This window comes from Triticum urartu, chromosome 3A (genome assembly GCF_056163025.1).
Source record: "Triticum urartu cultivar PI428250 chromosome 3A, HENAU_Tu73, whole genome shotgun sequence".
In the NCBI taxonomy this organism is placed as follows: domain Eukaryota; kingdom Viridiplantae; phylum Streptophyta; class Magnoliopsida; order Poales; family Poaceae; genus Triticum; species Triticum urartu.
The window spans coordinates 117,716,366-117,788,454 of NC_141875.1; the positions used below are offsets into that span (position 1 = coordinate 117,716,366).

Sequence of the window (72,089 nt, forward strand, 5' to 3'; positions counted from 1 at the left end):
TATCTATGAATAATATTTGAATCTTCTCTGAATTCTTTTATGCATGATTGGTTATCTTTGCAAGTCTCTTCAAATTATCCGTTTGGTTTGGCCAACTAGATTGGTAGTTCTTGCCATGGGAGAAGTGCTTAGCTTTAGGTTCGATCTTGCGGTGTCCTTACCCAGTGACAGAAGGGGCAGCAAGGCACGTATTGCATTGTTGTCATCGAGGATAACAAGATGGGGTTTATTTCGTATTACATGAATTTATCTCTCTACATCATGTCATCTTGCTTAAGGTGTTACTCTGTTTTTAACTTAATACTCTAGATGCATGTTGGATAGCGGTCGATGAGTGGAGTAATAGTAGTAGATGCAGAATCGTTTCGATCTACTTGTCACGGACGTGATGCCTATATACATGATCATGCCTAGATATTCTCATAATTATGCTCAATTCTATCAATTGCTCAACAGTAATTTGTTCACCCACCGTAGAATACTTATGCTCTTGAGAGAAGCCACTAGTGAAACCTATGGCCCCCGGGTCTATTCTCATCATATCAATCTCCATCACTTTTATATTGTTTTGCTATTTACTTTGCTTTTACTTTTTACTTTGCATCTTTATATCAAAAATACCAAAAATATTCTATCTATCAGATCTCACTCTCGTAAGTGACTGTGAAGGGCTTGACAACCCCTAATCGCGTTGGTTGCGAGTAGCTATCGCTTTGTGCAGGTACGAGGGACTTGAGCGTGGGCTCCTACTAGATTGATACCTTGGATCTCAAAAACTGAGGGAAATACTTACGCTACTCTGCTGCATCATCCCTTCCTCTTCGGGGAAAACCAACGCAAGCTCAAGACGTAGCAAGAAGGATTTCTGGCGCCGTTGCCGGGGAGTCTACGCAAAAAGTCAATATACCAAGTACCCATCACAATCCCTATCTCTCGCATTACATTATTTGCCATTTGCCTCTCGTTTTCCTCTCCCCCCCCCAATTCACCCTTGCTGTTTTATTCGCCCTCTCTTTCCCTATCCTCCCTCTCTATTTGCCTTTTTGTTTGCTCGTGTGCTAGTTTGCTTGCTTGTTGTTATGTCTGAAATTGGGGAAGTTACCGCCAATATGGGTGATAACAATATCAAGGAAAATTCTAATGCTCCTTCTAAAGAACCTACCATCTTTCATACAAAAAAATTCCGTGTTGGTAGTGGTAATATTATTGGAAAAGGAGTTATTCAAGATTTCTTTACTTGTGTCGGTGCTTTACCTTCTATGGGTAGTTCTATCCTTCACAGAACTAGTAGTCTTGCGGACGCTATTGCCATGCTTGTAGTTGAACTTGAAAGACAATTCATGCACATGCATCCTTCTATACAAAGGATTTTTCTGGAATTTTCTAATATTGAGCATTCTTCTGTTAAGCGTGCTACTACTATCTTTTTGTCTCATGAGTTTAGATTCATAATAAGAGAAGGCAAAGAAATCTTTGCGCATTATAGGGTGGACGCTTGCCGTCCTCCCATTGAGGCTATCATCTTTGATCAAGAAGAAATAATGTGTTTTCAATCTCTAGATTATGTTGCTTTCAATGAAAATCTTAGAAGAAGGGTTCCTACCAATGTTTTAGTTGATAGAATTTCTGAACTTAATGATGATTTGGCTATTCGAAGTAATGAACTAGGATATTCTCTTGAATATAGGCTCACAAAGTTCTGTCAAAAGAATGCTTATAATGATGAATTGGTTGTGCATTATGAAGGACCGAAGGAGGAACCTATACCTCCCAAGGTTGATCTTGGGGACTTTTGTCCCGTTAAATTTAGTCCTTTTGATTACTTTTGCTTGCCTCAAAGAAAACTTGCTGCTGAACGTAGAGAATATGACATGAGTTTCACCAATCTATCTTATTACTATGGCAATACCTAGATCTATCCTTGTTTGTTATGCCTAGCTAGGGGCGTTAAACGATAGCGCTTGTTGGGAGGCAACCCAATTTTATTTTTATTACTTGATTTTTGCTCCTGTTTAGTAATAAATAAATTATTTATCCTCTGTTTTGGTTGTGTTTTTTGTGTTTAATTAGTGTTTGTGCCAAGTAGAACCGTTGGGAAGACTTGGGGAAAGTCTTGTTGAACTTGCTGTAAAAAACAGAAACTTTAGCGCTCACGAGAACTGCTGTAATTTTTATTTGAAGAGTGCTATTTAGTTAATTCTTTTTGAAGATGATTAATACATAAATTCCTCACGTCCATCAATTTATTTTAGAATTTTTGGGGTTCCATATCTTGCGCTAGCTACAGATTACTACAGACTGTTCTGTTTTTGACAGATTCTGTTTTTCGTGTGTTGTTTGCTTATTTTTGATGAATCTATGGCTAGTAAAATAGTTTATAATCCATAGAGAAGTTGGAATACAGTAGTTTTAAGACCAATATAAATAAATAATGAGTTCATTACAGTACCTTGAAGTGGTCTTTTGTTTTCTTTTGCTAACAGAGCTCATGAGTTTTTCTATTTTGAGTTTTGTGTTGTGAAGTTTTCAAGTTTTGGGTGAATTCTTTTGATGGATCATGGAACAAGGAGTGGCAAGAGCCTAAGCTTGGGGATGCCCATGGCACCCCCAAGATAATCCAAGGACACCAAAAAGTCAAAGCTTGGGGATGCCCCGGAAGGCATCCCCTCTTTCGTCCACTTCCATCGGTAATTTACTTGGAGCTATATTTTTATTCACCAACATGATATGTGTTTTGCTTCGAGCGTCTTGTATTATTTGTTTCTTTGTTTGTTAGTATGCCACAATCATCCTTGCTGTACACACCTTTTGAGAGAGCCATACATGAATTAAAATTTGATAGAATACTCTATGTGCTTCACTTATATCTTTTGAGCTAAGTAGTTTTGCTCTATGTGCTTCACTTATATCTTTTGAGCGTTATAATTTTGCTCTATGTGATTCACTTATATCTTTTGAGCTAGATAATTTTACTCTATGTGCTTCACTTATATCTTTTGAGCTAGATAATTTTGCTCTGTGTGCTTCACTTAGATCTTTTAGAGCACGGTGGTGGATTTGTTTTAAAGAAACTATTGATCTCTCATGCTTCACTTAAATTAATTTGAGAGTCTCTTAGTAGCATGGTAATTTCCCTAATAATAATATGCTTGGTATTCAAGATTTGTGAAACTTTCTTTTGAGTGTGTTGAATACTAAGAAAAGATTGAAGCATGATAATTGTTTTGAGATATGGAGGTGATAATATTAAAGTCATGCTAGTTGAGTAGTTGTGAATTTAAAGAATACTTGTGTTAAAGTTTGTGATTCACGTAGCATGCACATATGGTGAACCGTTACGTGATGAAGTCGGAGCATGATTTATTTATTGATTGTCTTCCTTATGAGTGGCGGTCGGGGACGAGCGATGGTCTTTTCCTACCAATCTATCCCCCTAGGAGCATGCGCGTAATACTTTGCTTTGGTAACTTCTAAATTTTTGCAATAAGTATATGAGTTCTTTATGACTAATGTTGAGTCCACGGATTATACGCACTCTCACCCTTCCACCCTTTCTAGCCTCTCTAATACCGCGCAACTTTCGCCGGTATCATACACCTACCATATACCTTCCTCAAAACAACCACCAGACCTACCTATTATGGCATTTCCATAGCCATTCCGTGATATATTGCCATGCAACTTCCCACCATCTAGTTCATCATGACACATCCATCATTGTCATATTGCTTAGCATGATCATGTAGTTGACATAGTATTTATTGCAAAGCCACCGTTCATAATTCTTTCATACTTATCACTCGTATTTCATTGCATATCCCGGTACACCGCTGGAGGCATTCATATAGAGTCATACTTTGTTTTAGCATCGAGTTGTAATCATTGAGTTGTAAATAAATAGAAGTGTGATGATCATCATTCAATAGAGCATTGTCCCAAAAAAACAAGGCCAAAGAAAAAAAGGCCCAAAAAATATAAAAAAATAAAAAGGGGCAATGCTACTATCCTTTTTTTCCACACTTGTGCTTCAAAGTAGCATCATGATATAGCGAGTCTCATATATTGTGCTTCAAAGTAGCACCATGTTCTTCATATAGAGAGTCTCATATGTTGTCACTTTCATATACTAGTGGGAATTTTACATTATAGAACTTGGCTTGTATATTCATGGCTCACGCTCATGGTGGGCTTCCTCAAAAATTGCCCTAGGTCTTCGTGAGCAAGCAAGTTGGATGCACACCCACTAGTTTCTTTTGTTGAGCTTTCATACATTTATAGCTCTAGTGCATCCGTTGCATGGCAATCCCTACTCGCTCAAATTGATATCTATTGATGGGCATCTCCATAGCCCATTGATACGCCTAGTCGATGTGAGACTATCTTCTACTTTTTGTCTTCTCCACAACCATCATTCTATTCCACCTATAGTGTTATATCCATGCTCACGCTCATGTATTGCGTGAAGATTGAAAAAGTTTTGAAAAAGTTAGAGTATGAAACAATTGCTTGGCTTGTCATCGGGGTTGTGCATGATTTAAATACTTTGTGTGGGGAAGATGGAGCATAGCCAGACTATATGATTTTGTAGGGATAACTTTCTTTGGCCATGTTATTTTGAGAAGACATAATTGCTTTGTTAGTATGCTTGAAGTATTATTATTTTCTATGTCAATATAAACTTTTGTCTTGAATCTTTCTAATCTGAATATTCATACCACAATTAATAAGATTTACATTGAAATTATGCCAAGTAGCACTCCGCATCAAAAATTCTCTTTTTATCATTTACCTACTCGAGGACGAGCGGGAATTAAGCTTGGGGATGCCTGATACGTCTCCAACGTATCTATAATTTTTGATTGCTCCATGCTATATTATCTACTGTTTTGGACTATATTGGGCTTTATTTTCCACTTTTATGTTATTTTTGGGACTAACATATTAACCGGAGGCCCAACCCAGAATTGTTGTTTTTTTGCCTATTTCAGTGTTTCAGATAAACGGAATATCAAACGGAGTCCAAACGGAATAAAATCTTCGGGAACGTGATTTTCTCACCGAGCGTGATCCAGGAGACTTGGACCCTACTGCAAGGGATTAAAGAGGAGGTCACGAGGGTGGGGGCCCCCAAGGGCGCGCCCCCTGCCTCATGGCCCCCTCGGTGCTCCACCGACGTACTCCTTCCTCCTATGTATACACACGTACCCCCAAACGATCAGAACAGGAGCCAAAAACCTAATTCCACCACCGCAACTTTCTGTATCCACGAGATCCCATCTTGGGGCCTGTTCCAGAGCTCCGCCGGAAGAGGGCCATCATCACGGAGGGCTTCTACATCATCATAGCCTCTCCGATGAAGTGTAAGTAGTTTACCTCAGACCTTCGGGTCCATAGTTAGTAGCTAGATGGCTTCTTCTCTCTCTTTGAATCTCAATACAAAGTTCTCCCCCTCTCTTGTGGAGATCTATTCGATGTAATATTCTTTTTGCGGTGTGTTTGTTGAGATCGATGAATTGTGGGTTTATGATCAAGTTTATCTATGAATAATATTTGAATCTTCTCTGAATTATTTTATGCATGATTGGTTATCTTTGCAAGTCTCTTCGAATTATCCGTTTGGTTTGGCCAACTAGATTGGTAGTTCTTGCCATGGGACAAGTGCTTAGCTTTGGGTTCGATCTTGCGGTGTCCTTACCCAGTGACAGAAGGGGCAGAAAGGCACGTATTGCATCGTTGCCATCGAGGATAACAAGATGGGGTTATTTCATATTGCATGAATTTATCTCTCTACATCATGTCATATTGCTTAAGGTGTTACTCTGTTTTTAACTTAATACTCTAGATGCATGCTGGATAGCGGTCGATGAGTGGAGTAATAGTAGTAGATGCAGAATCGTTTCGATCTACTTGTCACGGACGTGATGCCTATATACATGATCATGCCTAGATATTCTCATAATTATGCTCAATTCTATCAATTGCTCAACAGTAATTTGTTCACCCACCGTAGAATACTTATGCTCTTGAGAGAAGCCACTAGTGAAACATATGGCCCCCGGGTCTATTCTCATCATATCAATCTCCATCACTTTTATATTGTTTTGCTATTTACTTTGCTTTTACTTTTTACTTTGCATCTTTATATCAAAAATACCAAAAATATTCTATCTATTAGATCTCACTCTCGTAAGTGACCGTGAAGGGCTTGACAACCCCTAATCGCGTTGGTTGCGAGTAGCTATCGCTTTGTGCAGGTACGAGGGACTTGAGCGTGGGCTCCTACGGGATTGATACCTTGGTTCTCAAAAACTGAGGGAAATACTTACGCTACTCTGCTGCATCATCCCTTCCTCTTCGGGGAAAACCAACGCAAGCTCAAGACGTAGCAACCTGCAAGCTTAAATAATCCACAAACTTCCTCCACATAGATTAACTGTAAATCGGGATGCAATGTTCCATCTCCTGCAAAAGGATTAGCTAGCAGTTTCTCTATCATACCCGAAGGAATTTCAAAATAAACATTTTCATTTTCAGTAGGTCCAGTAGGTTGAGGAGCAACTATTTCCTCTACCGAGCGAGGTGAAGATACCCCGAACAAGCCCCTCAAAGGATTACTTTTCATAGTAACAAGTGACAGTAAATTTCAGCACACTATATAAATTTTTCCTTACCAAATTCCACCTACCAAAGGCGCTTCACTCCCCGACAACGGCGCCAGAAAAGAGTCTTGATGACCCACAAGTATAGGGGATCTATCGTAGTCCTTTCGATAAGTAAGAGTGTCGAACCCAACAAGCAGCAGAAGGAAATGATAAGCGGTTTTCAGCAAGGTATTCTCTGCAAGCACTGAAATTATCGGTAACAAATAGTTTTGTGATAAGATAATTGGTAACGAGTAACAAGTAACAAGTCTAAATAAAGTGCAGCAAGATGGCCCAATCCTTTTTATAGCAAAGGACAAGCCTGGACAAACTCTTATATAGAGAAAAGCGCTCCCGAGGACACATGGGAATTATTGTCAAGCTAGTTTTCATCACGTTCATATGATTCACGTTTGGTACTTTGATAATTTGATATGTGGGTGGACCGGTGCTTGGGTGTTGTCCTTACTTGGACAAACATCCCACTTATGATTAACTCCTATTACAAGCATCCTCAACTACAAAAGAAATATTAAGGTAAACCGAACCATAGCATGAAGCATATGGATCCAAATCAGCCCCTTACGAAGCAACGCATAAACTAGGGTTTAAGCTTCTGTCACTCTAGCAACCCATCATCTACTTATTACTTCCCAATGCCTTCCTCTAGGCCCAAACAATGGTGAAGTGTCATGTAGTCTACGTTCACATGACACCACTAGAGGAGAGACAACATACATCTCATCAAAATATTGAATGAATATCAAATTCACATGACTACTAATAGCAAGACTTCTCCCATGTCCTCAGGAACAAACGTAACTACTCACAAAGCATATTCATGTTCATAATTAGAGGGGTATTAATATGCATAATGGATCTGAACATATGATCTTCCACCAAGTAAACCAACTAGCATCAACTACAAGGAGTAATCAACACTACTAGCAACCCACAGGTACCAATCTGAGGTTTGGATACAAATATTGGATACAAGAGATGAACTAGGGTTTGAGATGAGATGGTGCTGGTGAAGATGTTGATGGAGATTGACCCCCTCCCGATGAGAGGATCGTTGGTGATGACGACGGTGATGATTTCCCCCTCCCGGAGGGAAATTTCCCTGGTAGAACAGCTCTGCCAGAGCCCTAGATTGGTTTCGCCAAGGTTCCGCCTCATGGCGGCGGAGTCTCATCCCGAAAGCGTGCTTATGATTTTTTTTCTCAGATGAAAGACCTCATATAGCAGAAGATGGGCATCAGAGGGCCACTAGGGGGCCCACGAGGCAGGTGGCGCGCCCAGGGGGTAGGGCGCGCCCCCACCCTCATGGTCAGGGTGTGGGCCCCCTCTGGTATTTTCTTCGCTCAATATTTCTTATATATTCTGGAAATAACTCCCGTGGAGTTTCAGGACTTTTGGAGATGTGCAGAATAGGTCTCTAATATTTGCTCCTTTTCCAGCCCAGAATTCCAGCTGCCGGCATTCCCCCTCTTCTCGTAAACCTTGTAAAATAAGAGAGAATAGGCATAAGTATTGAGACATAATGTGTAATAACAGCCCATAATGCAATAAATATCAATATAAAAGCATGATGCAAAATGGACATATCAGGGGGCAGTGACACTTACATATCTCTACTCTTATAAAAAACAGAGTTGGTGATGATGGTGTTCCTGCCATCCTGCAATATAGGCCATCTGATTTATATCTGACGGATAGGAAGGAAACTATGGCAATTTTGCAAAAAGATACCCGCACACCTCTCCACATTTGCAAATAAGGCATTCCCTCGGTCATCCTTTTCTCCCACAAGATAAACTACTCATACAAATGTGTCTTGATGTTCCGTGCAACGCATGGGCATCTTGCTAGTAGGGAGAAGGATTTTGTGTGAAACATATCTATATTAAGGGATAGGTAGATAGGATGTGTGTGAGGTATACTTAAAGCATCATGGATATAAACAAACGGTGTGCATGCAAGTGCCGGAAAAAATGAAGCGATGAACAATGTCTACGCGCGCGCGTGTGTGTGTGTGAGAGAGAGATCAAAAAACAAAAGGTGCTCTGCTGGAATCTCATTGTATGTATTCATATGGTTCTGGAACTCGAGTTAACCTTAGGCATATGTGTGAGAGACATAATTATCCTTTGAGACATTAGTGGCTGTGGGTGGGCGAAATTAAAGGGGTGGGCATGTTCGACAGAGAGAGTGTGTGTGTTTCTGTGTGAGAGACTTGTAGGATGGGGTAGAAAGATGAATTCTAACCTTGACGGAGGGAGAGAAATACACGCACGTGTGTGATTCCGATGCCCACGGGGAAATGAGATATGTATGCATGTGAGAGAGATTGCACAATTCATTCACGTATCATTACCTAGTGATCGTGGACGTGCATCTCTTGAACATAAATCAATATCTACTTCATATTGTGGCCAAAGGTACAATATCGATTCAACGCTATAAAGATTGGACACTCACATATCACATTTTTTTCTATCTTAATAAACCTTTTTAATTGTGCATGCCAAAGTTACAGTGATGTTTCTTCAAACAACCAATGTAACTATCATGTACATGCACCATTGTTACTCTTGCATTCAAATTCATTAGTCTTGGATGATTTAAGGTTCTATTATGAAGTAATATATGTAATATTCATATATGAATTCAACAGGTAGGCAATTTATGAAATGGAGGCTATGTAATCATATGAGGTAACACTTTTAAGTAGCGGACTACAATATCCATTTCTTTTGTGGGACTACAATATCCATTTCTTTTTGTGCGCCTCTACACTAACACGTCAATGCATTATGTTTAAAGTAAATAACCAATGGCACTAAATTATCTATTAACATGAGAAATACATAGGCTGAGCCTTTGATCCCTTTTTTGTGAACGCGCCACTACACGTGTACGATTGGTCGCGCCCGTGTGAACGTCCAAGTTATCGACGCATCATCCCGAGTTATTGTCTTTTTTCCTAGGGTGGAGTTCACACCAGTTATTATCTGTGACGTGTGCCCCGTGTTCACAGTCTCGCATGACCTTTCCGCTAGCACGGTCCAAAATTAGTTGAAACTGGATACGAACGATCCCGCGGGTGGCAAAAACTCCCGCCTCCTTCTAAAATTTCTGCCACCTAGTCTTTAGCATACGAACAATACCGCCCTCATCTACATAATAGGTTGGGGTTGCTTTGGTAACTTCCGGTTCCCCCCACCGCACGGCACCCCCATTTCCTCTCCCCCTCCCGCAAAAATGACTAACTCCACATCACCAGAGCATCTTACATCACACCGTTCGTACTTCATCGGCCTTTCTTCCCCTCCCCTCTCGAAACCCTAGACTGCTCATCCACCGGCGTACCAGAGCCCATTCACTGCCAGCGGCGTCCACCTTGTCGGATCTGCTTTTGCGGCCGAATCTACCCCTCCCGCCTCCACTAGAAACAAGTAGACTACTCATCCACCACTGTACCACAGCCCATTCAGTGTCGCCCTTGTCCACGGCGCCGGATCTGCTTCGTCGGTACTCTCGTTAACCGCAGCGCATCTGCAGTGGCTCATTCGTACTCCCCACCAGAGACGCTTCGTCCAATCCCCCCCCCCCCCCGGAGCCGCCCCACCAACGCCCCCGTCGACAGCCTCTGATCCTCTTCACCGACACCTTCCTCAACCCTACCGGAGTCGCTTCGCCGACACTATCATCAACCCTACCAGAGTAGCTTCGCCTATACCATTCTCTACCCTATCAGGGCCGCTTTGCCAACTCACAAGTCCACGGCCACAGATCCTCTTCGTCGCACCCTCATCCAACCTACCGGAGCAGCTTCTGATGCCCCATCCACGGCCGCAAATCCGCATTGTCGACACCATCCTTAACCCAACCACCGGAGCAGCTTCACCGACGCCCTCGTCCACGGCCACAGATCCGCTTTGCCCACACCGTAGTCCACCATATCGAAGCCGCTCCACAAACACCCTACTCGATGGTTCTAGATCTCCTTACTGGACCCCTAGAGCCAGCGCAGCGTCATCACCCTTGACGTTTCTAACCTGATTCCCACCATCTGGCAAGATGCCAAGCACCCGCCACGGCCTAGGTACTTCACCTTTAAACCCGTCCAGCATCACCTGCCCGATGTACTTCAAATATACTAACATGTCACTGTTACCTGTTATGCAGCTGGCAAAAACTACAAGGACGATGTTTCTTCTGAATCTAACAGCTTGGCCAACCAAGATCCTGGGCTGAGGCATTGCTATGATCTTGTAAGTGCGTCTCTCTCTCTTGTATTGTTGTGTGCCTGCCAGCATGCTTTGCTAGGATTTTCGTCCAGTAATCCCTTTGTGCAGACAATGATTTCTACTACTGGCTGCTAAATTAGATATGTAGAGGTCATACATGATACTACCTCGTACCTTCGTTCCTAAATATAAGTCTTTCTAGAGATTCCACTATAGGCTACATACGGAGCAAAATGAGGGAATCTACACTCGAAAATGCATCTATATACATTTGTATGTGGTCCATACTAGAATCTCTACAAAGACATATATTTAGGAACAAAGGCGGTACATTACACAAAATCATAGGTGGCATGTAGGAATTCCAGTGCACTACATTAGGCTCCCTTAGAGTGCCTACTAGTCCAGCACACAGAGTCATGGCTAGTTTATGCTACGCACACAATCGTTAATTGGTGGTTTAAATATGCGCAAGGGATATGCAATGTATTATCATGTAGAGATGTCTGAAATTAGCCATGTCAACTTGCAGATAGGGTTACACAATGAAAAAGTACAAGATGTATGTGGCAATTTCATGGAACATCGCAAAAAAAGGAGAGGCAGCGGTGAGCCTATACAGTGTGCTATGGTAGGTCACTCCTCCATTGCAATCATCGTGAAATGTTATTTGTATGTCAGTTCTATTGGCCAAGTTTCTTAGGGACAGTTATTACGAGTTATCCTAAGAAAATAAGCACATGTGAATATAAGCTCTAGGTAATAAGCCAACCAGTTCTTTTCATTGCCTTCCTTTTCAGCTTATCTTTGGTATGATCAGTGAAAAGTCTAGATTGCATTGTATTTTGTCATTTTTCTGCCCATATGAAAATTAATTTGACTTGCAAACATCACAAATTGAACCCACTATAGTAATTAATATGATAGGAAAACAAACAATGACTATTTGTTCAAAATGCAAATACAAAGATACTATCTACTTGGCACAATCTACTTTGGTCAACGTCTTCCATAGAGATCCCATTAACTAATTTAAATGAAGAACGCATGACCCACATTTAAATGAAGAACAATTATTTATTGAAATTCGATGGTCCAAGTGGCTGGTTATTATCATATGGAAGCACCACCTGAAAGCAACATATAGCAGCAGTAGCTCATAGCAACTCATCATACAGCAGCAGTGTGCAATTCATCATATACCAGCAGCAGCTCATACCAATTCATCATATAGCAGCAGCAGCAACAACAGCTTATAGCAACTCATCATATAGCAGCAGCAGCTCATCGCAATTCATCATATAGCAGCAGCAGCAGCTCATAGCAATTCATCATTTAGCAGCAGCAGGAGCAGCTCATAGCAATGCATCATATAGCAGCAGCAGAAGCAGCTCATAGCAATTCATCGTATAGTGGATCAGAATGAAAATTTGGCAAAAAATCATAGAAGATCATCACCTTGTTGGATGAGCTCATCCTTCAACAGCACCTCAAGGCCACGGCCTGGGAGGAGGGGAGGGGGAATAAGGTGCCTTCTGCCGTAGTGTGGCATCAGCCGTAGTTGTGCGGCGCCCGCCGGAGTAGTGCATTGCACGGACCACAGTGGAGCAGCCAGGGAGATTTGGCCCTAGCCGCCGGCCATGCAGCCTAGCTGGACAGAGCATCGTCGAGGACCAGGCCAGATGGGACCAGTGGTGACAGCTCGCTGGAGGAACCCTATCGCTGCAGGCAGGGGATCGAGGTAGAGGGAAAGGGGAGAGGAGATGCAAGCGGGCAGGGCAATTGCATTTTGAGTGTATATAGGCAGACAACACAGTCATTTCACTATTCCCCTTCCCTTCAATTTTTAGTGAGCTTCTACCCAAAACACCCCCCTCCAAAGAGAAATAAGTTAATCCCAAGCCCATAACTCAAAAATGACTTCTTACATCTTTTATGGCTTATTTTGACAATAAGCTCTGAAAAGGCGGAACAGAACTGGCCCTTAACCTGCAATTCAATTGTGCGTGCAACAATGAATCACTCCTGCCTGCTATAGTGTACATTTAGGCATCATCATACATGGCATAACCTAATACATGTGCATTCCATTGTAGAATCTGGAATATGCAATGTTTATGTTAGTTCATACGTTGCACATGATGTTTAAATGCCCCTTAAATCTGGTCAGTCAAGTGATGGTCTTTAAGCCTCCTTCTTTGCTTCTTTTCTTGATACATCTGTTCAATTGCTTGTTTGCATCAGCCAACCATACCAGAACTTTGCTTTGATTACTTGTTGTTCTTGACCTAACACTCTAACAGAGCTTGTCAACGATTTAAACACTAAGGGCTGATGTAGTGGGGGCTTGTCTAACTCATAGGTGACATAAAGGTTTGGCTGTACACAAAAGTAGGCTCTCCAAGAGTACCTGGAGATCTAGTTCGAAGGTATGCCTAGTTTTTACATAGTGCACACATAGTAAATGCTCATTTCATTGTGTGCAAGTGCAAGAGATGTGGCATGTTTCATTATGTGGTGTTGTTTTGTTATAATCTCATCCTTTTATGTTATTCACAGACTGGAAAGTATGCATATTTATCTTCCAAGGAGAAGAGTAACTAGTTTGTGTCACCTTGTAGAGGGGGTGCAATGAAGATAAGATTGAGGATTTCCAAGTACAAGATGTTAGGAAGGAGCCTTGCAAGAGAAGTAGGAGCAGCGCTGAGCCTGTTCAACCAGTTAAGATAAGTCACTGTACCCAACTCAATAGTTCAATTCCTTGTTTGTTTCAGACATAGTTAATTTGCTCTTTTCAATTGCTTTATTTGTCCTCAGTTAATGAGATGCCCAAACAATGATGCCTGATGTTGGGTACTTGTATAACTATTAGTTAACATAATTAAAGGCCTTACCATTTAATTACTCTAGCGAAGTGTGCCTGAAGCTTTGAAGTCTATTAACCAACTATTACTGCATGAGGCTCACAATCTAGTTTATACTAGGCTAATGATTTCATATCTTTGCTTGTTGTAGTAGGTTTGTATGAATCCCTCTGTTGTTCATTATGCTCCCTAAGACTTTAATTGAGCTACAGAATGGCCAACTGCTTGCTTACTTATACGCAACATGTTGTCTAAATTTGTAACCTGTCTGTGTTTTGGATTTGGCCCCAACTTCATGCTCCTCGGGTGAGCTAAGAGAGATTTATGTATGCAGACTGAACAGACTACCATTTTTATAATTTTTAAAATATCACCTGCTTATGCTTCATGACGTGTAACATTATTGTTAGTCCTGTTTTGCCATGTACAAAATAGTCTGTCTTGCTCGCTTCACTATTGTAACTATATTTTTGCCCTAGTCATGTGTACTTATAGAAACATTTCTGGATGAAGTGACATCAACACAAAGATCTGCGAGTAGTGCGGGGTGGACGTTACCGAATGATTATGAATTGGAATTGGAATGTGCTGATGTTCTTGAGCATCAACTAGAGGTGGCAAGACAACGTGTGCATGATTCTCAACATACAATCAACAAGTTGAGACTGGACATGCAGGTATTAGATGTAGGAGTCAAAAAATGAAACAAGACACTGAGGTAACCACAAAGGAATTGAAGATTTTGCAGACTAAAATTTGTGCTATCTAAATCCGACCAATCCTATTTTTTGAAGAGATTATAGTTCAAATGGTAAGTTCCATTGATGCGTGTCCATGATGTATGAGCTTTATTTGTCCAGTGTATGTAATTTGCTGTTTGTGTACACTTTATTATCACTGGTGCCGAACTATAATGCCCAGTGGGTATATTCGGTTGTAATTTCTTTATTGTATAGTGTAGGATTATTGTACGTTTCTATGCCTTAGTCTTTTTATTGTATAGTGTACGTTTTTTAGAGGCGATAGTATAAAGTAGGATAATTCTTGAATATGCTATATCGTTGAAACGGGGGCCCACACGCCCAAACATTTCTTGGATGCCATACAAACGAACAAACATGTGTAGTCAAAGCGGGACTTAATTGGGCTGGTCAAAATAATATTAAGTGGATCCCAAATGATGTGGCCCGCCGTAACAATGGCTCTTAGCAGGCCGTTAACAGGCCAAAAGCTCGATAGGGCCGTATAAATGGAAATGGCCCGCGGGCCTCTAGCAGGCCGAAATAGATGTCAATTTTGTCTCGGCCATTTTACTTTACGGGTAAGAGGCCGAAAGTGTTATGGGGCAGAGGAGGCCCAATTTGCAAACTAGGCTTTTAACAGGCCGAAAGTCGCGCTAGGCTGGAATGATGCCCTGCGGAACGTGGGCCCCTAATGGACCTAAAGTCAAAGGCCCAACTGTTGTGCGGGCCGTTAGTAGACCAAGAGACAAAATGGGCTAGGAGTTGGCCCATTTACCGAATGGGCCGTTTACGGGCCTAATGTCACGGCAGGCTAGAATTGGCCCAACTGCAAAATGGGCTGAGAAAAGGCTGAAAGACATTCCGGGCTATTAACGGGATGGAAATGACGATGGGCCGCTAGCAGGACGAAAGAAGCTCGGGCCGCAATTGGGCCCAAAGATGTAGCGGGCCGTTAATGGGCTAAAACTGACGATGGGCTTGAAATTATCAAATGTAGAATGGGCCTTTGATGGACTGATTCTGTGTAACTTGTATGGGCCGTGCTTGTAAATGGGCCTGACTCAAGTAGGCCGCTAATGGGCCAGCCCGCTTATTTTGACAGTCCCAGCCTTTTAACCTGAATGGGCCACTGTTGGGCTGGTCCACGTGTCGACATATCATAGGCGCATCTCACCCATTGGATGAGTGACACTTGTGCCAACACGGAGGACACATGGTTCCATCGGCCAATGAGAATTTTACACGTGGAAAATCGTCATTGGTCGTGGCTGTTAGCGGGTTATCGGATCCAAAACCGGACCCGATAGCTTAACGGCGACCCATTACGGTGGATGCCACACGTCGGTCACCCTTGACGAAAGCACTTCCATGACGCGGCATTAATCGTCATGGAAGTGAACACTTATGTGATGATAATTTTGGTAATGTCATGGAACACTTCTACGACAGCACAGGTATGACTATCTTGATTCTGTCATAAAATCGTCATGGATGTACATGCATGACAGGAAACGTGACCTACTGTGACAAACATGTATCATCACGGAAGTGTCTTTTTTTGTAGTGAGGGGATTGTTCTATAGGGGATCGTGATACATCTCAAAGTATCTATAATTCTTTATTGTTTCATGCCATGTTTATATTATTTTAGCACATTTTTTTATTATTTTCTGGACTAACCTATTAATTTAGTGCCCAGTTTCTGTTGCTATTTTTTCCATGCTTTTGGACTTTCAAGAAAATCAATTTTATGGAGCTCCAAAAAATATAGAAGTTTTTCATCAGGAAGCTTCTAGAGGGCACAAGAAGCTGCCAGGGGGGCACAAGCCACATGCGCCCCACCACACGGCCGAGGGTGTCGCCAGGATGCATGGGCCCCCTGGACCTCCAATAAGTCGCCTCTCAACACCCACGCCTCTAAATATACCTGTAAAACCTTCAGAATTTTTCCGCCATCGCAGCTCTCTATTCCATGAAGATCCAATCTAGAGGCCTATTCCAGTACTCTACTAGAGGGGGAATTCTTAGTGGTGGCCACCACCATTAACTTGAAGGCCATCACGATCGTCCATGAATAGTTTCCTTTGGACTATGGGTCCATAGAAATAGCTATTTGGTTTTCTCCCATGTTTCTCAATACAAAGATTGAGCTGCCCTACATGATTGTGATCCATCTGATGTAATTTGTTGGTGTGTTTGTTGCGATGTAATTAATTGTCACCTTATGATCATAATTGTCCATGAATCTTTTTGAGATCTATTTGGTTTCTTATTCATAATTATTTATTCATACATGATCTTCTATCTATTCTTGTTTCTTTGGCCAAGTTTGAGGAGTGATCTCCAACATGGAGTTCAGTCTGATAGTTGGGTTTAATCTTGGAAGTAATCTACTGCCACGATAGAAAGTGGAAAACATTTGTATTCCGCTGTTGCCACTAGGGATAAAAAGATGATTGTGTAGTTGTCTTTTGAATGTGGGGTGAAGACAATAATTCATCTACTTCTTGTCATCACACTTATTGCAATACTCTATTTTTACTTAATGTTTTAAGATGCAAGTTGGATAGTGATCTTGGATGGAGCATTAGTTATGGATGTAATTGGATAATGGTCTATTGATATTGGGACGTGATTCTTATATGTTAATTATGCCACAGATAGTCATAGTTATAAAAATTGTAATGTAATCAATGTGCATCTGTAATTTGTTTACCGCACTAAGATTTCTTTTGGAGAGAAATCACCAATGCACCTATGTACCCTGATCCATCTTCTACCGATAATCTTTCAATCTCAATCGAACGCCCTCTTCAATTCCTTGTTTTTTACTTTCTTGTTACAATCAAATATTTCATACACTTGTGCTTTTAGTGAGATTGATAACCTTAGTAGTTCTGTTGGGGACCAAGGCAGTTTTGTATCTGTGTGTGCAGGTACTGATCATTGTATGTGTTTCCAAACTCCTATTGGTTCGATAAACCTTAAGCTCGTCTACTTTAAGGGAAATTTTTTGCTTGCTACAAACCCTTACACTTTGGGGCACAATAACTTCCTAGTTCAGAGGTAGCAAGCTTTTTTCTGGTGCCATTGTGATGTGGCTTAGATCTGTGTTGGTATTTCCCCAAAGAGAAAGGTATGATGCAGCATAGCTATGGCAAGTATTTCCCTCAGTTATAAAGCCAAGGTTATCAATCAAGTAGGTGAACCAAGCAACACTATGTAAACGGTACCTACACACAAAGAACAAATACTTGCAACCCAACGCGAAAGAGGGGTTGTCAAACCCTCTACGGTAAAAAAGATAGATTAAATTGTATGAGATTGGATAAATAGATCTAGCAAGAACACAAAATAAAATAAGTAAAGAAAACGTGCATCAAGGTATTTTTGGGTTTTTTGAATAATAGATCTAAAAACAATATAATAAAAGATAGACCTGGAGGTCGTAGATTTCACTAGTGACTTCTCTCGAGAAAATAGCATACGGTGGGTAACAAATTATTGTTGGGCAATTGACAGAAGAGCAAATAATTATGACAATATCCAAGGCAATGATCATGTATATAGGCATCACATCAAAGATTAGTAGACCGAAACAATTCTGCATCTACTACTATTACACCACACATCGACCGCTATCCAGCATGCATCTAGTGTATTAAGTTCATGGAGAAACAGAGTAATGCAGTAAGAACGATGACATGATGTAGACAAGATCTATTCATGTAGTAATAGGCCCCATCCTTTTATCCTTAGCAGAAACGATACATGCGTGCCTCGCTACCCCTTCTGTCATTGTGTGAGGACACCGCAAGATCAAACCCATCACAAAGCACATCTTCCCATTGCAAGAAAAATCAATCTAGTTGGCCAAACTAAACCAAAGTTTTGGAGAAGAAATACGAGGCTATAACAATCATGCATATAAGAGATCAAAGAAACTCAAATGATATTCATAGATAGATCTGATCATAAACTTGCACTTCATTGGATCCCAACAAACACACCGAAAAAGTCATTACATCAAATAGATCTCCAAGAACATCGAGGAGAACATTGTATTGAGAATCAAAAAGAGAGAAGAAACCATCTAGCTACTGCCTACGGACCCATAGGTCTATGGTGAACTACTCATGCATCATCGAAGGAGCACCAATGAGGATGATGAACCCCTCTGTGATCGTGTTCCCTTCTGACAGAGTGCTGTAATAGGGCTCTAGATAGGATCTCGTGCTTCCGGAACTTGCGGCGGCTGGAATTGTGTTTCGCTCGCTCCCCTAGAGTTTTTGGAATATCTGAGTATTAATAGAGATGAGAGGCGGTGGAGGAGACCTCCATGGACCCCACCACCCATCAGGGCGCGCTAGGGGCCTCTCGCGCCTTGGTGGGTGGTGGTGAAGGAAATATTCCCTAGAGGCAATAATAAAGTTATTATTTATTTCCTTATTTCATCATAAATGATTAATATTCATGCTAGAATTGTATTAACTGGAAACATAATACATGTGTGAATACATAGACAAACAGAGTGTCACTAGTATGCCTCTACTTGACTAGCTCGTTGATCAAAGATGGTTATGTTTCCTAACCATAGACATGAGTTGTCATTTGATAAACGAGATCACATCATTAGGAGAATGATGTGATTGACTGGACCCATTCCGTTAGCTTAGCACTTGATCGTTTTAGTTTACTGCTATTGCTTTCTTCATGACTTATACATGTTCCTATGACTATGAGATTATCCAACTCCCGATTACCGGAGGAACACTTTGTGTGCTACCAAACGTCACAACGTAACTGGGTGATTATAAAGGTGCTCTACAGGTGTCTCCAATGGTACTTGTTGAGTTGGCATAAATCAAGATTAGGAATTGTCACTCCGATTGTCGGAGAGGTATCTCTAGGCCCTCTTGGTAAAGCACATCACTATAAGCCTTGCAAGCAATGCAACTAATGAGTTAGTTGCGGGATGATGCACTACGAAAACGAGTAAAGAGACTTGCTGGTAATGAGATTGAACTAGGTATTGAGATACCAGCGATCGAATCTCGGGCAAGTAACATACCGATGACAAAGGGAACAACGCATGTAGTTATGCGGTTTGACCGATAAAGATCTCCGTAGAATATGTAGGAGCCAATATGAACATCCAGGTTCCGCTATTGGTTATTGACCGCGATGTGTCTCGGTCATGTCTACATAGTTCTCGAACCCGTAGGGTCCGCATGCTTAACGTTCGATGACGATTGGTATTATGAGTTTATGTGATTTGATGTACCAAAGGTAGTTCAGAGTCCTGGATGAGATCGGGGACATGACGAGGAGTCTCGAAATGGTCGAGACGTAAAGATCGATATATTGTACGACTATATTCGGACATCGGAAAGGTTCCGAGTGCTTCGGGTATTTTTCGAAGTACCGGGGAGTTACGGGAATACGGGGAAGAAGTATTGGGCCTCATGGGCCAAGTGGTGGAAGAGAGGAGGCAGGACGCGCAGCCCCCCTAGCCCAAACCGAATTGGACTAGGGGCCAGCACCCCTTTCCTCCTTTTCTCCCTCTCCTTCCTTCTCCCCTTCCCCTTCCTTTCCACCTCCTAGTAGGAGTAGGAAAGGGGAGTCCTACTCCTACTAGGAGGACTCCTCCTCCTGGCGTGCCTTACAGGGACCGGCCGGCCTCCCCCCTTGCTCCTTTATATACGGGGGCAGGGGGCACCCCAAGACACACAAGTTGATCATTGATCTCTCTCAGCCGTGTGTGGAGCCCCCCTCCACCATAATCCACCTCGGTCATACTGTAGTGGTGCTTAGGCGAAGCCCTGCGATGGTAGCTTCATCAATATCGTCAACACGCCGTCGTGCTGACGAAACTATCCCTCGAGCTCTACTGGATCGTGAGTTCGCGGGACGTCACCGAGCTGAACGTGTGCTGAACGCGGAGGTGCCATACGTTCGGTACTGAGGATCGGTCGATCGTGAAGACATACGATTACATCAACCGCGTTGTCATAACGCTTCCGCTTAACGGTCTACGAGGGTACGTGGACGACACTCTCCCCTCTCGTTGCTATGCATCACCATGATCTTGCGTGTGCGTAGGAATTTTTTTTGAAATTACTACGTTCCCCAACAGGTGGGCCCCATGGGCCTCCCCCGGGTGCTTCCTTGGCTCCCAAGTTGTCTTCTGGTCCAAAAAAAACTCTAAAAAGTTTCGTGGCATTTCGACTTCGATTGGTACTGATATTCTGCGAAATAAAAAACAAGCAAAAAACAACAACTGACAATGTGCACTATGTCAATAGGTTAGTCCCAAAAAATGATATAAAGTTGCTATAAAATGAAGGTAAAACATCCAAGAATGATAATATAACAGCATGGAACAATAAAAAAATATAGATACATTGGAGACGTATCACATTGCCGGGGAGTTTGCTTAACAAAGATAAGTGTAATTAGCTCCAGTCAACTTGCCATCAACGCCCAAGCCTTTTTCTAGCGTCGTTGCCGAGGAGATTACTTCAGCGACATGGGTCGTGCACTCCTTTATTTACTACCTTGTTATTTATGTTGCTTATTTACTTTTTGCTAGAATATACAAGTCAAATTCTATAATGTAAATATCCCCACTAGTATATAAACATGAATTACACAACAACCTCTATATAAATGCAGTAATGCTATTTTAAAGCACTTTGATGATATCTGCTAAAACCAGGTGCTACTTTCAAGCACATGTATATACTAAAAAAGGGAATAGTAGTGTTGCTCCCTCTCTTTATTTCTTCTAGTTTCTCAACTTGTTTCCTTACTATTTTTCTCTCTTGCACCTCCATGGTGCATTCTTTATTTGTTCTCTCATGGTAGGAGCAACACTCTGTAATGATGAAAAATAGATTTATACTCATAACTCAAGTCAACAATACTAAACATGATGCAAAAACTTCAATAAATGCATTTACCAGCATATGCAATGATCCAGCTGAAGGAAATATGCCCTAGAGGCAATAATAAAGTTATTATTTATTTCCTTATTTCATGATAAATGTTTATTATTCATGCTAGAATTGTATTAACCGGAAACATAATACATGTGTGAATACATAGACAAACATAGTGTCACTAGTATGCCTCTACTTGACTAGCTCGTTAATCAAAGATGGTTAAGTTTCCTAACCATAGACATGAGTTGTCATTTGATTAATGGGATCACATCATTAGGAGAATGATGTGATTGACTTGACCCATTCCGTTAGCTTAGCACTTGATCGTTTAGTATGTTGCTATTGCTTTCTTCATGACTTATACATGTTCCTATGACTATGAGATTATGCAACTCCCATTTATCGGAGGAACACTTTGTGTGCTACCAAACGTCACAACGTAACTGGTTGATTATAAAGGTGCTCTACAGGTGTCTTCGAAGGTACTTGTTGAGTTGGCGTATTTCGAGATTAGGATTTGTCACTCCAATTGTTGGAAAGGTATCTCTGGGCCCACTCGGTAATACACATCACTATAAGCCTTGCAAGCATTGTAACTAATGAGTTAGTTGCGGGATGATATATTACGGAACGAGTAAAGAGACTTGCCGGTAACGAGATTGAACTAGGTATTGAGATACCGATGATCGAATCTCGGGCAAGTAACATACCGATCACAAAGAGAACAATGTATAGTGTTATGCGGTTTGACCGATAAAGATCTTCGTAGAATAAGTAGGAACCAATATGAGCATCCAGGTTCTGCTATTGGTTATTGACCGGAGACATGTCTTGGTCATGTCTACATAGTTCTCGAACCCGTAGGGTCCGCACGCTTAAAGTTCTGTGACGATCGGTTTTATGAGTTTATATGTTTTGATGTACCGAAGGTAGTTCGGAGTCCCGGATATGATCACGGACATGACGATGAGTCTCGAAATGGTCGAGACATGAAGATTGATATATTGGAAGCCTACATTTGGTCAGAAGAGTTCCGGGTAAAATCGGGATTTTACCGGAGTACCGGAGGGGTTACCGGAACCCCCCCAGAGGCTAATGGGCCTTGTTGGGCCATAAGGGAAATATAGAGGGGCTGGCCTAGGGCAGGCAGCACGCCCCCTCTGGTCCGTATTGGACTAGGAGAGGGGGCGGCGCCCCCTTTCCTTCTCTTTCTCTCCCTTCCTTTCCCCCTCCTAGTAGGAGTGGGAAAGAGAGAATCCTACTCCTACTAGGAGGAGGATTCCTCCTCCTGGCGCACCAACAAGGGTCGGCCGGCCTCCCCCTTGCTCCTTTATATACAGGGGCAGGGGGGCACCTCTAGACACACAAGTTGATCACAAAGATCTCTCCCAGCCGTGTGCGGTGCTCCCCTCCACCATAATCCACCTCGGTCATACTTTAGTGGTGCTTAGGCGAAGCCCTACCACGGTAGCTTCATCAACATCGTCACCACACCGTCGTGCCGACAAAACTCTTCCCCGAGCTCTACTGGATCGTGAGTTTGCGGGACGTCACCGAGCTGAACGTGTGCTGAACGCGGAGGTGCCGTACGTTCGATACTGAGGATCGGTCGATCGTGAATACGTATGACTACATCAACCGCATTGTCATAACGCTTCTGATTAACGGTCTACGAGGGTACGTGGACGACACTCTCCCCTCTCGTTGCTACGCATCACCATGATCCTGCGTGTACATAGGAAATTTTTTTGAAATTACTACGTTCCCCAACAGTGGCATCCGAGCCAAGTTTTATGCGTAGATGTTATATGCACGAGTAGAACACAAGTGAGTTGTGGACGATACAAGTCATACTGCTTACGAGCATGTCATACTTTGGTTCGGTGGTATTGTTGGATGAAGCGACCCGGACCGACATTACGCGTACGCTTACGCGAGACTGGTTCTACCGACGTGCTTTGCACATAGGTGGCTAGCGGGTGTTAGTTTCTCCAACTTTAGTTGAACCGAGTGTGGCTACGCCCGGTCCTTGAGAAGGTTTAAACAGCACTAACTTGACGAACTATCGTTGTGGTTTTGATGCGTAGGTAAGAATGGTTCTTGCTCAGCCCGTAGCAGCCACGTAAAACTTGCAACAACAAAGTAGAGGACGTCTAACTTGTTTTTGCAGGGCATGTTGTGATGTGATATGGTCAAGACATGATGCTATATTTATTGTATGAGATGATCATGTTTTGTAATGAGTTATCGGCAACTAGCAGGAGCCATATGGTTGTCGCTTTATTGTATGCAATGCAATCACCCTGTAATTGCTTTACTTTATCACTAAGCGGTAGCGATAGTCGTAGAAGCAATAGTTGGCGAGACGACAACGATGCTACGATGGAGATCAAGGTGTCGCGTCGGTGACGATGGTGATCATGACGGTGCTTCAGAGATGGAGATCACAACCACAAGATGATGATGGCCATATCATATCACTTATATTGATTGCATGTAATGTTTATCTTTTATGCATCTTAATTTGCTTAGATCGACGGTAGCATTATAAGATGATCTCTCACTAAATTTCAAGATAAAAGTGTTCTCCCTGAGTATGCACCATTGCCAAAGTTCATCATGCCGAGACACCACGTGATGATCGGGTGTGATAAGCTCTACGTTCATCTACAACGGGTGCAAGCCAGTTTACACATGCAGAATACTCGGGTTAAACTTGACGAGCCTAGCATATGCAGATATGGCCTCGGAACACTGAGACCGAAAGGTCGAGCGTGAATCATATAGTAGATATGATCAACATAGTGATGTTCACCATTGAAAACTACTCCATTTCACGTGATGATCGGACATGGTTTAGTTGATTTGGATCACGTGATCATTTATATGACTAGAGGGATGTCTATCTAAGTCGGAGTTCTTAAGTAATATGATTAATTGAACTTTAATTTATCATGAACTTAGTCCTGATAGTATTTGCATAACTATGTTGTAGATCAATAGCTCGAGATGTTGCTCCCCATTTATTTTGATATGTTCCTAGAGAAAAACTATGTTGAAAAATGTTAGTATCGATGATGCGGACTAGCTCCGTAATCTGAGGTTTATCCTCATTGCTGCATAGAAGAATTATGTCCTTGATGCACCGCTAGATGACAGACCGATTGCAGGAGCAAAATCACACGTTGTGAATGTTTGGCAAGCTCGATATGATGACTACTTGATAGTTTAGTGCACCATGCTTTACGGCTTAGAATAGGGGCTTCAAAGACGTTTTTGTAACCGCACGGAGCATATGAGATGTTCCAAGAGTTGAAATTAGTATTTCAGACTCATGCCCATGTCGAAAGGCTTAAGACCTTTGACAAGTACTTTGCCTACAAGATGGAGGAGAATAGTTGAACTAGTGAGCATGTGTTCAAAATGTCTAAGTACTACAATCGCTTGAATCAAGTGGGAGTTAATCTTCCAGATAAGATAGTGATTGGCAAAGTTCTCTAGTCACTATCACCAAGTTACTAGAACTTCGTGATGAACTATAATATGCCAGGGATAACGGAAACGATTCCCAAGCTCTTTGTGATGCTAAAATCGACGAAGGTAGAAATCAAGAGAGAGCATCAAGTGTTGATAGTTAACAAGACCACTAGTTTCAAGAAAAGGGAATAGGGATAGAAGGAGAACTTCAAGAAAAACGGCAAGCAAGTTGCTGCTCAAGTGAAGAAACCCAAGTCTGGACCTAAGCCTGAGACTGAGTGCTTCTACTGCAAAGGGACTGGTCACTGGAAGCGGAACTGCCCCAAGTATTTGGCGGATAAGAAGGATGGCAAGATGAACAAAGGTATATTGGATATACATGTTATTGATGTGTACTTTACTAGTGTTTATAGCAACCCCTCGGTATTTGATACTAGTTCACTTGCTAAGAGTAGTAACTTGAAACACGAGTTGCAGAATGAACAGAGACTAGTTAAGGGTGAAGTAACGATGTGGGTTGGAAGTAGTTCCAAGAATGATATGATCATCATCGCACACTCCCTATACTTTTTGGATTAGTGTTGAACCTAAATAAGTGTTATTTGGTGTTTGCGTTGAGCATGAATATGGTTTGATCATGTTTATTGCAATACGGTTATTCATTTATGCTAGAGAATAATTGTTATTCTGTTTACATGAATAAAACCTTCTATGGTTATACACCCAATGAAAATGGTTTGTTGAATCTCGATCGTAGTGATACACATATTCATAATATTGAAGCCAAAAGATGGTGCAACTTATTTGTGGCACTGTCGTTTAGGTCATATTGGTGTAAAGCGCATGAAGAAAATCCATGCTCATGGGCTTTTGGAATCACTTGATTATGAATCAGTTGATGCTTGTGAACCATGCCTCATGGGCAAAGATGACTAAGACTCCGTTCTCCAGAACAATGGAGCGAGCAACTGGCTTATTGGATATAATACTGTAACATCCCAAATTTTTAATTTGGAATGTTATACATTAGATCATCATTGCATATCATATTTTATTTTGCATTTTGGTTGATCCTAGAAATCCTAAGCAACTCAAGGACCCACGGAGAGAGTTGGGGGTTTCGTTATTTTCATATTTGAGTTTCTCAAATTTTGAGAATAGGATCATTTGATTTTATTTATTTTATCATCAATTATTTCTATTACAAAAATATGAGAGAGGAAATAAAATGAATTTCCCAAAATAGAGAAATATTGAGGATCAAATAATAAAATCAAATAAGATTTTATTTCGGAGTTTTTCGGTGTTTTATTTGAATTTAGGAAAAATGTGTGTTTTTCAAAATTGCATTTAGGTCCCAAATAAATGTTCACCTCGTGCGGCTTGATTTTAGAAGCCCGTGAAAATTTATTTCGGAATTTTTGGAGTCCGTTTAGTATTTCTTTTTAATTTTTTTCTTCTGCGCGTAATATAAAAAAACGAACCGACCTACGGGCCATGTCCGGCTAGGACTCCGGCCCGAGGTGGCTTTATAAGCCGGCCCAGCCCCGGGGAACCCTAGCCCCGAGCCGCCCCAGCCGCCCGACCCCGCCGCCGCCGCCTGCCCCGCCGCCGCCGCCACCCGCCCGCCGTCGCCGCCCACGCGCCGCCCCGCCCGCACGCTCGCCGAGGTTCGCCGCCGCCTCAAAATCCGTGCCGGTTTTTTTTTTGAAAACCGATCGGTTTTCGGTCGGTTTTTCGTCGGTTTTTTTTAGATTTGGTTTTTTTAATAGATCGGTTTTTCCAGTTTATTTAAATAGCGAGCGTTCGTCTGTTCGTTCGTTCTATCGAACGTTCGTCGTTTTTCTTTTTCTCGGATTAAATCCGCGATTTTTCTGATCGCGATTCCTGATCCGATTTTTGTTTTAGTGTAACTTTTCGCTCGTTTATCGGAATCAGGCGATTCAAGCGCCTGGAGTTTCGTCTCGAAACCCTCTATCTGTTTAACCAACTTAAACAAGATTTTGCTACTATAAAATTTGCCCTAGATCCAGATTAGTAGAACGAAGTTGTTTTCTTTCGCCGTTTGACTTCCGTTGCTTCGTTCGATTTGATTCTTTTTGCCAACCGGAGTTCTTAAGTTGAACCTTCTGGTTAGATCTCTTATTTGAGTTTTACCTGTGCATTAGATGAGTACTTATTGTATGCTTGTTTGTTGTCTGCGATAGAATACCCGGAGTGCGCCGCTTGTTACTTTGAATCGCTAGGTTTCCCGGATCATCAGCAAGGCAAGTAACACTTTGATCATACCTTTCCTACTACCCAGTTTTATTGCATTAGATCAATCCTCACACATTGCATGATTAGGATCTAATTAAATTGTGGGATGGGAAGTAGTTGAGGTAGTACCTATTACCTGTTTATTTTCAAACCTTTGGGAGTTACTTCTACGTTTGCTTATTATGCCATGCTATGCCAGTAGACGTGGATTGGGTGAGTGATATCCATGACAGATGTGAGTTTGGTTAATTAATGGATTAACTAAGGTGGCAACTTAAACACACATCTGGGTGGACTGAGGCACCTGGGTATTCCAGGACTTGCCTGTTTTCTTTTGGACCGCTACCTAGGCTCAAAGGGATCATGAGATTATTCACGCTAGAAACTTCCGTGTGCAGCCACAAGCTATTATGGGCTCTAGCATAGTTGACTAAGTCATGCGAACTCTTATAGTGGTAGACTAGCAGATGTAGGGGATGTAGGTGGTACGGTCTACCCGATCGTAAGGTGCTAGCGCTTCTGAAAGACTATGTCTCGGTCATCCGTCTTCTCAAACACCTTGTAGTGCGAGAAACCAAATGGAGGCGATCGAGTCTTGTGGGGAAAAGTGCGCAAACCTCTGCAGAGTGTAATAAACTAATCATGATTAGCCGTGTCCCCGGTTATGGACATCTTGAGTATCTAGTACCTGGATTTTCATGTGAATCTCAACATGTTACTCTAAATTAATTTTGTTGGGTTTTGTTTAATGATGATGCTTAATTGGGATTGAGAATGTTGTCAACCATTCTCAATGTTTAACAACTGCCATGATAGATAAATAAATTTTATTCCTTTGAAGTAGGGAAAAAATGGCTTTACGCAAAACTGTAACCATAGAGCTTTCCACCAGCCAAATATGCATATAGTATAGCTGTTTCATTCCATTACTCTCTATGTGTTACATTGCCAGCATATTCCATGTGCTGACCCGTTTCAGGCTGCAACGTTAATGTTGCAGACTTTTCAGACGACGATTAAGGAGTTTTTAGGTCGTGGTTCTATACTCAGTGATGCCGTTGGAGTTGATGGACTCACTTATCTTCCAAGCCTTCCGCTGTTATCGTTATTAGATGGCCTTAAGCCATATTTACTGTAATAAGTTCTCTATGGAGACACTCGATGTAATAAGTGTGTGATTGCTACTCTGCTATAAATCCTCCGAGTACTGTGTGGTGTCAGCATTACTGATCCAGGGATGACACCGGAGCACAGAGATCAGACTGTTTGAGGTCTGGTCGCTACAAATACATACTGATGTACGAGGTCCGATGAGTGTTCAGGCTCGCGGCGGGTATCATTATTTTCTGACCTTCAGAATTGATTTGAGCAGATATGGGTATATCTACTTGAAGAAACATAAGTATGAAACATTTGAAAAGTTCAGAGAATTTCAGAGTGAAGTGGAAAATCATCGTAACAAGAAAATAAAGTTTCTACGATCTGATCGCAGAGGCGAATATTTGAGTTACGAGTTTGGCCTTCAATTAAAACAATGTGAAATAGTTTCACAAACTCATACCACCTGGAACACCACAGCGTAATGGTGTGTCCGAACGTCATAACCGTACTTTATTTGATATAGTGCAATCTATGATGTCTCTTACCGATTTACCACTATCATTTTGGGGTTATGCATTAGAGACAGCTGCATTCACATTAAAGGGCACCATATAAATCCATTGAGACGACACCGTATGAACTGTGGTTTAGCAAGAAACCTAAGCTGTCATTTCTTAAAGTTTGGGGTTGCGATGCTTATGTGAAAAAGTTTCATCTTGATAAGCTCAAACCCAAGTCGGAGAAGTGCGTCTTCATAGGATACCCAAAAGTAACTGTTGGGTACACCTTCTATCACAGATCCGAAGGCATGATATTTGTTGCTGAGAATGGATCCTTTCTAGAGAAGGAGTTTCTCTCGAAAGAAGTGAGTGGGAGTAAAGTAGAACTTGATGAGGTAACTGTACCTGCTCCCTTATTGGAAAGTAGTTCATCATAGAAATATGTTTCTGTGACTCCTACACCAATTAGTGAGGAAGCTAATGATGATGATCATGTAACTTCAGATCAAGTTACTACCGAACCTCGTAGGTCAACCAGAGTGAGATCTGCACCAGAGTGGTACGGTAATCCTGTTCTGGAAGTCATGTTAATTGACCATGACGAACCTACGAACTATGAGGAAGCGATGATGAGCCCAGATTCCGCGAAATGGCTTGAGGCCATGAAATCTTAGATGGGATCCATGTATGAGAACAAAGTGTGAACTTTAGTTGACTTGCCCGATGATCGGCAAGCCATAGAAAATAAATGGATCTTCAAGAGGAAGACGGACGCTGATAGTAGTGTTACTATCTACAAAGCTAGACTTGTCGAAAAAGGTTTTGACAAAGTTCAAGGTGTTGACTATGATGAGATTTTCTCACTCGTAGAGATGCTTAAGTCTGTCCGGATCATGCTAGCAAATTGCCACATTTTATGAAATCTGGCAAATGGATGTCAAAACTACATTCCTTAATGGATTTCTTAAAAAGAGTTGTATATGATGCAACCAGAAGGTTTTTGTCGATCCTAAAGGTGCTAACAAAATGTGCAAGCTCCAGCGATCCATCTATGGACTGGTGCAAGCATCTCAGAGTTGGAATATACGCTTTGATGAGTTGATCAAAGCATATAGTTTTATACAGACTTGTGGTGAAGCCTGTATTTACAAGAAAGTGAGTGGGAGCACTACAGCATTTTTGATAAATATATGTGAATGGCATATTGTTGATTGGAAATAATGTAGAATTTTCTAGAAAGCATAAAGGAGTATTTGAAAGGAGTTTTTCAAATAAAGACCTCGGTGAAGCTACTTACATATTGAGCATCAAGATCTATAGAGATAGATCAAGGCGCTTGATAAGTTTTTTCAATGAGTACATACCTTGACAAGATTTTGAAGTAGTTCAAAATGGAACAGTCAAAGAAAGAGTTCTTACCTGTGTTACAAGGTATGAAATTGAGTAAGACTTAAAGCCCAACCACGGCAGAAGATAGAAAGAGAATGAAAGTCATTCCCTATGCCTCAGCCATAGTTTCTATAAAGTATGACATGTTGTGTACTAGATCTATTGTATACCCTACACTGAGTTTAGCAAGGGAGTACAATAGTGATCTAGGAGTAGATCACTGGACAGTGTCAAAATTATCCTTAGTGGAATAAGGATATGTTTCTCAATTATGGAGGTGACAAAAGGTTCGTCGTAAAGGGTTACGTCGATGCAAGTTTTTGACACTGATCCACATGACTCTAAGTCTCAATCTGGATACACATTGAAAGTGGGAGCAATTAGCTAGAGTAGCTCCGTGCAGAGCATTGTTGACATAGAAATTTGCAAAATACATACGGATCTGAATGTGGCAGACCCATAGACTAAACTTCTCTCACAAGCAAAACATGATCACACGTTAGTACTCTTTGGGTGTTAATCACATAGCGATGTGGACTAGATTATTGACTCTAGTAAACCCTTTGGGTGTTGGTCACATGACAATGTGAACTATGGGTGTTAATCACATGGTGATGTGAACTATTGGTGTTAAATCACATGGTGATGTGAACTAGATTATTGACTCTAGTGCAAGTGGGAGACTGAAGGAAATATGCCCTAGAGGCAATAATAAAGTTATTATTTATTTCCTTATTTCATGATAGATGTTTATTATTCATGCTAGAATTGTATTAACCGGAAACATAATACATGTGTGAATACATAGACAAACATAGTGTCACTAGTATGCCTCTACTTGACTAGCTCGTTAATCAAAGATGGTTAAGTTTCCTAACCACAGACATGAGTTGTCATTTGATTAACGGGATCACATCATTAGGAGAATGATGTGATTGACTTGACCCATTCCGTTAGCTTAGCACTTGATCGTTTGGTATGTTGCTATTGCTTCCTTCATGACTTATACATGTTCCTATGACTATGAGATTATGCAACTCCCGTTTACCGGAGGAACACTTTGTGTGCTACCAAACGTCACAACGTAACTGGGTGATTATAAAGGTTCTCTACAGGTGTCTCCGAAGGTACTTGTTGGGTTGGCGTATTTCGAGATTAGGATTTGTCACTCCGATCGTCGGAAAGGTATCTCTGGGCCCACTCGGTAATACACATCACTATAAGCCTTGCAAGCATTGTAACTAATGAGTTAGTTGCGGGATGATGTATTACGGAACAAGTAAAGAGACTTGCCGGTAACGAGATTAAACTAGGTATTGAGATACCGACGATCGAATCTCAGGCAAGTAACATACCGATGACAAAGAGAACAACATATAGTGTTATGCGGTTTGACCGATAAAGATCTTCGTAGAATATGTAGGAATCAATATGAGCATCCAGGTTCTGCTATTGGTTATTGACCGGAGACATGTCTCGGTCATGTCTACATAGTTCTCGAACCCGTAGGGTCCGCACGCTTAAAGTTCTGTGACGATCGGTTTTATGAGTTTATATGTTTTGATGTACCGAAGGTAGTTAGGAGTCCCGTATATGATTACGAACATGACGAGGAGTCTCGAAATGGTCGAGACATGAAGATTGATATATTGGAAGCCTACATTTGGACATCGGAAGAGTTCCGGATAAAATCAGGATTTTACCAGAGTACCGGAGGGGTTACCGGAACCCCCCCCCCCCCCGGGGGGGGCTAATGGGCCTTGTTGGGCCATAAGGGAAAGAGAGAGGTGCCGGCCTAGGGCAAGCTGCGCGCCCCTCCCCTCTGGTCCGAATTGGACTAGGAGAGGGGGACCCTTTCCTTCTCTTTCTCTCCCTTCCTTTCCCCCTCCTAGTAGGAGTAGGAAAGAGAGGAATCCTACTCCTACACCAACAAGGGCCGGCCGGCCTCCCCTTTGCTCCTTTATATACAGGGGAAGGGGGCACCTCTAGACACACAAGTTGATCACAAAGATCTCTCCCAGTCGTGTGTGGTGTCCCCCTCCACCATAATCCACCTCGGTCATACTGTAGCGGTGCTTAGGCGAAGCCCTGCCACGGTAGCTTCATCAACATCGTCACCACGCCGTCGTGCTGACGAAACTCTTCCCCGAGCTCTACTGGATCGTGAGTTCGTGGGACGTCACCGAGCTGAACGTGTGCTGAACGCGGAGGTGTCGTACGTTCGGTACTGAGGATCGGTCGATCGTGAAGACGTACGACTACATCAACCGCGTTGTCATAACGCTTCCGCTTAACAGTCTACGAGGGTACGTGGACGACACTCTCCCCTCTCGTTGCTATGCATCACCATGATCCTGCGTGTACGTTGGAATTTTTTTTGAAATTACTATGTTCCCCAACACCAGCATATCATACAACATGGCGTTAACCAAATCTATTCGAGTAATTTTTTTGTTTGGCAACCACGTTTGATTTTGGTGAATATGGAGGTACCCTCTCATGACTAATACCATGTCCCGCGCAAAATAAATTGAATTCTTTCAAAAAGTACTCTCCACCATGATAGACCGAACTCATTTAAATTTATTTTCATCTTCATTTCCAACCTTTGACTTGTAGATTTTAAAGTATCGTAGAGCCTCATACTTAGTGTTTACAAAATACATTATATAGTGGAATCACTATCAACATCATGAAGTATTTCTTTCCATCTCTAGTCAACACATCATTCATCTCAAAGACTAGAATGTATGATATCTAATGGTGACAAGTGTCTCTCCTTCATAGCCTTGTGAGGCTTGCCAGGCTGCCTTGCTTGCATTGTTTGAGTTGACAATGATGTGTTACAACAACATCTCTCCGGGCTCTTCCTACCTTGACAACGTCTATGATCGGTGAGGAAAGATTTGTGTTGTCAGGTTTATTACTATCTTGGATCGTGAACTTTGATATCTTGTTTTGCTTTGTTCTGCTATAAGGTCTGCTTTGTTCAAACCTCTGAACTCACAATGAAGGATTGCAATGGTGCATTATTTGGCGTGATCCTTTAATTTATGTTTCTTCAACAGTTCGATCTCGTTGCTAATGGCGAATGACTATTACGATCTTCAAAATCTTATATGCAGAGGCAATTACTAGTATGTGGCTTTCACTTGTTGTCTTTACTGTTTATTTATTTCATTTTTTAATGTCTGGCGACATTATGTGTCAAACTATCCTTAGAGCATCTCCAATAGATAATGTAAAAGTTGGTGGCTAAAAAAGTTTAAGGTAGAAGTGAGAAGTTTCTTGGGCACCCAAAAATTCTCAGTGGTAACAAATGATGTAAAATTGGTGCTCTAAATGGCTTTTTTCTACGGGTGCTTTTTGCATATAGTTTTTTTTTTTTTTGGCAAACATCGGCCCTCAAAAGAGGGCACCACACTTTATTATTAGCAACTTAGGCGGTGTACAGAGATCAAGTCTCCTCTAGGAAAGGATATAAAAACCATTTTGAAGTTACATCCCGAGTCTTTGTTGCAAAGAAAATTACAACTAGAGGAAGTTCTACTAAAGAAAACTTTCTTTATAATATTATGCGCCATAAGATTTTTTGCATATAGTTGGAGCGGCATTTTGGGCACAAGGTGTGAGTAAAAGGCTGTCTTCCATGTGGTCCTGCGTGATGAAAAAAATTGCGGTGGCCGCAGCTGGTGCTGCAAGTATACAGTGTGAAAACATTTATACTCTCGTTTTCCTCCCCTAATCCTAGGTGGCGAGGACAGACTCTCCTATTTAGACTTTACCGCGAACCCGTGGATTTACCTCCATTCTACATGCCGCTCCAGCAGCTGGTGGCGAGAGGGAATCCTGGTGCCTTCACTCTAGTTGGTAGTTTAGGTTAGGGCTTTTTAGTCTTAGCATGTGCGGCGCTTGGATGGATGGTGGCACTTCTTCGAGTTTGTCTTCCGAGCTCCAGTCGTCCTCGAGTTCATCCATCTAGACGTAGTCGACGGAACTCCGGTAGATTCCTGTCGTATCCTTGGGGTGGTGATGTTAGGGTTTTTTGTCATGTGGCGCAATTTGGTGTTAGGTGCTTCAGATCTATGCAAGGATTCAACGGGCAACGACTACGGCTCCAAGGTGCGGCACGTGCACGAAAACTTTTAGGCTGTCATCAATAAGGTCAAGCAGACTCTGATTGGATAAAGGGCGCTTTTATTAACTCAGAATGTAGCATCAAGTGGATACAAAGCCTAATGAGTGACACCCAGCCTCTGCATAGTTAAGATGCACACAACGTTAAACAAACAGTCTAACAAAGTATATAAGAAAAGGACAAGTTGGCAACAGTAAAGCCATATAAGTTCGAAACTATACCAATGTGGAAGGAGGAGGTGGACCGATCCAAAGATTATGTTGCCGTGTTGGGTAAAAACTTTCCTGGCCACCTGCCCCAACCGCATACACATCGCCTTGAACAGCGATTGATACTCCGTTCGCTGTAGCATAGACCACATATAAAGCCAGTGCGTACAACGGTAAATAATCTGCATAGGAGAAGAGGTTTTGCCATTCAAAACACAATCGTTTCTACATAGCCAAAGCGACCATAATAAGGCTAACGCTCCTATCCGTATTAGTGTATTAAAAGTATTTGGTATACTATCAAGCCAGTGACCATATATATTGGCAACACTTGTGGGCGGATATAAATTGGACGCTATTTGGATGACTGGTCATATAAAACGCGCAAACTTGCATTGACGGATACAAGCCGACTCTGATAGGGGAGCGGCGTCAGCGGCTCGTTCCGATGGCTATAGTGGTGGTTCGGTGGTCTCAAAATCTCGATATGATTTTTATTATGTTTAAGAACTTTGTATTTCAGATGTTTTAATAATAGAACTGATCCTTTCCGAAAGAAAAATGCACTGCGAGAGGGCTTTTTTTGGCTGCCTAAGCAATCTATCACTACATGAAGCACCGTTTTTAACCAAAGCACCGTAAACAACAGTTTATGGCGCAGCAGATGCTCTTAGAACGTCTCTAGTGGCTTCCGTAAATGGCGGTCTATGTTAAATTTAGACTACCATATGCCAAAAAACGTCTTCAATAATTTTTTTATTGCGTCGTCTAAAATTTAGACAGTGTCCAAACTAGCTACCTGTCGTCCACATTTAAATAACCAACTCACAATGTCAAAACCAAAAATATTAGCTCATGAGCTCGTCCATGCACCAATTCGGAGCAATTGGAGGACGTCGGCAGGGAGGCGGCCGCGCTGACGCTGGTCATGGAGGCTGTTGCGCCTGAACCGCCGCCTCATTAGAGTTGAACATGTTGCTATTGTTTATTTCTCGTAAATTATATAGGATGTTACTAGTGCTGAACTTAAAATAATTTCGCTGCTGGATTATTTTCTCCTTTGTATGTCTTGTAGATGAAAAAATAAATGAAAACAACTCAGAAATGACCAACATAAGATATTTAGAAAATATAGCTGCTATAAGATACTATTAAAATATATGAGAGAGAATATAGACATCATATATATAGACAATCCGCTGGAAAACTTAGGTTGTCTAAAAAAATCTTTTTACACCATTGTGTACATGTAGATATAGACTACCAAATTTAAACAAGCTACTAGAGATGCTCTTAGACTGCAGCAGCTAATCTTTTATAATAATAAAAAATAAAATATACTCCACGTAGAGATGATCGGATCTGCGTGTGCCTTTTAGAAAAACGTAAACGGTCCATCACCTCGCGATCCCCAAATCCCCGAAAATGGACAATCGAAACATGTGCACAGTGGAGAAGCGCGGGCGCGTCCACCTCATCACCCTCACCGGCGCCGGCGAGCACCGCCTCGGCCCATCCCTCATCTCGGCCCTCCGCTCCGCCGTGGCCACCGTCCGCGCCTCCCCCGGTGCCGGCGCCCTCGTGCTGGCCGCCGAGGGCAAGTACTTCTCCAACGGCTTCGACCAAGCCTGGGCGCGCACGGTGCCGCCCCACCTCCACGCCTCCATGAGAGGGGCCTTCCGCGCCCTCGTGGCCGACCTCCTCGCGCTGCCCATGCCCACCGTGGCCGCCGTCACGGGCCACGCCGCCGCCGCCGGCTGCGCGCTGGCCCTCGCGCACGACTCCGTCGTCATGCGCGCCTCCCGCGGGTTCCTGTACATGAGCGAGGTCGACGTCGGCCTCAAGTTCGCGGACTACTTCGCGGAGCTGCTCCGGCAGAAGGTCCCCGACGGAGCGGCCAGGAGGGACATGGTCCTCGGGGGGAACAAGATGACGGCGGCGGAGGCGCTGCGGCTAGGCATCGTGGACGCGGCCGCGGACGGCGGCGTCGAAGACGTGGTGGCCGCGGCCGTCGCGGCGGCCGAGGTGCTCGCGGCCAGGGGGTGGGACGGGGAGGTCGTGGCCGAGATCAGGAAGGCGATGTGGCCCGCCGTGTGGGGCAAGGTCAAGGACCACGGCGCCGAGGCGGCGGTAGCGCGGCCGCGGCTGTAGGCTCCGGTGTACGAGGCCACTCCTTCTGAAGAATTGGCTCTGAATCCACAGCAAGCCGTAGATCTACGAACTTCAGCTGGGAGCAGAGCAATGTTCAGGAACTGCTCGAGCAGAATCGTCCGGCCAAGAAGATCGCAGCCACCGGCGACATGTGCTGCTGGTTTTCCTTGTACTCTGACCGAAGCTCTTTGATCTTCGATTCCGGTTTCGTTGCATGTGGCGTGTGCTGTTGCTCTGACCGAAGCTCTTTGCTGATAGACTGAACTTATGAAGCATGACTGCATGAACGATGAACTGCTTCCGCGTATATGGTGCACAGCATGATCGCTGCACACCAGATCTGGTAGAAAGTCCGAGACTGATCTGAACCCGGACAGTTTTCTTGATGAAAGTGAGCAACTCCCTATAAGATAGATGCTTTGCATATTTCAATATGGGCTATATATGGACATATAATACACTAAAACGTGTCGGTGTACATCTAATTTAGAAGAAAAAAAGTTAGAACATCTTATTATTTGTGAGCGGGGGGAGTATTTCATAAGACTATCATTTGCCTTAACTCACTCTCCGAATGCCGCAAACACTTCTTTTGTTTCGACAAAGGCATAAGTTTTGGAGAATGGACATCTGGCTCTCGGCCTCCATGGAGGCATTTTCTTGAACAAAATTCAAAATTCAAACTTTTTGGTTTTAAAAAAATCTGAAAAAAAAATTGTGCAAGTAAACACGGATGTTATGTGTATGTGTGTGAAATTTCAGGATGAAAAACGTTGAAATGCGACCTGTACAAAAAAGACAAATTCATGGCCTCGGAGGATGAATAGTATCATGTGTTAAAAAGCACTGGATTTTTCTTTTTTACATAGCCCTCATTTCAACGTATTTTACACTAAAAACTTACACACCTAACCTGTGTGTTATGCCTTCATGTACATCTGTGTTTTTTTCAGAATTTTTTGAAACGTAGAAAATATGAAATTTGACGAAATTCAAATTTTCAAAAGCGAGCTCCATGGAGCTCGGCCTCCATAGACAATATTCGTAAGTTATGCCTCATTTATTAATCAAGGAGAATAGAGTTTGTTTACACGGCAACATAATACAAAAAAAAGGCTACTACTCTCCCGGTAGTATTGAAACCAACAACTCTTTTCCCCACGATCGCCCGAAGCATAGCTTCATTCTTGATGATGCCAACAAAATTTGACGGTGATGCGGACTTGTGGCGGAAAACCCGTGCGTTCTTCTCATTCCAACTAGTTCAACCAACGAGGATAGCAAGGAATGTCATAGCTTTTCTATTTGGGACGTGCAAGCCAGATAGGTTGATCCACCATTCCTTGATAGAGTGTTCCAAGCTCCACGTGAAAGTGTCAATGCTCTCGACACTTGGTGAAAAGTTGTAACACTGATCCTTGCTCTCTTTTACAGAGCGCACATAGGCCATTTTTGCCACCCATGTTTAGCCAATTTGTCTGCGGTCCACAATATACTTTGGAAGCCAAGCAAATAAGTTGACCCTAGGCAGTGCCCAAGCCCTCAACACCAAGTGTTTCATATACAGAGGCTGCCGAATAGTGCTTGCACGCCGTAGTAATGTCGTCCTCAACATTTTCACTGAGGAAGTCATTGATGAGCACCCAAAGGACAATGGATTCCTGGATACGATCCGCGATTAGGTTGGTGGAGACTTTGATCCTGAAAATCCACGCATCATCCTCCTTTAAAGCTTCACACCTTCCATTTTTCCCTTGTGAAACTTGTAGTCCCAAAAAGGGGCTTACGCGCCGTTGTCAATGGTGATGATGGTCGAGCATCATCCTTCAAAGCTTCACACCTTCCAAAATTTCCTTGTGAATGTAACTTGTTGTCCCAAAAAGGGGCTTACGCGCCGTTGTCAATGGTGATGATGCTTCAAAGCTTCACACCTTCCATTTTTTCCTTGTGAATGAAACTTGTAGTCCCAAAAAGGGGCTCAGGCACCGTTGGGGTGATGATGGCCGAAGCATAGAATAAGTCAAGGTCCAACTCAGCAAGGACTACCCGTTCCAACCCATATCTTGGTTGGTTGGTTCCTTCCACTCACAGCAAGGCCATCTCAACCTACGGGCCCTCCCAAACTTGTTGGTATCCCAATTGACCTGTCTCCAGCGTGTCAATTTTAGCAACAAACCTCACTGTAGGATGTACATGGCCTTGGAACTTGGAAGTGGGGGATAATCACATTTCCCGACTTGCCGAAAACCATGCGCCACAACTGGGAATCAGGCAATGTAACAGAAGAACAATCATTTGGTGCAGGACGACGACATTTACATCAGGGACAAGGGACAAAACATGGGAGCAGCCATACTTACTGCCGCATTACAGTACCACTACCACCAAGCATTACAAAAATGTACTTAAAACAAGTCACAGCCCTAGGCATTAACATATGTCTCCACCTCCTACATCATTGCTCTTACCTACTAATAATAAGTAACAACTCAACCAACATGTGCCGCCATGTGCTTAAACATGGGCGACACCGGCAACAACAACAAGGACGATTCTTCCAAGGTCAGGTAATTTACATAGTTGTACTTCTTTCACTGGCACTGGCACTTGCACTGGATCGGTCTCTCCTCAGGATTTAGGAGAGAAGAGTTGATTCTTCGATGATGGCGGACAAACAAAAAATATGGGGCGATGCGGCGTGCCCGTCTAGCTCCCAGCATGGGCGAAGTTGAGGCCATTTTGCCGTCGAACATGTTCCGGAACAAGCCTGTTGATGAGCTCTGGAGAGGCGTTCGCTAGCTGCATTGCCAGAAAAGAACATTGATGAGCACAGCACGTCAAGAGCCCAAGAGGGTTCTTTCCAGGCTAGCAAAGACATGGCACAGCCTTCCTAATTATTGAACTGATGTATATCTTGAATGAGACATGTGATCATGTGCCTGAAACCAGTCTAGCTATTTTTCTATAACTTAAATGGTGGCTGCTTGAACAGTGTATCTTTTACTTACTTCAGGTTTGAAGTTGAACAGAGGAGGGAATGGGCGGCCATTCGGCAAGCGCGCATTCGGCTCACGTAGCTCATCAAAGAAGGAATGTGCACATGCATCAAGCTGCACAGGAAAACAAACACATAAGAACGTTTAAAACTGAACAGATTGCTGGTTTTCAAAGATTACGTTGTTTTCCAGCTAAAGTAACAGCATTAACAGAGACCCTTTTCTAGGTGGAGCACTAGCTGTAGTTAACAAGCACATGTGACTATAAAGTTGCACCCACTCTCTATCAGTCAAGACTCATCAACATTTAGTTCTGGACCACAGGATATCATAATTATAATGCCAATGCAGGACCAGAAGCTAATCAGTGACTGAAAGCTAAGCATTGATGCTTCCAAGAACTCCAAAAAATAATCCTACTCCCACAAAGGTGCAAAAGAGCCTCCTTTTATAGTTAATGATTAAATAACTGTACACATATTCTCACAAAAAAAAGAATAATTAACTGTAGTACAACATTTTAGATTTATGAGTCAGAATAGACAAAACCATGTACTAGTATCACACACACAAAAAAACGCAGAGGTAAAATAACCTGAGTACACCCCATTTAGTATTTATCCACCCAGCCACTTAGCACAACCTTTAAGAGCAATCGCAAAGCCGAGCACGGAAAAACTTACAGCGGTGCAACGTAGATTTGGTGAATACTGGAGAAGGCGGGAGGCAAGATCTATAGCTTCAGCAGGCATTCTCTTGTGGAAAATCTACGGACAGGAAAGTAGAGCAACTCGTTAGCTGCAGGCACATTTTTAATTCATAATTGATTGATGGTGTAGAGAAGCTGGTAACTAATTGACATGCAAGAGGGTGTGGACTCAATACCATGCAAGTATAATGACATGATGCAGTTGATTCAACATAAAACTTAACGGATGTCTACCTTGTGCCAAGGATGAGCCTTAATCTGAGGAAACCTGAATTCGGTATAGTTGGGGTTCATGCATCGAATTTCCTCACGGGTTGGAGTACCAAGAACCTGCGATAACATCACATGGCTTTAAGAAACACCCATGGCAGAAGAACACAAGAAGACAATGTTGCATGTCAAACATCAGGCAGTACCTTGATAATTTCCACTAGCTGATCAACCGCAGTCTCTCCTGGAAACAGAGGCTGACAAATACAACACATAGGGTGATCAGAATCACTTCATGGACAATATAGTCTAATCAATGTACCCAAACAAGGCCAAAACTCCTTAGAGAAGGTAACCAACCTGACCAAGAAGTAACTCTGCAAGAACACATCCAGCTGACCATATGTCTATTGAGGTTGTATATTCAGTTGCACCAAATATGAGCTCAGGAGCACGATAGTAACGAGAGCAAATGTATGCTATATTGGGTTCACCAGGTACCTGAAACAAGAAGAGGGCAATGGTCAATACATGTGGTAAGAACTGAAGACAGCGGAAATAACCAAATTGACGAAAAAAGCTGATGCAAGTTTTCATACGACCAAGGTCATGCTAGGCAACCTTGCACCAAGATAAAGATGCAGTTTATGTATGTTGTGTCGCCTACAGGGCAGTTGGGAGTAATGAATAGAGCAGACAGCATACAGATAGCAGTGTGTAATGAACCCAATTTGGAAAACAAGATCCAAGTAGACAGCCAGACACCAATTATACAATGGATCAATCATGGAAATGGACTGTCAAGTATGGGAAATTTTGTCCCTTTCCACTGTTGTATTAAAGCCAACTTTAAGCTGCGATTTCAAAACTCAGGACATACTCGCAAGACTGGACATCTTACACGTTATCATGGGGAAAATAGCATATTATTCTTTATAATGATAAATAATGGCATAGATCACATGCTATGTCAACAGTATGACCAGTCAGACACTAGATGTCTAGAACAATTCAAAACTAAATGCAACACTGAATTAAACTACTGATTCTTAAGGGGGAAATCAACATACCAGAACTTTTGCGCTTCCAAAGTCACAGATCTTGACTTGATGGGTTAGAGGATCAACCTGTATTGGCAAGAGAAGAGACCAATTCAGGACCAATTATGAAATCGTACAAGTAACGAGATCGTGTTCACATAACACATACCAAAACATTTTGTGGTTTCACATCCCTGTGGCAAACTCCTGGAACAGTGTGAACATAAGCTAACCCTCTAAAAAGCTGCAAACAAGGCAGATGATACATACATTAGCAGAGCAAAAAGGCGGTTATTGGCGGCCAGGCAAGTGTAATATGGTGGTTCACAGACCTGATACATGTAGAGCTTGACATAGATAAGCGGCATCCGCTGGTTGGCATTGCTGTAGTGCTTGAGCACACGGTATAGAGTCTCAGGGACATACTCCATGACAAGGTTCAGGAAGAGCTCATCCCTGCTTGTGGTGGAGAAGAAGCAGTGCTTCAGAGAGACGACATTGGGATGGTCCATGGAGCGCATAAGCTGCAGCTCACGGTTCTTGTAACGCCGGTCCTGCAGCACCTTCTTGATGGCCACAGTCTCTCCAGTCTCCAAGCACTTAGCCTACATGTGAGAAGCAGTTGAATTCGATAAGCATTGCATCAACTAATTGGCAACAACACATAAAGCAAAAGCAAATGATGAGACAACGGGACCGTACCTGGAAGACAATCCCAAATGAACCAGTTCCTACCACTCGCTCAGCCATGTAGCTAATTGTCTGCAATCAGGATTAAGACAACATAAAAATGTATCCTCTAAAAACAACAAACTGAGCACACAACAAGTAGCGCTTAGAACATGATTTCAGTATGCGCTTTAGCCATAACACGGAAACCAGGCAGTAGATCGAGCGATAGCCACATAATTTCTCTGCCGCACACCAAATCGGTTGGAAATGAAGGAAAGGCTCTGTATCTGGTCAACAAAGCCCGCAAAATCAGCTGATTCGCACTAATTTCCTGGACGAATCGCCACCAGACCACCCCACCCCTACCCCCCAAAAAAGTAGAACACAGGTTAAAGCTAAACATTTGCTAGAGGCCACAAATCCCTTAGCGGAGCGAGAGGCCACGGCACCAACAGCACAGGAAGGGGAACAACCGTGAGAAGAGCAGGCACATTTGACCAGAAGCGCGCGCGAGAACGAGCAAGAGGAACATAAAATCGAGAACACGCAAGCTGCTCACCCTCTTGGGCTCGCCGTTCTTCCCGCCGATGGTGGTGGAGATGATGTGGCCGGTGACAGGGTCGCCGCCCTCCGTCCTCGCCTGCAGCACCAGAGCACGGAGCATTTAGCGAAGCAAGCGGGCAAGAGCAGCGGATCGGCCCCCAGCCGGGGCTCAGATCCGGAACAGGCCCCAGATCTGGGGGGGGGAAGCACGGGGGGTTACCTTCTCGGCGGCCGCGTGGGCCGGGACGGCGGCGGCGAGCGGGGGCGGCGCGTCCAGCACCATGGGCTCCGGCCCCGGCGGCGCCTCCATGGTGGGGTAGCGTGCGCGGGGGCGGGGGCGGGGGGTGGGGGAGGAGCGAGCCGCGGGGACACCTACTAGAGGGGAGGGGAGCTGCTGCTGCTTTGCTCTCGCGTTGGGGATTGGGATGGTGGTGGTGCGTGCTTTTGACCGGTCAGGGAGGCTGCGGGGGGTGGGGGGTGGCTGGCTGGCTATGAGTACTACGAGATGCCGCTCTGGACAGGTGGGGGAAGCGGTAACGGAGAGAAGCGGTTAAGCTAGCGGAAGGTCAAGCCGGGCGGATGGATTAACGTAAACCTACGGCTACTGAGACGTTGCCCCATGCATTACCGCCAGCATTTAATTTATATATTTATGCAGGATTTTCGCGGGAAATTTATATTATAATGATTTTTTTATTTTTGACATTATTCATAATGGTATTTGATAAAATAATGCAATTTGATAAATTCATATCCATCTTCAAGCTTAAGCCGACGAGAAGGCACAAACAAAACAGTGCGGCCTCGTCATTGTTATTGTCGATGTTTGACTGCGGCTTATGTTTTGTAGGAAAATATTTATTTATTTTATCGCTTTGTTGGAACGGACGTTGAATTAGTGCTAGCGGCAACGTTTAGTTAACGCCGTCAAGAAAACGTTTGGTTCTATTTTTTGGATAGCATTTGTTTTCTATTATAATTGGACATAATTAATCTTTTTATTCGCAGATAAGTCGTGCCAGCGACTCCAGCGATAATCACGTTAGTATTGCTAGCAGCGCTTAATTTCGTTTGCTAGCAGGGTTTAATTTTTGGCCATAATGGGATGGACGACGATCGGCGTGGGTCGACCAATCGAAACCGCTAATCAAATCCTCCCTAGCAATCAGATGCAATCGCGTATCGCCGTAGGATTCGAGTACCAAAATATTGGCTTGTGCCCCTTCTTGCATACTACACAACAGGGCACTTGAGTGAAAACCACGTTACTATTGCTAGCAGGGCTTAATTTTGTTTGATGGTACGATTTAATTTTCGTTCATAATTGGATGGGGGACGCTCGGCATGAGTCACCGATCGAAACAGTTGATCGGTAACCTTCCTGTCATCAGATGGAGTCGAGCACCGCCGTCGGATCCAATCGTACCAAAATAATCGGCTTCTGCCCTACCTGCACCCCTCACAATGTGCCCCATATTGCACCATCTTTATTGCAACCATGACTTGCACAAAACCTCGACGTCGGCATTGCTCTGTCGTGACCTGCGGTCACTGTCGAGGAGGACGCTCACCGTAGCAAAGCGCTCCCACACATGCAGCGGCACTGTGACAGCTCACGACAGCTCAGAATTTGTCGCAACAACGGGGGCTGCCGCTCACAGCATCGCCGAACGTTACAACATGGTCGGACACCATCGTAACTCACTGCACACTGCTTGCAACATCCCCGACCTTGCTTATAGGTTGTAGCTGCGCGTGCGTCGTTCACAACATGATCACCCGTTGTCGCATCTCGTCGGCAAGTCATCACGGCACTGTTGTCAAGGTTTCACGGTACCATCTGCATGTTGTCACGGCATATCACGTCTCAGGTCGCAACATCGTCGACTTGCCCTTTGCAACCAGTACATCATTGTCCCGTGTCGCGGGACGATGTGCCTCCGGTTGAAGCATGCAACACGGCAGTGTGGGCTCGCACCATCGATAATCGACTCATTGCATCACGAGTCAAGGACCTACACAACATTGACGCTCATAGTTCATAACAACGGGTGGCCTCATTCTAGGATCGTTTAGCATGGTATAAAGGAGGTGAGTAGACTATAGAAAAATTGAAGGAATTGTTTTCCCAATTTAAGTTTTCATGACAATTTTATGATTTTCTATCGGTAGCTTATCAATTGCCCTACACATCAAAGCCTAGTAAAGTATAGTAACCAAGGACAAACACTCTACAGGTAGAAGTAAGAGTATAGTTATTAGACGAATGCAAACACATGGTGGCTTTATAAAAAAAACTCATGGATCGGATAGTTGGCGTCATCCTGCTCCACGTTCACGGAGTTTTCGGACCACTAAGGTCATAGAATCACGGAATTCCTGATTGTGAGTTTCACAAAGGAACGAGTGCATGGATGACTATCGTCCTCTAAGGGTCCATGAAAGATAAACCAGCATATGTCATCGTGGCTTATGACCACGAAGATCTAACCTCACTTGGGGTAGATCTTCATGCGGTAGGCGATCTCTAGGCATATAAAAACCTCTTGGTTTCTTCACAGCTTGAAGGCTCTCAAGCACATAGTTGACCAAGGAGGCGCACACCCCTACTAATTGTGAATTGTGTTGGAATTTTTCCGAAGAGGACAGGATGATATACTACGGTAGAGATAAGTATTTCCCTCAATCATTAACCAAGGTTACCAATTTTGTTGGAGAACCACACAGAACCTCGTGAACAACACCTGCACACACAAAAACAAATACTTGCACCCAATGCAAACAAGAGAGTTGTCAATCCCCTTGACAGTTACTTGCAAAGATTAAATCTCGTAGTGGTAGATAATAAAGTAAATTGCAAAACAAAATAAAAGAAATAAAATTGCAGCAAGATATTTTTATCCTTTAATATATGATAAAAGTATATACCCGGGGGCATAGTTTTCACTAGAGGTTTCTCTCTCGAACACATAGCATATGGTGGGTGAACAAATTACTGTTGACCAATTGATAAAAAAGCGCATAGTTATGAGAATATTCAAGGCAATGATCATGTATATAGGCATCACGTCCGAAACAATTAGACCGACTCCTGCCTGCATCTACTAATATTACTCCACCAATCGACCGCTATCCAAGATGCATCTATGGTATTAAGTATAGAACAGAGTACGCCTTAAGCAAGATGACATGATGTAGACAAAGTAAATCTGATCAATATGAATAAGCATCATCATTTTATCCATAATGGAAAAAATACAAATGCATGTCTTGTCCCTTTCTATCACTGGGATATAGAGCACTGCAAGATTGAACCCATCACAAACCATCTCTCCCGTTGCAACATAAATCAACTTAGTTGGCCAAACCAAACATAAATCAACTTAGTTGGCCAAACCAAACGAATAGATCGGAGAGAGATACAAAGTTATAACAATTATGCATAATAAAGTTCAAAGAAGACTCAATTAATATTCATGAATAATCAGATCATAAACCCACAATTCATCAGATCCCAACAAACACACCGCAAAATAAAATTACATCGGATAGAACTCTAAGAACATCGAGGAGAACATTGTATTGAAGATTAAAGAGAGAGAAGAAGGCATCTAGATACTAGATATGGACCCGTAGGTCTATGGTGAACTACTCATGCATCATCAAAATGGCGGCAAGGATGATGTAGAAGCACTCCGTGATCGATTCCCCCTCCGCCAGAGTGCCAGTAAAGGCCTCAAGATGGGATCGCGGAAGAACAGAAGCTTGCGGTGATGGAAAAAGTGTTTTGGGTGGCTCTCTATTGGTTTTCCAATATATGAGAATTTAGAAAAGGGGAATTAGGTGAGACGGAGCCACGAGGGGCCCACAAGGTATCCGAACGTGCCTACCCCTGGGCGCGCCCTATTGCCTTGTCGTCTCCTCGTTTGCCTTCTGATCTCCTCCCAAAACTTTTAGGGTCTCTCTTGTCTAGAAAAAAATTGTCAAAAAGTTTCGTAGCGTTTGGACTCCGTCTGGTACTGATTTCCTGGAAAATCAAACACAGGCAAAAAATAGCAACTGGCAGTAGGCACTGTGTTAAAAGGTTAGTCCGAGAAAATGATGTAAAATAGCATATAATTGTTTATAAAACATCCAAGATTGATACTATAGTAGCATGGAACAATCAAAAATTATAGATACGTTGGAGACTTATCAAGCATCCCCAAGCTTAATTCATGCTTGTCCTCGAGCAGGTAAATGATAAAAACAAATTTTTTGATGTGGAATGATACCTAACATATTCATCATGTAATCTTTCTTTTATGGTATGAATATTAAGATCCAAATGATTCAAAGCAATAGTCTATAATTAGATATAAATACATCAATACCCAGGCATGCCAACAAACAATCATGCCTTTCAAAAAAAGTGCTAAAGAATTCTATCCCTACAGAATCATATAGCCTTGTCATGCTCCATCTTCTTAACACAGGGTATTTATCATGCACAACCCCGATGGCAGACCGAGCAATTGGTGCATGCTTTTTATCGCGCTTCAGCTTTTTCAACACCCACGCAATATATGAGCGCAAGACATGGACATAGAACTATGGTTGGATAGAATGTGGTGATAGAGATTAATAAGAAGAAGTCAAAAAAGAAAGACAGTCTCACATCGATTTGTCTAATCAACGGGCTATGGAGATGCCCATCAATTGGTATCAATGCGAAGAGTAGGGATTGCCATGCAATGGATGCACTAAGAGCTATAAGTGTATGAAAGTTCAAACTACATAAGAGTTACTATTGGAATTATTTCGCGAGACAAAATTCACATCTACGGGATCATTATTTTTCTCAATCAAAGTAGACAATGGTACATCATTAGGATCAATATGAACACTTTTACTAGCAATTATTTTCATAAGCAGATCTACTTCATCACTCAAAGTACTAATTTCTTCAATAGAGTTCACTTCTTTGCTAGTAGGAGTTCTTTCAGTATGTCAATGTGAATAATTTGCCATAATATTATCAAGCAATTTGGTAGCTTCTTCTAAAGCAATTTCCATAAAGGTACCTCCCGCGGCGGAATCTAAAAGATTTCTAGAAGCAAAGTTCAACCCACATAAAAAAAATGTACGATCATCCACAAACTTAAATCATGAGTTGGACAATTTCTTATCATTAATTTCATCCTCTCTGAAGATTGGGCAACATGTTCACGCTCAAGTTGCTTAAAATTAATAGTTTGATTTATAAGAGAAATAATTTGCGCGGGGGGAAAATACTTGGCAATAAAAACATCTTTACACTTATCCCAAAAATCAATACTATTTTGCGGCAAAGATGAAAACCAAGTTTTAGCACGATCTCGTAGTGAGAATGAAAATAATTTTAATTTGACAATATCATTATTATTTTTATTTTTCATATCACACAATTCAACGAAAGTGTTGAGATGGGACGCATCATCTTCATTAGGACTACCAGAAAGTTGTTCTTTTACAACAAGATTTAACAAAACAACATTAATATCACAAGACTCCGCACTAATGGCTGGAGAAGCAATCGGAGTACTAATAAAATTATTATTAGTATTGAAAAAGTCACGCAATTTGGTATTTTCTTTATACATAATGACAAAGCAAACAAACAAGCAAAGAAGGCAAATGGAAAATATTTTTGTATTTTTGTAAAAACATTTTAGAAGTGCCGGAGATGAAAACGAGAGACAAATGGCAAATAATGTAAATGCAAGGAGATGAAAGTTTATGCAATGGTACTTGATAGATGTTGATGATGTCTCCTCGGCAACGGGCGCCAGAAATTCTTCTTACTACTTGTGACCTGCGTTGGGATTTTCCGAAGAGGGGAGGATGATGCAGTACATTAGAGATAAGTATTTCCCTCGGTTAATAATCAAGGTTATCAATCCAGTAGGAGAACCAAGCAACACCTCGTTAGCAGTACCTACACATAAAATAACAAATACTTGCACCCAACGCAAACACGGATCAAATCTTAGTGATAGATAGATAAATTAAACAAACACAAATAAAGTAAATAAAATGGTAGCAAAGTATTTTTGGATTTTAATATATGATAAAAGTGTAAACCCGAGGCCCATAGTTTCCACTAGAGACTTATCTCTTGAAAATAGCATACGGTGGGTAAACAAATTATTGTTCGGCAATTGACAGAAAAGTGAATAATCATGATGATATTGAAGGCAATGATTATGTAGATAGGCATCACGTCCGAGACAAGTAGACCGACTCCTGCTTGCATCTACTACTATCACTCCACACATCAACCACTATCCAGCATGCATATAGTGTATTGAGTTCATAAAGTACGGAGTAACGCCTTAAGCAAGATGACATGACGTGGACAAAGTAAACTCACGCAGGAATAAACCCCATATTTTTATCCTTAATGGCAACAATACAAATACGTGTCTTATCCCTTTTTGTCACTGGGATATACATCACCACAAGATTGAACCCATTACAAAGCACCTCTCACATTGCAAGAAAATCAATCTAGTTGGCCAAATCAAATCAATAGATCAGAGAGGAATACAAAGCTATGATAATGATGTATAAAAGAGTTCAAAGAGGGCTCAAATAATATTCATGGATAATCTGATCATAAACTCACAATTCATTGGATCCCAACAAACACACCGAAAAAAGTGATTACATCAAATAGATCTCCAAAGAGAGAGAAGAAGCCATCTAGCTACTAGCTATGGACCCGTAGGTCCGTGGTAAACTACTCACACATCATCGGAAGGGCAGCAAGGTTGATGTAGAGCCCCTCCGTAATTTATCCCCCCTCTGACAAAGTACCGGAAAAGGCCTCCGGATGGGATCTCGCGAGAACAAAAGCTTGTGGCGGCGGAAAAAGTGTTTTGGGTGGCTCTCTGCTGTTTTCCCGAGTTTAGAGAATTTATAGAGGTGTAATTAGGTCAAACAGAGCAACGAGGGCCCCACAAGGCACCAGGGCGCGCCTACCCTCCCTGGGCATGCCCAGGTGGCTTGTGGACCACCCCTTCGTCTTCTGACACTCTCTGGAAGCTTCTAGGGTCTCTTATGTCCAGAAAAAATCATCAAAAAGTTTTGTGGCATTTGGACTTCGTTTGGTACTGATATCCTGGAAAACCAAAAAAACAACAACTGGCACTTGGGACTAAGTTAATAGGTTAGTCCAAAAAATAATATATAATTGCATATAAAATATCCAAGATTGATACTATAATAGCATGGAGCAATCAAAAATTATAGATATGTTGCAGACATATGAATGGCATCAATTATCGTCTGGCCAAACACATGTGACTTTGTCATGGGGATGCTGAAACACAATAACGAGAAAGAAGAACAAAACCTGCAACGAGGATTTTGGTATAGTGAGCATAGTGATGACTCAGGAGGATGCCGATGCATCCTGGGTTTTGTGAAGTATCGCGAAGCAAAGGGAACAACACATGATAACCAAAGGTTCACTAGAATATCATTCGTGTACTCAAAGGGACCGATACAGATGTCCATGGTCCCGCTGCCGGTCATTGAACAAACGATTCCGTTCATGTCTATGAGTCACCGAACCTACGGGGTCATAAGCTTAAGGAAGTCACGATCTACCTAGTGTTAGTAGGATGGGAGTCATGAGAATATATTTTTGGAATTATTTCATGAATATTCAGAATAGTTCCGAGAGGATCCGGAAGCGTTTCGGGGTTACCGGAAGGGTTTGGGTGAATATCGGGTAATACTGGGTATTATTGATATATTATATATAGGTGAAAAATGTTTTCGGAAATGTTTACATATATATATTGTTGGGGAGCGTAGTAATTTCAAAAAAATCCTACGCACACGCAAGATCATGGTGATGCATAGCAACGAGAGGGGAGAGTGTGTCAACGTACCCTTGTAGACCGACAGCGGAAGCATTAGCACAACGCGGTTGATGTAGTCGTACATCTTCACGATCCGACCGATCAAGTACCGAACGTACGGCACCTCAGAGTTCTGCACACGTTCAACTCGATGACGTCCCTCGAACTCCGATCCAGCCGAGCTTTGAGGGAGAGTTCCGTCAACACGACGGCGTGGTGACGATGTTGATGTTCTACTGTCGCAGGGCTTCGCCTAAGCACCGCTACAATATTATCAAGGTGGACTATGGTGGAGAGGGGCACCGCACACGGCTAAAAGATCCAAGAGATCAATTGTTGTGTCTATGGGGTGCCCCTCTCCTCCGTATATAAAGGAGGGGAGGAGAGGGCCGGCCAAGGGGAGGAGGCGCGTCCAAGGGGGGAGGGAGTAGGACTCCTCCTTTTTCCTATTTGGAGAGGGATAGGGAAGGAAGAGGAAGGAGGGAGGAAGGAAAGGGGGGCCGGCCCCCTCCCAGTTCGGATTGGGCTTGGGGGGGAGGGGCTCCCTTGCTCCTTTCCCCTCCTTTCCACTAAATCCCATTAAGGCCCATATACCTCCCGGGGGGTTCCGATAACCTCCCGGTGCTCCGGTATTATCCCGATCTCACCCGGAACCATTCTGGTATCCAAATATAGTTGTCCTATATATCGATCTTTACGTCTCGAACATTTCGAGACTCCTCGTCATGTGCGTGATCACATCCGGGACTCCGAACTACCTTCGGTACATCAAAAACCATAAACTCATAATATAACCGTCATCGAACTTTAAGCGTGCGGACCCTACGGGTTCGAGAACTATGTAGACATGACCGAGACACGTCTCCGGTCAATAACCAATAGCGGAACCTAAATGCTCATATTGGCTCCTACATATTCTACGAAGATCTTTATCGGTCAAACGCATAACAACATACGTTGTTCCTTTTGTCATCGGTATGTTACTTGCCCGAGATTCGATCATCGGTATCTCAATACCTAGTTCAATCTCGTTACCGGCAAGTCTCTTTACTCGTTCCGTAACACATCATCCCGCAACTAACTCATTAGTTGCAATGCTTGCAAGGCTTAAGTGATGTGTATTACCGAGTGGGCCCAGAGATACCTCTCCGACAATCGGAGTGACAAATCCTAATCTCAAAATACGCCAACCCAACAAGTACCTTCAGAGACACCTGTAGATCACCTTTATAATCACCCAGTTACGTTGTGACATTTGGTAGCACACAAAGTGTTCCTCTGGTAAACAGGAGTTGCATAATCTCATAGTCATAGGAACATGTATAAGTCATTAAGAAAGCAATAGCAACAAACTAAATGATCAATTGCTAAGCTAACGGAATGGGTCAAGTCAATCACATCATTCTCCTAATGATGTGATCCCGTTAATCAAATGACAACTCTTTGTCTATGGCTAGGAAACATAACCATCTCTGATTAACGAGCTAGTCAAGTAGAGGCATACTAGTGACGCTCTGTTTGTCTATGTATTCACACATGTATCATGTTTCCGGTTAATACAATTCTAGCATGAATAATAAACATTTATCATGATATAAGGAAATAAACAATAACTTTATATTGCCTCTAGGGCATATTTCCTTCAGTCTCCCACTTGCACTAGAGTCAATAATCTAGATTACACAGTAATGATTCTAACACCCATGGAGCCTTGGTGCTGATCATGTTTTGCTCGTGGAAGAGTCTTAGTTAACGGGTCTGGAACATTCAGATCCGTATGTATCTTCTAAATCTCTATGTCTCCCACCTGGACTTGATCCCGGATGGAGTTGAAGCGTCTCTTGATGTGCTTGGTTCTCTTGTGAAATCTGGATTCCTTTGCCAAAGCAATTGCACCAGTATTGTCACAAAAGATTTTCATTGGACCCGATGCACTAGGTATGACACCTAGATCGGATATGAACTCCTTCATCCAGACTCCTTCATTTGCTGCTTCCGAAGCAACTATGTACTCCGCTTCACATGTAGATCCTGTTACGACGCTTTGTTTAGAACTGCACCAACTGACAGCTCCACCGTTTAATAAAAACACGTATCCGGTTTGCGATTTAGAATCGTCAGGATCGGTGTCAAAGCTTGCATCGACTTAACCATTTACGACGAGCTCTTTGTCACCTCCATAAATGAGAAACATATCCTTCATCCTTTTCAGGTATTTCAGGATGTTCTTGATCGCTGTCCGGTGATCCACTCCTGGATTACTTTGGTACCTACTTGCTAAACTAATAGCAAGGCACACATCAGGTCTGGTACATAGCATTGCATACATGATAGAGCTATGGTTGAAGCATAGGGAACATCTTTCATTCTCTCTCTATCTTCTGCAGTGGTCGGGCATTGAGTCTTACTCAACTTCACACCTTGTAACATAGGCAAGAACCCTTTCTTTGCTTGATCCATTTTGAACTTCTTCAAAACTTTGTCAAGGTATGTGCTTTGTGAAAGTCCAATTAAGCGTCTCGATCTATCTCTATAGATCTTGATGCCCAATATATAAGCAGCTTCACCAAGGTCTTTCATTGAAAAACTCTTATTCAAATCTCCTTTTATGCTATCCAGAAATTCTATATCATTTCCAATCAACAATATGTCATCCACATATAATATCAGAAATGCTACATAGCTCCCACTCACTTTTTGTAAATACAGGCTTCTCCAAAAGTCTGTATAAAACCATATGCTTTGATCACACTATCAAAAAGTTTATTCCAACTCCGAGAGGCTTGCACCAGTCCATAAATGGATCGCTGGTGTCGGTGTCAAAACCGGCAGATCTCAGGTAGGGGGTCCCGAACTGTGCGTCTAAGGCGGATGGTAACAGGAGGCGGGGGACACAATGTTTACCCAGGTTCGGGCCCTCGCGATGGAGACAATACCCTACTTCCTGCTTGATTGATCTTGATGATATGGGTATTACAAGAGTTGATCTACCACGAGATCATAGAGGCTAAACCCTAGAAGCTAGCCTATGATTATGATTGTTGTTGTCCTACGGACTAAACCCTTCCGTTTATATAGACACCGGAGGGGGCTAGGGTTACACAGAGTCGGTTACAAGGGAGGAGATCTACATATCTGAATTGCCAAGCTTGCCTTCCACGCAAAGGAGAGTCCCACCCGGACACGGGACGGAGTCTTCAATCTTGTATCTTCATAGTCCAACAGTCCGGCCGAAGGATATAGTCCGGCTGTCCGAGGACCCCCTAATCCAGGACTCCCTCAGTAGCCCCTGAACCAGGCTTCAATGACGATGAGTCCGGCGCGCAGATTGTCTTCAGCATTGCAAGGCGGGTTCCTTCTCCGAATACTCCATAGAAGATTTTGAACACAAGGATCGTGTCCGGCTCTGCAAAACAAATTCCACATACCACCGTAGAGAGTATAATATTTCCACAAATCTAATCTGCTGACAACTTTTCATAACGTGACATCATGCCATGGCCTGTTCATTATTCGAACCGTTTTTCTCAACCAGCTACTACACATATTGCGAGGCGGTTTTCTTGGCACGTCTTGTCGAAGCAGAGATCGTGTCCCCTTATCATGGGATTCTCATCAATACGGGTGTGGGTAACCCAACCGCACCATCAATTACGGCGCTTGGGGAATAAGCGAGTTTACCAGGCAGGTGGGGAGGCGCATAGCCTCTTCCGCCCTTATAAAGGGACAAGGACTCCTCCTTTTCACCCACGCCTTCTTCTTCCCTGCCCATCCATTCTTGCGCACTCGTGCCCCTGCACCCAAGTTCGCATTTTCTCCGCAAAACCACTCCAAACATGTCCGAAGCGGGAGGCAAGTGGATGGTCTCCTCTGTTATGGAGGAGAACATTACGAAGCTCCGGGAAGCCGGATACCTGGCCGCAGATATCGCGCACCGGCTCCCAGATGCAGGGCAGATCGTCCCTACCCTCGAACCCTACGAAAGAGTTGTATTCCTTACCCATTTCGTCCGTGGGCTGGGATTTCCCCTCCACCCATTTGTTCGCGGGCTCATGTTCTACTACGGGCTGGACTTCCACGATCTGGCCCCCAATTTCATCCTCAACATCTCGGTGTTTATCGTCGTGTGCGAGGCCTTCCTTCGCATCAAGCCCCACTTCGGCATGTGGTTGAAGACCTTCAACGTTAAACCGAAGGTGGTGGTTGGCCAGCAAGCGGAGTGCGGAGGCGCCATGGTTGGAAAAATGCCCAACGTCACCTGGCTCGAAGGCTCCTATGTGGAGATAGTGAAGGGGTGGCAATCGGGGTGGTTCTACATCACCGAGCCGCGTGACACCAACTGGGTGGCGGCCCCTGAATTTCGATCCGGCATCCCCACGCGTCTCACCTCCTAGAAAGAGAAGGGTCTATCCTGGGGTTCATCGGTGGAGCTGATCGGACTCTAGAACTGTGTTAAAAACATGATAAGCAAGAAAATCAAGCTTGTCAACGTGGTCCAGGTCATGCTCTTCTGCCGGATCCTCCCGTGCCAAAGACGGGCATTCAATATGTGGGATTTCGACCTGGCTAAGCACCAGACGCTGCAAGAGCTCTTCAACACGACACACCAGGACATCTGGAGGGTGCTGTTCAAGTCCACCAAGGTACCTCCTCCCCTTACCGAGGATTGCGGGCTCAGCGCAAAGCGCCCTGCCAATCCGGTAAGCTTCTTATATCTCATAAGACGTTTCTTTCCCCAGTATAATCATGCGGGGGATCTAAGCCTTCATGCCTTTTAACAAGAATGGGTCGCGACAGTGGAGCGGATCGATTGTCCGGCCCCACTGCCCGAGGATCCAGCAAGTGCTCTCTTAACGGAGATGTTGGTTCCGACGCCCTATGAGGCGCCGGAGAAGAAGGCCAAGAAGAAGGCCACGGGGACCAGGAAAGGTCTCCGACGCAAGGTCATATTGGACTCATTGTCTGATAACACCGAGGCGCCCTCCTCCCACGAAAACGAGGAGGAGGAAGAGGAAAGTTCTCCCCCCAGACGGGGGAGATAAGAAAAGGAAGGACGCCCCGTCAGGGGAAGCCGAAGGGTCCAAGAAGGGAAGGACTCTCCTTCCGGACTGCTCCACGGCAGCCGCTTTTAGCGACGAGGAGTGGTTACCCAAGGACAAGCCCCGGGCGAAGTCGTAAGTATCCGGATACCATAATTATTCTTGATATGGTTTATTTTATTACTTCTTATCATGCCGAACATGATCATGCAGCCCCTCCAAAGCCCGTATCAACGTATCCTCTTCGGATGAGTCTTTGGGCCCGTCGGAGATGAACATTGATTCACTCCCGACCGCCTCCTCCCCCCGCCCTACGGACGACGTCGAGGTGCTGTCTCAAAGGGTACCGAACCAAGGGGAGACAGTTCCGGTAGCGCCCCAAGACGACATTCCGGACGCTGGGCACACAAGGGGCAAGACTCCCATAGGCTCTAATGCCGGGGGCAGCAAGTCTGTGCCGATGGCCTCTGTCCATCCAGGGGCATCGAACAATTTGCTGGAAGCGCTTCGCAGCTCTTCCATTGACGAAGAGCACCGCACTATCATGAGTGCGGTTGTCAAGAAGATTCAGTCCACCAAAAGCGGATTGACTGAAGCCTGTGCCAGCCTCCTAACAGGCTTTGAGGTAAGTAAACAAATTATGAGAAAATGTTACAGCATAGACAGTAGCCCCTGATGCTCTGTTTGGTGTTCAGAAGAAAGGCCGAACAGAGGATCAAATAATAATCACATGAGTCTAATCAGAATATGTCTATGTGAATAAGCAGGCTTCACTGCTGGCCGCTGCCGCTCACACGGCGGAGGTCTCCGCACTGAAGCGGGACCTTGAGCGGTCCGAGGAAGAGCTCGGTCTTACCAAGAGGCAGATCGAAGAGAACAAAGGTAAGTGATACCTCATCTATTTATTGATAAAGAAAAAGGAAACTGGTTGTTAGATCACATGATCGTCATGAATTTTGCTAGGGGCCGCAGCCGAAGTGGCGACCCTGAAGAAGGCGCTGTCCGAGGCTGAAGGCAAAGCGACCAAGGAGCGCGCCGAGCGCGAGAAGCAAGAGGCCCGAGTCGGCGAGGTTCAAGAAGAGCTCCAGGAGTTTGTCAAGAAGTACGAGTCCTTGGAGCGTGACTCTAAGACGTAAGGGTCCGAGCTTGCAAAGGCCCTCGAGAACGCACAAAATGCCAAGGCCGAAGCCCAAAAGGCCCTCCAGGAAATTGAGGCGGTTAGGAATATAGCGACGGGTAAGGCATTCTTTATGCAAAGCAAGCATGTGAAGGAAACTTTCCTTTTACTTACCCGAATTCGGAGCTCTCCAGGAGCGTTCGCAGATCTACCCAGAAGTGTGTCGGATGCCGCGGAGTTCTACCGGGCCGAGGAAGGGAGCTCGACGGAGAGGTTGTTCTAGTCTCAGTATACTAGGACCGAACATCTGATGCCCTTAAGCGACCAGTTGAAGCAATTGGTCGAGCTTCACAAGGTGGCCGAACTGGCCATGAAGGGCCTCATAGTCCGGATGTGGTCTGGCGAGCCCCTGCCCGGCAGCTATTTTGGCCTGGTAAGGCGGCTTGAGAACGCCTGCCCTCGGCTTGAAGTCATAAAGCGGTCCATTTGCATTGAGGGTGCGCGCAGGGCTTTTGCTCGGGCGAAAGTGCACCGGGCAAAGATGGACGCCGAAAAGCTGGTGAAGGAGGGGGCGCCGGAGGGCAAGGAGCATCGCCATCCCGAAAAGTATTATGACAGTGTCCTGAAGGGTGCTCGCCTTGTGGAAGAGGAATGTGCTAAGGATGTAATATTTGAATGAATGTACTCATGTGATCCTGTAATGTGAAACGAGTTCATGTGCGCTATGTAACGCTTGTTAATTTAAAATATTACCTTCTGTGTGGCCGTTTATAAAATTTGAGAGTTGGCCAGTCGTCGGCTTCTGCCCCCATGTAACTAGTACTGAGGTGTTCCGGATAAACCTGATCACTCTTTATCTCAATTTTGGGTCCTTCGAAGGAGGTGTTCAGCGCAACGAACCAGGCAATCGGACTATAAAGCTTTATCACTCTCACCTAGCCATAGAAGTCTACAATTTTAAATTTTGGCAAAGCCCCTAGTATTCGGAGGGCCGAAGGGGCGCTATGTACACCTAAATCGGACAAGGCCGACTCCTCGCCTGAAGCGGAAAAAAATCTTTAAGGATTTGAGACCTCTCGAACAGCGACCAGCTCTCGCCGCATCATGACAATTAGTTTTCGGCTTTCTCTACTGAGGTGCTCATCCGGAAGAACCGGGACACAATCGCAGTAGTTCTCCCAGTGCTACCTTAGCCGATATAGCGGAACGTAAGGTACCAAAACATGGGAGCTGGGCAAACCCAACTATTGACCCAAGACATGATTCGGAGCTGATGCATATAATGCTATAAGTTCGGGGTGCCGCACTGTCGAAAGTGTTCGGACTTTTCATGCCGTGTTATGGGGTAAACTGAAGCCCCTGGCGCACTGGTCGTATCAGAATGTACGGGTGCGACTTGTCGTAAGTAAGCAGACAGGAAAAAAAAGATAAATGAATGCAATGATGAGTTGATGTTGTATATTGTTATTTAAATGACACGTCAAAGCGTATGCATACATGTAGTGCAATAAGTAAAAAATAGGACTATTTGACATGTCCTATCCAAGGTCAAGCTGCGTGTGGGTATGCAAAACAGGTATATCGATCGTTATCAGAGACCACCTAAGGATTCCCTTGTACGTCAAAGCTTCTTGCTTCCTTGGTGTTTCTTTCCCGTGACGGGTCCGATAATCAGACGATCGGAGAGGGCCTTCAGAGAATAGGGGCCTGAAAGGAAGAAAATGTTAAAGGTATACGGGCCCTGAAGCGGTTGAGCCGCATTGTGGGCTGTGCCATGGCCGTGCATCCACATATGCCCATGGTATCTTGAGCGCGTAATTATGTATGCGCGGCGCAAATTTCGCCGCTTGACTGGGACTAGGACGGAGGCCGAATTGCTAGGCGAACTCTAAACGTGCCTGGCGATCCTCTTGCAGGGTACTCCGGACTCGCTTGAAGTCGTCCGGGGTCTTTTTCACCGAACTGGCGGTTTGCCTCATAAGGCTGCTTTGCGCTTCTGCTGCGAGGGCCGCATGCTCCTCCGTGCAGAGCGAGCGTTCTGTGTTTCCATTAATTGTTATAACCCCATGAGGTCCTGACATTTTGAGCTTGAGGTATGCATAATGCGGTACCGCATTGAATATGGAAAATGTGGTTCGTCCGAGCAGTGCATGATAGCCACTGCGGAAGGGGACGATATCGAAGATTAACTCCTCGCTTCGGAAGTTGTCCGGAGATCCGAAGACTACTTCCAGTGTTATTGAGCCCATGCAAGAGGCCTCTACACCTGGGATGACACCTTTAAAGGTGGTTTTGGTGGGTTTGATCCTTGAGGGGTCTATACCCATTTTGCGCACTGTATCCTGATAAAGCAAGTTCAGGCTGCTGCCACCATCCATAAGGACTTGAGTGAGGTGAAATCCGTCAATGATGGGGTCAAGGACCAATGCGGCAGAACCGCCATGATGGATACTGGTGGGGTGGTCCCTACGGTCGAAGGTGATCGGACAAGCAGACCATGGGTTGAACTTTGGGGCGACTGGCTCCATCACATATACGTCCCTCAGTGCATGCTTTCGTTCCCGCTTGGGAATATGGGTTGCGTATATCATGTTTACCGTTTTCACTTGGGGAGGAAATTTCTTCTGTCCTCCTGTGTTCGGCGGCCGGGGATCCTCCTTGTCGTCGCTATGCAGCCCCTTTTCCTTGTTTTAGGCATTCAACCTGCCGGCTTGTTTGAACACCCAACATTCTCTGTTGGTGTGGTTGGCTGGCTTATCGGGGGTGCCGTGAATTTGACACGAACGATCGAGTATGCGGTCCAAGCTGGACGGGCCCGGATTGCTTCTTTTGAACGGCTTTTTCCGCTAACCGGATTTAGAGCCACTGAATCTGGCATTAACTGTCGTGTCTTCGACATTGTCGCCGTTGTTACGGCGTTTGTGTCTGTTGCAGCGTGGCCTGCCATTGCTATCTTTGGCATCTGAATTGCCAGAGTTTCTCGATGTGTTGTTGATGCGAGCCAGCCAGCTATCCTCGCTAGCACAAAAGCGGGTCATGAGTGTCGTGAGGGCTGCCATGGACTTCGGCTTTTCTTGGCCGAGGTGTCGGGTGAGCCACTCATCACAGATGTTATGCTTAAATGCCGCTAAGGCCTCGGCATTCGGACAATCGACGATTTGGTTCTTTTTAGTTAGGAACCAAGTCCAGAATTTCCTGGCTGATTCCCCTGGCTATTGGGTTATGTGACTCAAGTCATCGGCATCCGGTGGTCACACATAAGTGCCCTGGAAGTTGTCAAGGAATGCGTCCTCCAAATTCTCCCAACTGCCAATGGAGTTTGCCGGCAGGCTATTGAGCCAATGCCGAGCAGGTCCTTTGAGTTTTAATGGGAGGTACTTGATGGCATGTAAATCGTCACCGCGGGCCATGTGGATGTGGAGGAGGAAATCTTCGATCCATACCGCGGGGTCTGTTGTGCCATCATATGATTCAATATTCACGGGTTTAAAACCTTCTGGGAATTCATGATCCATTACTTTGTCAGTGAAGCATAGGGGGTGTGCGGCGCCTCTGTGCCGGGCTATATCACGACGTAGTTCATACGAGTCTTGTCTGCTTTATTCGGCCAGGCTGGATTTGCTTTTAGTATATCCGGCGTGACGGTCGTCGTCACGCGTTGGGGCGCGCCCCCATGATTCATAGATCGATCTTGCATGTCCTGCCTTGTTTTCCAATACATCTCGCAGGTCCTGCATATTACCCCGGGCCTTGGTATTTTTGTTTAGCTGGCGACGGGGTGCGGGCTGGGTTTCGGCCTGATATGCCGCTTTGTCTCGGCCACGAGGTGGTCGGTCAGCCGCATCATACACTGGGAGCGTAGGCTTTAATGCTTCCTCCTCGATTTGGGGTAGCAACATGCGCTTTGGGTAACTTTTGGTTGGGTGCTCGAGTTCGTATTCCTCGGCTGCCAGCACCTCGGTCCATCTATCTGCTAGCAGATCTTGATCAGCTTGAAGCTGCTGTTGCTTTTTCTTCAGGATTTTTGCTGTGACTATAAGCCGGCGCTTGAAGCGCTCCTGCTCGACGGGATCCTTAGGCACGATAAATTCTTCGTCGCCGAGGCTCACATCGTCATCAGAGAGGGGCATGTAATTGCCATCCTCTGATTCTCCGTCTGCCGCCTGTTCCTTAGGGCTAGCTTGCCCATCCTCCCGCTCGAAGCCTGGCTGGAGGGGATTGTCTTCGTCTTCGGCACTGTCCGCAGCGTTATTGTCTCTTGTGCCGGTATCACTGCTTTTGCTATGGCGGGGCTTAGAGCGGCGCCGATGACGCCGGTGCTTAAATTACTTCTCGAGGGGATTATCCTCCGTTGCCTTATTGCCATCGCTTTCTTTGGGAGTGTCCATCATGTATATATCATATGATGAGGTGGTTGTCCAGCGCCCTGTGGGCGGTGGTTCCTGTTCTTCTCCTGCATCGTCGTCCATACTACCGATGTCTTCGGAGCCGAAATCAAGCATGTCGGTTAAGTCGACGACAGTGGCTATTAAGTGCGTGGCGGGTAGGGAATGAATTTCTTCGTCGTCCGCTTCCCACTCAAGCCGGACATAGTTCGGCCAAGGGTCTCCTGACAAGGAGAGGGACCTCAATGAATTTAGTACGTCGCCCAAGGGCGAGTGCTGAAAGATATCCGCGGAGGTAAACTCCATGATCGGTGCCCAATCAGATTCGATAGGCACAGACACAGGCGATTCAGAGCCTGTGGCCGGGGACGAATCCAAGGGTCCGACAACACAGGTCTCATAGGGGGTGAAGTCAGTATTCGGCTCTATCGCCGCTGGGTGTGCGGCCTCCGTGGCAGGGTCCATCCACCCGTCCTCAGACGGCGCGATCTGCTCTGGATTGAGGCCGGAGTAGCCACAAGTGTAATCTCCCGAACACCGTCCGGCGGCAGAGCTAGTCATGCTTATCATGGCTGTGCGACGCACCTGACACGGGCTCGAATCCATCAAAGATCAAGTCTCCGCGGATGTCGGCAGTATAGTTTAAGTTTCCAAACCTGACCTAACGGCCAGGGGCGTAGCTCTTGATCTGCTCCAGATGGCCAAGCGAGTTGGCCCGCGGTACGAAGCCGCCGAATACGAAGATATGTCTGGGGAGAAAAACCTCACCCTGGATCGCATCGTTGCCGATGATCGAAGGAGCCATCAAACCTTATGGTGACAACACAGTGGAACTCTCAATGAAAGCACCAATGTTGGTGTCAAAACCGGCGGATCTCGGGTAGAGGGTCCCGAACTGTGCGTCTAAGGCAGATGGTAACAGGAGGCGGGGGACACAATGTTTACCTAGGTTCGGGCCCTCACGATGGAGGTAATACTTTACTTCTTGCTTGATTGATCTTGATGATATGAGTATTACAAGAGTTGATCTACCATGAGATCATAGAGGCTAAACCCTAGAAGCTAACCTATGATTATGATTGTTGTTGTCCTACGGACTAAACCCTCCGGTTTATATAGACACCGGAGGGGCCTAGGGTTACACAGAGTCAGTTACAATGGAGGAGATCTACATATCCTAATTGTCAAGCTTGACTTCCACGCAAAGGAGAGTCCCACCCGGACACAAGACGAAGTCTTCAATCTTGTATCTTCATAGTCCAACAGTCCGGCCGAAGGATATAGTCTGGTTGTCCGAGGACCCCCTAATCCAGGACTCCCTCAGCTAGAGCTTGCACACTTTGTTAGCTCCCTTTGGATCGACAAAACCTTCCGGTTGCATCATATACAACTCTTCTTCCAGAAATCCATTCAGGAATGTAGTTTTGACATCCATTTGCCAAATTTCATAATCATAAAATGTGGCAATTGCTAACATAATTCGGACAGACTTAAGCATCGCTACAGGTGAGAAGGTCTCATCGTAGTCAATCCCTTGAACTTGACGAAAACCTTTTGCAACAAGTCGAGCTTTATAGACAGTAACATTACCATCAACGTCGGTCTTCTTCTTGAAGATCCATTTATTCTCAATGGCTTGCCAATCATCGGGCAAGTCAACCAAAGTCCACACCTTGTTCTCATACATGGATCCCATCTCAGATTTCATGGCTTCAAGCCATTTTGCGGAATCTGGGCTCACCATCGCTTCTTCATAGTTCGTAGGTTCATCATGGTCTAGCAACATAACCTCCAGAACAGGATTACCATACCACTCTGGTGCGGATCTTACTATGGTTGACATACGAGGTTCAGTAACAACTTGATCTGAAGTTTCATGATCATGATCATCATTAACTTCCTCACTAATTGGTGTAGACGTCACAGGAACCGGTTTCTGTGATGAACTACTTTCCAATAAGGGAGCAGGTACTGTTACCTCATCAAGTTCTACTTTCCTCCCACTCACTTCTTTCGAGAGAAACTCCTTCTCTAGAAAGGATCCATTCATAGCAACGAATGTCTTGCCCTCGGATCTTTGATAGAAGGTGTACCCAACTGTCTCTTTTGGGTATCCTATGAAGACACATTTCTCCGATTTGGGTTCGAGCTTATCAGGTTCAAACTTTTTCACATCGCAGCTCCAAACTTTAAGAAACGAGAACTTTGGTTTCTTGCCAAACCATAATTCATAAGGTGTCGTCTCAATGGATTTTGATGGTACCCTATTTAACATGAATGCGACCGTATCTAAAGCATAACCCCAAAATGATAGCGGTAAATCAGTAAGAGACATCATAGATTGCACCATATCTAGTAAAGTACGATTACGACATTCGGACACACCATTACGCTGTGGTGTTCCGGGTGGCGTGAGTTGCGAAACTATTCCGCATTGTTTCAAATGTAGACCAAACTCGTAACTCAAATATTCTCCTCCACGATCAGATCGTAGAAACTTTATTTTCTTGTTACGATGATTTTCAACTTCACTCTGAAATTCTTTGAACTTTTCAAATTTTTCAGACTTATGTTTCATTAAGTAGCTATAGCCATATCTGCTTAAATCATCTGTGAAGGTGAGAAAATAACGATACCTGCCGCGAGTCTCAACATTCATTGGACCACATACATCAGTATGTATGATCTCCAACAAATCAGTTGCTCGCTCCATAGTTCCGGAGAACGGCGTTTTAGTCATCTTGCCCATGAGGCATGGTTTGCAAGTACCAAGTGATTCATAATCAAGTGATTCCAAAAGTCTATCAGTATGGAGTTTCTTCATGCGCTTTATACCAATATGACCCAAACGGCAGTGCCACAAATAAGTTGCACTATCATTATCAACTCTGCATCTTTTGGCTTCAACATTATGAATATGTGTATCATTACTATCGAGATTCATCAAAAATAGACCACTCTTCAAGGGTGCATGACCATAAAAGATATTACTCATATAAATAGAACAACCATTATTCTCAGATTTAAATGAATAACCATCTTGCATTAAACAAGATCCAGATATAATGTTCATGCTCAACGCTGGCACCAAATAATAATTATTTAAGTCTAAAACTAATCCCGAAGCTAGATGTAGAGGTAGCGTGCCGACGGCGATCACATCAACTTTGGAACCATTTCCCACGCGCATCATCACCTTGTCCTTAGCCGGTGTTCGCTTAATCCGTAGTTCCTGTTTCGAGTTGCAAATATTGGCAACAAAACCAGTATCAAATACCCAGGTGCTATTGTGAGCTCTGGTAAGGTACACATCAATAACATGTATATCACATATACCTTTGTTCACCTTGCCATCCTTCTTATCCGCCAAATACTTGGGGCAGTTCCGCTTCTAGTGACCAGTCTGTTTGCAGTAGAAGCACTCAGTCTCAGGCTTAGGTCTAGACTTGGGTTTCTTCTCCTGAGCAGCAACTTGTTTGTTGTTCTTCTTGAAGTTCCCCTTCTTCTTCCCTTTGCCCTTTTTCTTGAAACTGGCGGTCTTATTGACCATCAACACTTGATGCTCTTTTTTGATTTCTACCTCCATAGCCTTTAGCATTGCGAAGAGCTTGGGAATTGTCTTATTCATCCCTTGCATATTATAGTTTATCACGAAGCTTTGTAGCTTGGTGGAAGTGATTGAAGAACTCTGTCAATGACACTATCAACAGGAAGATTAACTCCCAGTTGAGTCAAGTGATTATGATACCCAGACATTTTGAGTATATGCTCACTGACAGAACTATTCTCCTCCATTTTGCAGCTATAGAACTTATTGGAGACTTCATGTCTCTCAATCCGGGCATTTGCTTGAAATATTAACTTCAACTCCTGGAACATCTCATATGCTCCTTGACGTTCAAAACATCGTTGAAGTCCCAGTTCTAAGCCGTAAAGCATGGCACACTGAACTATCGAGTAGTCATCAGCTTTGCTCTGCCAGATGTTCATAACATCTGGTGTTGCTCCTGCAGCAGGTTTGGCACTTAGCGGTGCTTCCAGGACGTAATTCTTCTGTGCAGCAATGAGGATAATCCTCAAGTTATGGACCCAGCCCGTGTAATTGCTACCATCATCTTTCAACTTTGCTTTCTCAAGGAACGCATTAAAATTCAACCGAACAACAGCACGAGCCATCTATCTACAACAAACATGGGCATGCAAAATACTATCAGGTACTAAGTTCACGATAAATTTAAGTTCAATTAATCATATTACTTAAGAACTCCCACTTAGATAGACATCCCTCTAATCATCTAAGTGATCATGTGATCCAAATCAACTAAACCATAACCGATCATCACGTGAAATGGAGTAGTTTTCAATGGTGAACATCACTACGTTGATCATATCTACTATATGATTCACGCTTGACCTTTCGGTCTCAGTGTTCCGAGGCCATATCTGCATATGCTAGGCTCGTCAAGTTTAACCTGAGTATTCTGCGTGTGCAAAACTGGCTTGCACCCATTGTAGATGGACAAAGAGCTTATCACACCCGATCATCACATGGTGTCTGGGCACGATGAACTTTGGCAACGGTGCATACTCAGGGAGAACACTTTTATCTTGAAATTTAGTGAGAGATCATCTTGTAGTGCTACCGCCAATCAAAGCAAAATAAGATGCATAAAAGATAAACATCACATGTAATCAATATAAGTGATATGATATGGCCATCATCATCTTGTGCTTGTGATCTCCATCTTCTAAGCACCGTCATGATCAGCATCGTCACCGGCGCGACACCTTGATATCCATCATAGCATCGTTGTTGTCTCGCCAACTATTACTTCTACGACTATCGCTACCGCTTAGTGATAAAGTAAAGCAATTACAGGGCGATTGCATTGCATACAATAAAGCGACAACCATATGGCTCCTGCCAGTTGCCAATAACTTGGTTACAAAACATGATCATCTCATACAATAAAATATAGCATCATGTCTTGACCATATCACATCTCAACATGCCCTGCAAAAACAAGTTAGACGTCCTCTACTTTGTTGTTGCAAGTTTTACGTGGCTGCTACGGGCTGAGCAAGAACCGTTATTACCTACGCATCAAAACCACAATGATAGTTCGTCAAGTTAGTGCTGTTTTAAACTTCTCAAGGACCGGGCGTAGCCACACTCGGTTCAACTAAAGTTGGAGAAACTGACACCCGCCAGCCACCTGTGTGCAAAGCACATCAGTAGAACCAGTCTCGCGTAAGCGTACGCGTAATGTCGGTCCAGGCCGCTTCATCCAACAATACCGCCGAACCAAAGTATGACATGCTGGTAAGCAGTATGACTTGTATCGCCCACAACTCACTTGTGTTCTACTCGTGCATATAACATCAACGCATATAACCAGGCTCTAATACCACTGTTCGGGAACGTAGTAATTTCAAAAAAAATCCTACGCACACGCAAGATAATGGTGATGCATAGCAACGAGAGGGGAGAGTGTGTCCACGTACCCTTGTAGACCGAAAGCGGAAGCATTAGCACAACGCAGTTGATGTAGTCGTACGTCTTCACGATCTGACCGATCAAGTACCGAACGTACGACACCTCCGAGTTCTGCACATGTTCAACTTGATGACGTCCGTCGAACTCCGATCCAGCCGAGCTTTGAGAGAGAGTTCCGTCAGCACGATGGCGTGGTGACGATCTTAATGTTCTACTGTCATAGGGCTTCGCCTAAGCACTGCTACAATATTATCGAGGTGGACTATGGTGGAGGGGGGCACCGCACACGGCTAAAAGATCCAAGAGATCATTTGTTGTGTCTATGGGGAGCCCCTCTCCTCCGTATATAAAGGAGGGGAGGAGAGGGCTGGCCAAGGGGAGGAGGCGCACCCAAGGGGGGAGTCCTACTCCCACCGGGAGTAGGACTCCTCCCTTTTCCTATTTGGAGAGGGAGAGGGAAAGAAGAGGAAGGAGGGATGAAGGCAGGGGGGGCCCAATTCGGATTGGGATTGGGGGGGGCCTCCCTTGCTCCTTTCCCTTCCTTTCCACTAAAGCCCATTAAGGCCCATATACCTCCCGGGGGGTTCCGATAACCTTGTGGTGCTCCGGTATTATCCCGATCTCACCCGGAACCAATCCGGTATCCAAATATAGTTGTCCAATATATCGATCTTTACGTCTCGAACAGTTCGAGACTCCTCGTCATGTCCGTGATCACATCCGGGACTCCGAACTACCTTCGGTACATCAAAAACCATAAACTCATAATATAACTGTCATCGAACTTTAAGCGTGCGGACCCTACGGGTTCGAGAACTATGTAGACATGACCGAGACACGTCTCCGGTCAATAACCAATAGCGGAACCTGGATGCTCACATTGGCTCCTACATATTCTACGAAGATCTTTATCGGTCAAACCGCATAACAACATACGTTGTTCCTTTTGACATCGGTATGTTACTTGCCCGAGATTCGATCGTCGGTATCTCAATACCTAGTTCAATCTCGTTACCGGCAAGTCTCTTTATTCGTTCCGTAACACATCATCCCATAACGAACTCATTAGTTGCAATGCTTGCAAGGCTTAAGTGATGTGTATTATCGAGTGGGCCCAGAGATACCTCTTCGACAATCGGAGTGACAAATCCTAATCTCGAAATACGCCAACCCAACAAGTACCTTCGGAGACACCTGTAGAGCACCTTTATAATCACCCAGTTACATTGTGACGTTTGGTAGCACACAAAGTGTTCCTCCGGTAAACAGGAGTTGCATAATCTCATAGTCATAAGGACATGTATAAGTCATGAAGAAAGCAATAGCAACAAACTAAATGATCAATTGCTAAGCTAATGAAATGGGTCAAGTCAATCACATCATTCTCCTAATGATGTGATCCCGTTAATCAAATGATAACTCTTTGTCTATGGCTAGGAAACATACCATCTTTGATTAACGAGCTAGTTAAGTAGAGGCATAGTAGTGACGCTCTGTTTGTCTATGTATTCACACATGTATCATGTTTCTGGTTAATACAATTCTAGCATGAATAATAAACATTTATCATGATATAGGGAAATAATTAATAAATTATTATTGCCTCACGGGATCAGAATAATATTCTGATCACAACCTGACCTGCCCCGCTAGTAGTATGTTGAACTTCCCCGAGTACTAGGTTGAACTTCCGCTAACATTGCCCAAATGGGGCTTGCGATATACCATTGGAAAGCTATGGACACCAATATCATGACCCAACTTAAATTTTTGACAAAATATAAGTGGTTTAAGAGCAGTTTTGAAAATCGTTTTTTCTTCACAAAAAAAACGTGAATCGTATTTTCGATCGCATTTCTAAACCGTTTATCGGAATGAGGCATATAATATGACGTTGGAAAGCTGCTGCAAAACCGTCCTTCCACATGTTGAAAGTTTTCTCTAATTCCCTATGGTTAAAGAGTAATTTGAAAAAATGTAAAATTTCGTAAACCGAACAGCTGAGTTCATATTTTCAATGTCATTTCTAAACGGCTAATCCAATTGAGGCATATGTTATGGCGTTGGAAAGCTTATGAAAATGTGCTACTTTTTCATCTTGAAAGTTTTTTTCTAATTTTGAATGGTTTAAGAGTAATTTAGAAAATGGTCCAAGTCCTACCGAGTTCGTATTTTCGAGCTAATTTTTTAACCGTGCGTCCGAATGCAGCAAATGATATGGCGTTGGAAAGGTTGAGCAAATGCGAAACTTTTTGGTATATATTGTTTCTCCCAATTCTTTACGGTTTTAGGTCAGTTTTGAAAATAGCTAAAAACGTATTTTCGCCGTATTTTCTACAAATTTTATTGGAATGGGGCAAATAATATATCGTTGAAAAGCTACGAAAAATGCGAACTTTTTCATGTTGATAGTTTTCTCCGATTCCCAGCCGTTTTCAAGTAATTGCAAAAATGGCGAGATCATTCGTTCTGCCTTTATCGCGAAACAGATTCTTCGAAAATGCACCGCGTGTTGGGGATATTACTACTGAGCGTAAACCGGCCTATCTGGGCCGGGTTAACTTCATCAGTAGTTAATTATGTTAAAGCCCAAGAAGGCAGATGAGAGCTCAAGGCCCATAGTCGGTTTAAGGCCTGTAGCCGTAAACCGGCGTTGGTATGTAACTTGTATTGTAAGTTAGGAATAAGTAGAGACCAAACCGGACACATCTATGAGCCGGTATTGGGAATCTGTGAACCGACGAGCGTCACCCATGTATATAAGGGGACGACCCGGCGGCGGTTCAGACAACAGACAACAACTCGAGACTTAGCCGAAGCTTGTTTGCTCCCTAGTCATCAAAACCCCATCAATTCCATCACAACTAGACGTAGGCTTTTACCTTCATCGAATGGGCCGAACTAGTATAAACTCTCTTGCGTCCCTGTGTCCGCTTTAACCCCTTCAAGCTAACCCGTCGCGATGGCTCCACGACTAAGTCCTTTCTCTAGGACATCTGCCGTGACAGTTCTATGACAGTTGGCGCCCACCGTGGGCTATCGCACGATGGTTTCAAGTTCTTGGAGGGCCGCTTTGAAGGACTCGAGGGCTACGCTGTGGGCCGGATGACTAAGAGTCGTCGCGGCAAGCTCTACATCGATGATGCAGGCTGGGGCCCCGAGGCCGGCTCAGTTGAGTACGGGTACCGGGTCCCCTTTGGTGGCATACACGTTTTCATCGGCAAGATCGGTGAACTGGGCCCTGAGGCGGACATCTGCACCGACCTCTTCGAAACGGCTCAGCGTGCGCGGTCCGCCCGGGTTAAACCGGCCGTGAAGCATGCCTTCGTGGGAGTCATCCATGGAGGAAGTTACGAGGATGGATCGGAATCTCGTGGCGAGACCGTCGTTTATTCCGGCGACGAGTCATCAACCGGAGAAACCGAATCTCTATATCAGCTACAAGATGGCCGGATTGGGGGTTGTTCCGATGGCGACAGTATTCCGGACCCCTCTGATCTACCCAACCGAGTTGGAATATTCATGGCCGGCACACAAGCAGCGCTTCATTCTTCGACCGCTGCGCCAATAAACTCTGGTTCAGCAGCGGCGACAGCTGCCGGGGCAGGAAGCTCTGCACGCCCGCCGGCTCAAGTTCTATCAGATCTATTTGATGCATTGGCTGCGCTTATGGCAGAAGCTAATCCGGCGGGTCAGGAAGTCCACAACGCGGAGATTGCAAAGTTGAAGGAACAGATCACCCAGGCCAAGGCGGACCTGGCAGCTGAGAATGCCAGGATGACCACAGAGCGGGCCGCTTTAGACGCACAAGCCTACAGGCTCATGTTGGACCAAAACGCGTCGCATGAAGTCATGAGGGGGAAGTACCGATCCCGTTTGCCTTCGGTTTTCGAGGCCAGAGACCTTTTCAACACCCCAGGAGCAGGAACCAGCAATCTGCTGGAGGTAAACCGGCCGGAAGCTTTGGGGACTGGTGTGCCGGTTCAGCCCCGTCCGATGAATCCGCCTCGTCAAAACACTGTTATACCTCAGGCTGTTTCAACACCTCCGGGTCACTACTCCAACTCAATGGACAATCTCGTTGCCGCTGTTGCACGGCTGGAGGCCATTCCAATTGAAGGTGACTCGCCGCAGGCGGTAGAGACACGACGGGTCAAGGAGCTTCTTAGGACAGCTTTGGTCCAACAGGAAGCGTACTCCTACAGCCGCAACCGGATCCACTCGACCCCTCGTCCAAGCCAGAGCTATAGCAGGCGTATGGATGAACCAGCAGTGTCAAGTAATGAACGACGTGGAGCACCCCGCGGCAACAACCCGACGGGTGGTGCTGATAACGCTCAGGAAGTGGTGGACCGGGCCCGAGCGCGCAGGGAGGCCGAGTTAGCCGCGCAGTATCAGGCTCGGCAGCTTACGCCGGTTCATCCAACTATTTCGGTCAAACCCGGTGTTACTTCTAGCTCTTTGGGGGTGCCTTGCCTTATCCCCGCTTTACGCAATGTGCGCCTGCCCAAGGATTTCAAGGGCCCGCGCAAGGTACCAAATTACACGGTGGATCAACCCCCAGAGACATGGGTGGAGAGCTATGAGATGGCCATGGAGATGCTTGATGTGGATGATGCGGCATGTGCGAAGTACTTCACCATGATGCTTGAAGGAACGGCCCGCACTTGGTTAAAAAGCTTACCGGCCAACTCTATCAGTTCATGGGCCCAATTACGAGCCCGGTTTATCAGTAATTTCAAGGATACATGTAAGCAGCCTATGTCGATAGTGGACTTAGCTGCCTGTGTCCAGGAGGAAGGAGAATCGATGACTCATTCGGTGCGCCGGGTCTCACAAGTGTTGCATTCATCAGACCGCATCAACGCTGACACCGCAGTCTTAACCCTAGAAGGCAACTACCGGTTTGGGCCCCTAAAGCTGAAGTTGGGACGGATGAAGCGCCATTGCACTAACATGGGGACCCTCATGGCCGCTTTGGTAAAGTATGCTGATTCTGATAGTACCAAGGATCCCGAATCTGATGATGACAAGGTAGGGAAGGGAAAGAGGAACAACAACTCCAAGGGTCAGCAGCACCACTGGGCAGGCAATGGTAGCGGAGGCAAGCGTAAAGCGGATGGTAACATGGACTTTGTGGCTAATACCAACGCGCAGGACAAGGGCCAGCGACGCAAGGGCAAACTGCCAAATCGCAGTGGGGCACCCAACCCTAACCCGGATCGCCTAAATTATCTACTAAGCCAGCCCTGTCCAAGACATGGGACGAAGGAGGTGCCAGCAAACCACCTTTGGAAGGATTGCTTTATTATGCAGGAGTTCA

General features: G+C 44.2%; 2 protein-coding genes across 2 annotated transcripts; one reads left to right on the top strand and one right to left on the bottom strand.

Annotated features, from left to right (window-relative positions):
• The first annotated feature begins 35,767 nt into the window (after positions 1–35,767).
• LOC125548106 (enoyl-CoA delta isomerase 2, peroxisomal) lies at positions 35,768–36,963 on the top strand. Its single transcript, XM_048711786.2, has one exon. The coding sequence runs from the start codon at positions 35,944–35,946 to the stop codon at positions 36,667–36,669; it is 726 nt and encodes a 241-aa protein (XP_048567743.1). The 5' UTR covers positions 35,768–35,943; the 3' UTR covers positions 36,670–36,963.
• A 1,983-nt stretch (positions 36,964–38,946) lies between these two features.
• On the bottom strand, positions 38,947–43,286 carry BIN2 (Protein kinase superfamily protein). The gene is made up of 12 exons (XM_048706421.2): positions 43,060–43,286; positions 42,856–42,936; positions 42,327–42,386; positions 41,957–42,229; positions 41,794–41,868; positions 41,655–41,711; positions 40,945–41,085; positions 40,791–40,841; positions 40,609–40,704; positions 40,349–40,432; positions 39,678–39,779; positions 38,947–39,468 (listed from the first exon to the last, which is right to left on the bottom strand). The coding sequence occupies exons 1-12, from the start codon at positions 43,147–43,149 to the stop codon at positions 39,376–39,378; spliced, it is 1,203 nt and encodes a 400-aa protein (XP_048562378.1). The 5' UTR covers positions 43,150–43,286; the 3' UTR covers positions 38,947–39,375.
• Between the last annotated feature and the right edge of the window lie 28,803 nt (positions 43,287–72,089).

Coding starts and splice junctions, on each gene's coding strand:
- BIN2 (XM_048706421.2), bottom strand. CDS start 43,149: ATGGAGGCGCCGCCGGGGCCGGAGCCCATGGTGCTGGACGCGCCGCCC. Junction 40,705..40,790: donor AGCTAGTGGAAATTATCAAG/GTACTGCCTGAT, acceptor ATGTTATCGCAG/GTTCTTGGTACTCCAACCCG. Junction 40,433..40,608: donor AGGCTCATCCTTGGCACAAG/GTAGACATCCGT, acceptor TCCTGTCCGTAG/ATTTTCCACAAGAGAATGCC.
- LOC125548106 (XM_048711786.2), top strand. CDS start 35,944: ATGGACAATCGAAACATGTGCACAGTGGAGAAGCGCGGGCGCGTCCAC.